The sequence below is a fragment of the Brachypodium distachyon genome, chromosome 2, assembly GCF_000005505.3.
Source record: "Brachypodium distachyon strain Bd21 chromosome 2, Brachypodium_distachyon_v3.0, whole genome shotgun sequence".
Taxonomy (NCBI): Eukaryota; Viridiplantae; Streptophyta; class Magnoliopsida; order Poales; family Poaceae; genus Brachypodium; species Brachypodium distachyon.
The window spans coordinates 28,502,324-28,574,412 of NC_016132.3; positions in this window are offsets into that span (position 1 = coordinate 28,502,324).

Here is a 72,089-nt window from a genome sequence, read left to right on the forward strand (position 1 = left end):
AGGCCCCATAGAAATGGACCTAACGTCACGACATCCGAAAACTCAAAGCAGCCCACCCAGGACGGTTCCTGATTAATCCGATCTAATCTACACCGTTGGAGATGGACGAACGGACGGGATTGATCAAGGAGCTCACCGGCGCTAGGGTTTCGGCCGAGGTCTGAGACGAACGCGGCGGCGACGGCGCAGGGCGGCGACACAGGCGGCTCGGGGATGGGCGGGGTCAACACGGCGCGTCGGGGCGAAGGCGGGGGCGCGGGGTCAGGTGGTCAGGGCCTCGCCTAGATCGAAGACGAGCGGGCGGCGCGAGCGGCGGACGACGGCGCGGCCTCGGGCGTTCGTCGACGGGGAGCTGGAGCGCACGAAAAGAAAAAAGGAGCGCGTCATCTTGACCGCGAGGGAGAGAGAAGAAGAGAGAGAGGGACGGCTTCGAGGTTTCCTCACGGAGGTCGTCGGTGTGATGCGAAGACGGCGACGGCGCGTGTGCGGCTCCGGCGAGCGATTCCGGCGGCCTAGCGGCGTAATCGAGGGGGAGGGCAGAGGGGAAAAGAGGAGGGGGCCGCGGGGTTTAAATGGACGCGCTCGGGGCTACGAGATATGGACAGAGCGCGGAGTTTCCGGCGGTGATGGCGCGTGGCGGCGAAGAAGGAAGGCAGCGCGCGTCGTGGGCGCCTTCCAAACAGGGAAGAAGCCCCTGACAGGTGGGTCCCACCTGTCAGCGGGTGCGGGCGCGGCGCGGGCGAGCGGCTGGGCCGGGGCGGTGGCGCGCGCGAGGGATTGGGCCGGTTCGGCCCAAAGTGGCTGGGCCGGTCCGGTTTCCTCTTTTTTTTTTCTTTTAGCCTTTTATTTTTCTGCTTTTCTCATTTCTTTGATAACTTTTGATTTTGAACTCCAAATTGGTCCAAATAAATTTCAGAAAATTTGTAAAATCATGTTCTACCATGATACCACATTTGGGAGTAGTTTCCCCTCAAAATAAAATGCATAAAAATACATTTGCTCTATAAATGCCTTTAGGGCTATATATCTATTTAAATAAAATACTTTTTCAACTCCAAATAATTATCCAAAAATTATGGGATAGCTTATATATGCATTAAACCCCTTTCATGCATAAACCCTATTGGTTTGAAAATTCCAAAGCCCAAATAGGTGTAAACAAAGTCTTTTAAAGCCTTTTGAGATTCAAATTTGAATTCAAACATGCGATTGTGGCATGATGCTTATGGATGCAATGCACATGTCAAAGTTTGAAATTTTTGGGATGTTACAGACCTAACCCCCTTGAGATGAATCTCGTCCTCAAGATTCGGTGTGGTTAGCAAAAAGGTGTGGGTTGTCTTCTTTAAGATCATCTTCGCGCTCCCAAGTGGCTTCTTCTTCTGTGGGATGGTCCCACTGGACTTTGCAAAACTTGATGGTCTTGGATCGGGGTTGTCTCTCAGCTATATCCAAGATCCTGATCGGTTTCTCCTCATAGGTGAGGTCACTCTGCAATTGCACTTCCTCAAGGGGTATCGTATCCCTTAGTGGTGTATCGGCCATCTCAGGGTGACACTTCTTCAGTTGCGATACATGGAGGACATTGTGGACATTGGACAGTGTTTTCGGTAAATCCAACTTGTAAGCCACTTCTCCTTGGCGTGACAAGATCTTGAAAGGCCCAATGAAATGGGGTGCTAGCTTTCCCTTGATTCCAAATCTTTTAACTCCGTGTATCGGTGAAACTCTGAGATATATGCTCTATCCTCAGCCTCGTAGGTCACCTCCCTACGTCTGGTATCGGCGTAGCTCTTTTGTCTTGACTAGGCTACCTTCAGCCGGTCTCGGATGAGTCTAACCTTTTCTTCGGCATCCTTTATCAGGCCCGGGCCGAATAGGCTACGGTCTCCTACACCATCCCATAACAATGGTGTTCTGCACTTTCTTCCATACAAAGCTTCAAACGGTGACATTCCTATGCTGGCTTGGAAGCTATTGTTGTAAGAAAATTCTGCATACGGCAGATTGTCATCCCAACTGGATCCATAATCTAGAGCACAGGCTCTCAACATATCTTCAAGGATCTGATTTACTCTCTCGGTCTGTCCATCCGTCTGCGGATGAAAAGCTGTGCTGAATTCTAGTCTCGTTCCTAGAGAGTCATGTAGTTGTCCCCAAATCTTGAGGTATGGGTACCTCTGTCTGAAACTATTTCCTTGGGTACTCCGTGTAAACACACTATTCTGGATATGTACTGTTTCGCTAACTGTGCGCTGGTGTAAGTAGTCTTTACTGGTATGAAGTGGCAACCTTGGTCAAACGATCAATCACTACCCAAATAGAATCATATCCTGATCTGGTCCTTGGTAAACCGGTGATAAAGTCCATGCCAACTTTATCCCATTTCCAGTCCGGTATAGGCAATGGTCTCAGCAATCCTGCTGGCTTCTGGTCCTCTGCCTTAACCCTGCTGCACACATCACACAAGGCAATGAACTCTGCGATGTCACGCTTCAATCCGGACCACCAAAATGTTTCCTTGAGGTCCATGTACATCTTTGTGTTTCCAGGGTGGATTGAGTACGGTGAGTCGTGGGCCTCTTGTAAAATCAGCTTTCTGATTTTCGGATCCTGTGGTACACATATGCGTTTTCCGTGATTCGTCGGTACCGGTTCGGGAATTAAACTTGTCATGGCCATTGGATCTCACTTAAAAGAAATGGAAGCCCGAGATCGGAAAATACCCCTTCGTTTTAAAGGGATCTAATCTCGGCCGTTGGTCATGATCCAACGGTCCAAGGTGGCCAGCTCACCTTCGGAGGCTTCTAGTGCTCCGGCGACAACTCCGGCTCGGCGTGGCTCAGGCGGTGGCGCGCAGGGATGCTCTGCTGGTCTTCGGGCTCAGGGAAATCGTCGGCGAGGGGCAGCGCGGTGTGACGGAGAGGATGATGTGGCTAGTTTGTCCCGAGGACGACGAGGGCGGCGTCTAGCTCGATGAGGAACGGTGGCGGCATGGGCGGAGCTCCGGTGAACGGTGTCGGGCGGCTTCGGTGCACCAAACACAAAATGGTCCGCGTCAAAACGTGCGCAAAGGAGAGAGGAGGAAGAAATTGCCGGGAGTTTGGACCAAGTCTCACCGGTGTGACGACGGCGAGTGACAGAACGGCCGGCGGCGTGGCAACTCCGGCGAGGAATTCCGCAGCGTGGGCGCGGAATTGGGAGGAGTGGGCAGGGGGGAAATGGAGAGGGGAGGCAAGGGCTCGAAGTGACGCGCTCGGAATCGTCTTTTATAGGTCGAGGAGGGAGATCGGGCATGGATGCCAACGGGTGGCATTTACAGGCGTAGGCCATTGATGAGGATAGAAGGCCTTGAATAGGGTGATTAATGGGGGGAATTAAGGAGAGGGCAACCTTGGGGTTCGATTCAGTGTACCTGGACGGGATTCGGGACAAGGAAGCATGGGGATTGGATTAGGGCAGCCATGGTGTGCGTGTGTTCTTTCAGTACGTGGAAGTGCTGGAGGAAGAAGACGACTTCGTGCAGGCCTTGGGCTGGGGTGCTCGGTCAGGCGATGGGCCAGGGAAAGGGAGGACCAGGGAGAAAGAGGAAAAAAAAAAGAGAAAGGAGGGGAATGGGCCGCTCTGCTGGGCTGCTCGGGTGCGCGAGTGGGCTGGGCCGGTCGGTCGCGGGCGCGCACGGGGTGACCGGACCAGGTCGGCCGGGCCGGTCCGTTTTTCTTTTTTTTTGTTCTTTTCTTTTTCTCCTTTTCTTTTTTCTATTTTTCCTTTATACCTTTTGATTTTGAACTCCAAGTGAACTCAAATAAATTCTAGAAAAATCGTAGAGTCATATCTTTTTATGATCCAACTCTTGGGACTAAATTCCCTTCAAAATAAAATAGTTGAAAATACTTTTGCCTATATAATTGCCTCTATGGCCATATTACTAATAACATAAAATAGATTTTTAACTCCAAATTGAACGACAAATATATGGGGTAGCTTATTAATGCAATAAACCCCTTTCTACTGCCTCAACCCTATGGGTTTGAAAAATCCAAAAAGATGTAAAGTAGGATTAAAGGCAAATAACTTAATAAAAAGGTTTTAAATTTTAAATCTTTGGTTTAAAGGTGTTCAATGTGCATAAATGGATGATATTCATGAGTGCAAATGCATGATGCAAGGTTTGGAAAAATTGGGACGTCACGTTGTCCCACTCTCAACGATGGAATAAATGTTTGAATAACATTTGCACATGAGGATGTCACGTTATCCTCTTCTCGAATATTTGATAACATGTTCTCGAAAACAAAATGAACATGACAAAATAAAAATCGAGAAAACATAGGTGAATCATTAAATATTTTTCCAACCTTATAATCAGGAAAGACATGTTATTCCCTCTCTTTAACATTTAAATAAATGTTGGAAAGCATTTCTAATCGATTCAAATATTCCAACGATGCTCTCAATTGGTCATGGCATCCAAATTGGAATCTTAGCGTTTTATTAAATCCTTTAAAAAGAAAATAGGTTTTATTAAGATAAAAAGAATTATCCGGATAAAATCATAATGTGCAAATGGTTCCAAATAGAATACTTTGAACTTACATAAATGTCCCAACCATGTTGTATAATTTGGATAGTCATATTAATCCACTCTTTTGTTGAATATTCAAACTTCGTGTGGAAAAATTTAAGTAAGTCCAAAAAATTTCAAATCCTTCAGAAATTCACAACCAAAATATCTCCAAAGACAATATTTTATTTAAAAAAATTATTTTATTTAACATTCCAAAATGGGAAAATTTTGGGATGTTACACGACGGTACCGGGGTGCCTCCAGGGTGCTGGAGCTTTGGGGGGTTGCAGGTGGGGCTGACGGAACCGTGAAGACAAGACGAGACAGCGGACGCAGTGCATTTAATGCACCGACAGAAGTCACATCGGCAGGGCTAGTCTTGCTGAACAAGTCTAGAGCGGCTACCCTAGGATAAATTTTATTTACAATGCACCGTGGCCTGGGCGCTGCATGAAGCCCAGCGTGGATCTACAGTAGAGTAAGTTTGGTGGCAATAACACGCGTGTAGTTAACGTGTCACGCTGCATGCATCGGCACCTGTGGTATGCCCTTGTCTATAAAAAGAGGACCAATGCCATCGGTCAAAGGGTTCAAACCCTAGTTGGTAACAACTAGTTTTGAATCCATTCATAGCAGAATCCCTTAGAAGAACAAGTAGCCCACCCGGGAACCCCCGGGCAATCTGCAAGAACACACAAATTCGTGAATACAACTAAAGGCAGGTTGTAGGGTGTTACACCTCCGGGTGGCCCGAACCTGGGTAAATCTGATTATCTACACTTCATGTCTTACGTCATGACGGCGATCGCCGGAGTGCTCACCTCGCCCCTCACCGAACAACAAGGGGGTGTCCAGCATCCCCGGTGCTAGAGACCCGTGCTCCGACAATAATCTAGAGCGCAAGCTCTCAACATATCCTTAAGTATCTGATTTACTCTTTCGGTCTGTCCATCCGTCTGCGGATGAAATGTTGTGCTGAACTCTAGCCTCGTGCCTAGTGACTCATGTAATTGTCCCCAAAATCTTGAGGTAAATTGGGTACCTATGTCTAAAACTATCTCCTTGGGTACTCCGTGCAAGCACACAATTTTTGACATCTAGCGTTTTGCTAATTGAGCACTGGTATAGGTGGTCTTCACCGCTATGAAATGGGCAACCTTGGTCAAACGGTCAACCACTACCCATATAGAGTCATATCCTGATCTAGTCCTTGGTAATCCTGTGATAAATCCATGCTTACTTTATCCCATTTCCAGTCTGGCACCGGCAACGGTTGTAGCAGTCCTGCTGGATTCTGGTGTTCAGCTTTGACGTTGTTACATACATCGCACAAAGCGATATACTCAGTGATGTCACGCTTTAATCCAGACCACCAAAATGTTTTCCTTCAAATCCATGTACATCTTTGTGTTTCCCGGATGAATCGAGTAGGGCTAATCATGGGCTTCTTGAAATATCAACTTTCTGATCTTAGGATCCTGTGGCACGCAAATGCGCTTCTCAAACCATATGGTACCTTGGTCATCCTCATGAAAACCTTTTGCTCTGTTTTCAGTCATCTTGATCTTTATCTATTCGATTTCTGCATAAGTTTTCTGAGCTTCTCTGATTCTGTCCAACAACTTGGGTTGTACCTCCATGTTGGCAAGATAACCTTCTTGTACAATCTCCAATCTGAGCTCTTTCAACTGTTCGCACAAATCAGGTGGTAGTTCTCGAGCTATGAGTCCATTCACATAGCCCTTGCGGCTTAATGCAACATCCCAATTTTCAAAACCCTTCATATGCATTGCATATCATGAGCATCATGTCACCCTTGCATTTAATCACATTTGATAACCCTAAAATTTACCCTGAGAATCCCTGTTCAAAAGTGCTTTTATTTGATTTTGGGCTTTGATCTTACTTTCAAGCATTTGTGTTTTAACCCATGAGGGTATTGGTATAAAAAGGGATTTAATGCATATATAAAGCTATCCCATAAGTTTGCTTTTGAAATTATTTTGAAAATTATTTTATTTTGATAGCCTAAGGGCCCTAAAAGCCATTTTATAAGCAAATGTACTTTTAAGTATTTTATTTTGAGAAAATTCTTGTTCCAGAAGTTAGATCATATGAAAATATGATTTTACAAATTTTGTTGCAATTTATTGGGAGTGATTTGGAGCTTTGAATCAATTTTGAAGTTTAAAAAACAGAAAATAGAAAAAAAATGAAAAGAAAAACCGAACCGGCCGAACCAGACCGAACTGGACCGCCCGACCGGCCTGCCCCGCGCGCTCGGTCACTGACAGTGGGCCCCACGCCGTCTCCTACCTCCAACTGCCGTCCGGAGTCCACGCCGAGCACGTCCCCGCGAACCGACAGCGCACCAGCTCCGATTTCTCCGCATTTGGGCCACCTCTTCCAAATCCCCGCGCGTCATCTCGAGCCCCGTGCCCGACCGTCGGCAGCCGCCCGTCGCTCGTCCCCGAGCCCCGAGCCGCCGCCATCCATCCGTCTCCGCCAGAGCCGAGCCGCACCGCCCGTCCGCCGCCTTCGCCTCCGCCCGAGCCCCGACCGCGCCGCCACCCGCTGCCGCTGCCGCCGTCTTCTCCGAGTCCGGCCCCCCACGCCGCCAGGGTAAACCCTAGCCCAAACCGGACCAATCCTGGGACGCCACGTGGCGAATCTTTTTAATTTAATTTTCGTCCAAAATTAAAACTGCACATTTGCAGAAAAGCACCTGTAACTTTAAAGCATCGTAACTTTTAAACCGCTTGTCCAAAAATTATGATCCACACCTTTCTGGAATCCTCACAACTTGTAGAATTTTTTGGCACTGTCCAATTTCAATTTTGAACAACTTTGTCAGAAGCAAATTACAGAATGATTGAATATGGTTTAAATTTTGAATGAATTATTTCAAAGTGGTTTTGAGCATGTTAGCTTGCTGTAAAATTATTTAAACTTGTTTTTGTCCATTAGGACCAGAAGAGAAAATTATTTTGTGAATGACATGACACTACGAGTTTAAATATTGCTCTATGTTTGCAAAAACAATATAATCTTTAAATTTAAATCCTATCCTTGTTTCATGCATATTAATTACCTCTTTGATGTTGTATACTCTGTCCAAATCATTTGAAAAACTTTTCAAAACAGAAACAAAACTTGTTACATTTAAAGGTAACCTATGTGTGCATCATCATGGCATATGCATCATAGCATGATTTTGTATTGAATGTTGTGTTTATTGTGTGTATGCTTTCTTTTATTTTAGATTGTGTGGATTGTGAACCTTGTTGTTGCGAAGAGTGCGAGAACTACCACAACCTTGGACAAGGCAAGTTCACTTTGATCATTTCCCAATTATTGTACTATGCACTAGTTATTTTATTAGATGCATCAGGAATATTACTCGTACCTCTATGCTAGCTATAAATCTCAGGTAGTATAGTTTTACCCTTGCCATTACCATGCTACCAAAATTGCCATCGATTGTAGTTGAATGCTAGGCTATGGTAGTATCGCAGGGGAAATAACTACATTATGATATTGTTATGCCTTTGGCGATATGAAATGTTTTGTTAGATTAAGGCAAAACAATTAATTCAATGAACCGTCCTGGGTGGGCTGCTTTGAGCATTTTGAGGATTAGCGGCGTCAGGTCCATTTCTATGGGTCCCTCTGAGTCGAGTTCCCGTGGATTCGGGAATGGATCGTCCATGGACGTCTCTCCCGTGGATTCGGGGAGCGCCTACGTTGCAAATGTGGAATGCCAACTGGGGTAACCGAGACTGGACTAGTTTCCTATTTAGTAGCTTCCAATACAACCACAATGCTATATGGGCTCTGGCGAGACAAGAGTATGTTCTATGAACCTAGACCCGAGGAATTGTACTGAGGTAGCCGTGTAGGGGGAGCGTGATTCTCTCGTGGTTTAGGGAATTACCTCTGAAAATCTCGTAATCGATGCCGTTGCTACTCTACCCTGAGGACAGCAAGGGATTAACCCGTCGGTTTCTTGTGGAGAATGTGTACAAACTCTCGAGAGCATCAAAACTAAGTACTTAGCCCGTGTCCCCGGCAATGGACAATTTGATCAACTAGATGTGGAGCTGTAAGGAAAGTCTCACTCATTCTAATTTCTTAATAAAATGAATGGTTTGAATTTGGGTTTAGAGCATTGATGTGTCTACTCAATGTCCTTAGTTTAATAGGAGCATGGGTGGGTCTACCCCATGTCCAATAGTGATAAAATCTATTTGTTTAAAAGATAGGATTAAATAACTAAGCTTTTATGCAAATAGTCTTGAACCCCACCTTGCCACATTATGCATATACTTGGTAGGTTCTGATATAATTCCTGGTGAATCTTGCAAATACATTCAATGTATTGACCCTACTGGCTGCATTGTTTAATGATGCAGGAAGCTCCGACGAAGAGTAAGATGTGCGTTCTGCTTGTTTGGGTTACGGGCCTACGTTCCAACACGCTCTCACCGTGGTGTTGATGTGCCCTTGTATCTTTCGCTTTCCGTTGCTAAACAGTTGTTTTATTTCCAGCTAACCCGTGGGGTTATGCGTGTTGTAATTACTTTAAAATTCTGGATGATACGTTGTAATATTGAGACCTTTGTTCTATGATATTACATCTTGAAACTGTGTGTGCTAGTGAGTCGATCCAGGGACTCGCACTAAAGCACAGAGATCGAACCCGTGTACGGGGGCGGTCGCTTCAGATGGTATCAGAGTATTGTGTTGCCTGTAGGAACGTGACCCTAGTGTTGGATAAGACCTAAGGACTTATTTGCAAAACTAGATATCTATGAAACCTCTCATATTCTCAACTCATCTACTCTTCCATGATCTTATCTCCATTTTGAAAGTTTTGAAACATTCTTCTCCTTTTCAAAAGTATTAGAGTTACCGTAGAGGATGAAGAAGGAGAAGTTGAGAATCGAGATTGCGACAAGGGTTCGTGAAGATTTCAACTAATGAAGTTATGAAGAACTACAAGATTTGAAGGTGACCTTGATAGGATAATAACCCATTGGTACGTACTTACTCATGGTAGACGTAATATGTGAGCTGTCACTTTTGGTTTTATTGATGGCCAGAAATAATAGTAGTAAATTATTTTAGATAACAAAACTTTGTCCGTTTCCTTTTTGAACTTCTTTCTTGGGCTTGGATGCCTGAACCAAATTATTTGCTTGTTGGATCTTACTTGTTTGGTGATTGCTATGCCTTGCTTGCTTGTTGTTGGGTTAAGGTTCTTTTAGACCCATCTATCTATTCTTCATCTATGCTGTCCCAAAACAGATGCTGCCGAGATGCGATACTCGCCGCGATGCCGACAACACTCAGGAGGGATAGGACAACAACGCTGCCACCATACAGCAACTGTTGACGGCACAGGCTCAGATTCAGCAAGCCTTAACCCAGCAGATGAATAACAACCCAAACAACAACAACAACAACCAAAACAACCAGCACCCCAACCCACCACCTCAAGTGAATATGTTCACCAGATTTCTGAGGTTGCGTCCACCTACTTTCACTAACTCCTCGGAACCAATTGTGGCCGATGATTGGCAAATGCTTAGTGACTGTGGGCTGCACTGAAGCTGACAAGGTGAGGTTTGCTGCTCACCTACTTGAAGGACCTGCCGCAGCTTGGTGGGAGACCTATCAGATTACCACTCCCATGGAAGAAGTAACATGGGAAATGTTACAAGATGCATTCCGCACCGCCCACATCTTTGCGGGCGTGCTGAGCTTGAAGAAGAGAGAATTCCACAAACTGAGGCAAGGGAACAGGACCGTGTCAGAATATATCGAGGCTTTCAAAGAGTTGTCTCGCTATGCCTCGGAGGATGTCAACACTGATGCAAAACGCCGGGAAAGGTTTTTGGATGGCTTGAATGACGAACTCGCCGTTCAGCTGGCAGTTGTTTACATCCCTACCTTCCAGTCCCTCATGGACAAAGCCATCATTCTTGAAAACAAGCAGAATCAGATGGAAAACCGGAGGAAGAGGCCTCACCATGGCAACAACCACGCTGGTCCACACCAGAAGCCGCGCACCTCGTACGAGGGTAGTGGCAGCTCCTCGATGGTTAAGCATAGTGGAAATCATCAGCATCACCATGGAGGGAGTGGACACCGTCACCGCCATGGAGGTCAAGGACACCACCACCACCAGGGAGGTAATGGCAGCCGGAACCACCAACACCAGCATCCAAGGATCAATAACAACAAGGGCAGTGGCCATAACAATACAGGCAACCCAGGGCAGAACCGTACCACTGGCAGAGATCTGAGCCAAGTGCAATGCTTTAAGTGCCACAAGATGGGGCACTACTCCAATGATGGTCCTGAGAAGTTCAATGAGGCGGGAGCAAAGCCTAACCCGTTCCAGAAGGGCAATGTGAACCACGTCAACGTGGAGGAAATCACAGAGGAGCAAGGTATCGTAATCGGCACCTTCCGCCTAAATTCTTTTGAAGCACTGGTACTATTTGATACCGGTGCATCGCATTCTTTCTTCTCAAGGAATTTTGTGCATAAGAATGGGTTACCCACTAGTACCTTAGTGAACCCTATGAAGGTGAAATCACCTGGGGGAGAGATGATAACGGCTTATGAATGCCGAATGCTGACACTAGAAATTGGAGAACACAACTTCCCCACAGACCTGATAGTGTTAGGATCAAAAGGCTTCCAGTACAACCACAATGCTATATGGGCTCTGGCGAGACAAGAGTATGTTGTATGAACCTAGACCCGAGGAATTGTACTGAGGTAGCCGTGTAGGGGGAGCATGATTCTCTCGTGGTTTAGGAAATTACCTCTGAAAATCTCGTAATCGATGCCGTTGCTACTCTACCCTGAGGACAGCAAGGGATTAACCCGTCGGTTTCTTGTGGAGAATGTGTACAAACTCTCGAGAGCATCAAAACTAAGTACTTAGCCCGTGTTCCCGGCAATGGACAATTTGATCAACTAGATGTGGAGCTGTAAGGAAAGTCTCACTCATTCTAATTTCTTAATAAAATGAATGGTTTGAATTTGGGTTTAGAGCATTGATGTGTCTACTCAATGTCCTTAGTTTAATAGGAGCATGGGTGGGTCTACCCCATGTCCAATAGTGATAAAATCTATTTGTTTAAAAGATAGGATTAAATAACTAAGCTTTTATGCAAATAGTCTTGAACCCCACCTTGCCACATTATGCACATACTTGGTAGGTTCTGATATAATTCCTGGTGAATCTTGCAAATACATTCAATGTATTGACCCTACTGGCTGCATTGTTTAATGATGCAGGAAGCTCCGACGAAGAGTAAGATGTGCGTTCTGCTTGTTTGGGTTACGGGCCTACGTTCCAACACGCTCTCACCGTGGTGTTGATGTGCCCTTGTATCTTTCGCTTTCCGTTGCTAAACAGTTGTTTTATTTCCAGCTAACCCGTGGGGTTATGCGTGTTGTAATTACTTTAAAATTCTGGATGATACGTTGTAATATTGAGACCTTTGTTCTATGATATTACATCTTGAAACTGTGTGTGCTAGTGAGTCGATCCAGGGACTCGCACTAAAGCACAGAGATCGAACCCGTGTACGGGGGCGGTCGCTTCACTTAATGCATCGGCTACCACATTGGCCTTGCCCGAATGTTATTGCAAATTCAGATTATAATCGTTAATCAGCTCCAACCATCTTCTCTGTCTGAGGTTCAACTCCTTCTGGGTGAATATGTATTTCAGGCTCTTGTGATCCATAAACAATTCACAATGTTTCCCCATCAGGTAGTGTCTCCAAGTCTTCAAGGCGTGCACTACCGATGCTAATTCCAAGTCATGAGTGGGGTAGTTCGCCTCGTGGTTCTTTAGTTGTCGCGAAGCATGCGCTACAACTCTTCCTCCTTGCATCAAAACTCCTCCCAATCCTTGACGCGAAGCGTCACAGTAAACTTGGAAATCTTTCTACAGATTGGGTAAAACAAGGATGGGTGCGGACACTAGTCTTTTCTTCAACTCTTGAAAACTTTCTTCGCATTTGTTAGTCCACACAAATTTATTTTCCTTCTTCAGAAGTTCTGTCATGGGTCTTTCTATCTTGGAAAAATTCTCAATGAATCTCCTGTAGTAACCAGCATGTCCTAGAAAGCTGCATACATCACCGACGTTGTTAGGTGCTTCCCAATTTGTCACTGCTGCTACCTTAGCTGGGTCGACAGCAACTCCTGCTCCAGACACGATGTGTCCTAGGAAACTAACTTCCGATAACAAAAATTCACACTTACTGAATTTGGCGTACAACTTGCGTTCTCTAAGTTTGTCCAAAATCAAGCATAGATGTTGCTCATGTTCTTCTTTGCTCTTGGAATAAATCAGGATGTCGTCGATGAACACTATGAAAAACTTGTCCAAATATTCCATGAATACCTTGTTCATGAAGTATGATGGTGCATTGGTCAATCCAAATGGCATCATTGTATACTCATACAAGCCATACCTGGTGGTGAAGGATGTTTTGGGTATATCTGCTTCTTGGATCTTCAACTAAAAATATCCTGATCGCAGATCGATCTTTGAGAACACAAATGCTCCTTTCAACTGATAAAAAAGATCATGATTATGGGTAAGGGGCACTTGTTCTTTATCGTTATTTCATTCAGTGAGCGATAATAAATGTACATCCATTGACTCTTGTTCTTCTCCACAAATAAAATGGGTGCTCCCAATGGTGATGAACTGGGGCGAATGAAACCTTTGGACAATTGCTCGGCCAGCTGTTTCTTCAATTCCTTTAATTCATCCACGGCCATCTTACACGGTCTCTTGGCTATGGGTCCAATTCCTGGCATTAACTCAATAAGAAATTTCACATCTCGATCCGGTGGCATTCCCGGCAACTCCTCAGGAAAGATATTTGGATATTCCTGCACTATCGGCACATCCTCCATCCTAAACTCCTTAAGAGAATTCACCTTAGATCTCTTAAGTTCCATAGTAGACTTGAAACGGATTCACTTCTTCTCAGGGGTTGTGAGTGTAATTGTTCTCTTGGCACAGTCTACCAATCCTTCATATAAGGTCATCCAGTCCATTCCCAGAATTATGTCTAGCCCTCGGGAATCTAACACAACCACGTCAGAGGTAAAAGTGTGTTTCCCAATCTCTAAGGCTAACTGGCGGCATCCTTGGGTCGCTACCATTTGTCCTCCAAGTGAACTTACTCTCATAGGATTCCTTAGGGTGTTCGTAGGTATCTTGTTCCCATTCACAAACATTCTTGATATGAATAAATGTGATGTGCCCGTGTCAAAGAGTACGAGTGCTTGGAAGGAATCTACGCGGAAAGTACCAATCACAATGCCCGGCTCCGTGATTTCCTCTACACTGACATGGTTTACGTGACCCTCCTGGAATGTGGTGGGCTTGACTCCATTCCCTTCAAATCTCTCCGGGCAATCATTCGAGTAGTGCCCCATCCTGTGGCACTTATTCCACTTGACTCAGGTCAATCTTGGTGAAGATGTCATTCTTATTCTGTTCGTTGTTGCTTCCACTGCCCTGACCAATGCTGCCTCATTTGCCATGGTCTCTACCCTCGTGCTGGTGTCGATGCCTATGACCATTGCCTCCCTGATGGTTGTTTCCATTCTTATGATGGTGATGGTGGTGACAATTCCTTACACGGTTGTCGTGGTTCTCGTGCTTCGCATACCTTGAGATACCACTACCTTCACGAGAGATGTGCGGCCTCTTGTGTGGGCACATGTGGGTTTTCCAATGGTTGAGCCTTCTCTTGCGGTTCTCCATCTGGTTCTGCTTGTCCTCCAAAATGATGACCTTGTCTAGCAGAGACTGATAGGTGGGGTTGTAAGCAACTGCTAGCTGAATGGAAAGCTCGTCGTTCAGTCCATCCAAAAACTTCTCACGACGCTTGGCATCGGTATTGACATCATCGGGCGCATAGCGGGATAGCCTATTGAATACCTCAATATATTCCGACTGTCGCACCAGTGGCACCCGGGGTACCACCGCTGCGCGACGCGTGAGCCCCGTCCCCGAGTTCCCGGGAAGGTTCCATCCAGGGCAGCGGCTACGAGCAGCCCGGCAAGTTACCAGCCCGGAAGGGCTAGCGGGGCTTCGAGAAATATTCCCGCTTGGGCACCTCTCGGAAAGCCGCTTCCCGGGTGCGTTGGGCCCGGGCGCTTCCCGGGGAGCGACTTGCCGGGACAGGGGGTTCCCGGGCGCATGCCCCCGCCTCAAGGGTGGGGCCCAGTGGACAGATCAACAGCGCCACGCGGGCGCGTGGCGGGCGTGGGGTGCGTGGCCCCACCAGGGCAAGAAGTAAGGTGCACGTCTCATTAAATGAGCCGACGGGAGGGGCGTTACCCGTCCAAGTCAAGTGAACAGTGGCTGTCCAATCCTACTCTAGGGTTTTAGACCCCTAGCGGCGGAGGTGGCATCCATGAGCGCCACCAGCTCACCGAGGGAGAGCTGTATACCTGTCCGCTCGACATTTGTAGCCCATGCACCGTCGCACCTGTGGCATCCCCTTGAGTATAAAAGGAGGACCCCCGCCAGCGGTAAAAGGGTTCAAGTTCTGCTCGGTTGGGGTTCCGGTGGGTTCCAGTTCCGATCAAAGGCTCCACGTTCGCAAGTTTGGTCAGCTCTGGGTAGCAGGTAGCGTACGCAAGGGAAGAGAGAGAGAGAGCCCGGGGACCTTCCCCCAGCAAGATGTAAACACTTGATCTGCAATCAATACCAGCTCAGACAAGCAGGACGTAGGGTTTTACACCTCCGGGTGGCCCGAACCTAGGTAAAAACATGCTTGCATGTGTTCTTTGATTAGCGCGCACTTCTAGTACATCATTTCGCCGGCCCTGCAGGGCCCATCGGCCGAGCCGGCGATCGCCGGGGCCAACCCCGACGCCCCTGCCGAACCTAAAAAGGGGCCGTGACCGCACGCCCCCGGTGTCGGAGCACCGTGCGACAACACCGACGCAGTGCGGGTTCCTTGCTTCAGTTTGTGGAACTCCTTCTTCTTCAGGCTTAGCACACCGCAGAGATATGGGCGGTGTGGAAAGCATCCTGGAACATCTCCCATGTGACTCCCTCGATCGGGTTGGTGATCAGGTAGTTCTCCAACCATACTGCTGCTGGTCCCTCCAACAAGTGTGCTGCAAACCTCACTTTCTTAGCATCTATGCAGCCCACAGTCACTAAGTTCTTGTTCACTGAACGCAGCCCGTCATCTGCTACCATGGGTTCGGTGGAGCTGGTGAAAGTAGCTGGATGCAACTTTAGAAACCTTGTAAGCATATCCACTTGAGGTGGTGGGTTGGAGTGTTGGTTATTCTGGTCAATGTTTTGGTTGTTGGTTATCTGTTGGGTTATCTGCTGGAAAAATTGAGTCTGAGCTGCCAACAGAGTCTGCATGGTCACTACATTGTTGTTCCCTTCCTCATGGTTATCACTGGTGTTGGTGGTGTGGCTGTTGTTGTTGTGGGTACGTCTTGGAGACATCTGTTTAGGTTGCGTAGATGAGAAAGTAGACAGATGGAGTCTAAAAGAACCATAACCCAACAGCAAGAAGTCATAACAATCACCAATCAAGTAAGATTCAACAAACAAATAACATAATTCAGGCATCCAAGCCCAAGAAAAGAAGTTCCAAAAGCTACCGAACAAAGTTTTTATTATCCAAAATAATTTACTATTATTATTTATGGCCATCAATAAATCCAAAAGTGACAGCTCATAAATTACGTCTACCGTGACTAACTATGATGGTTTCAATGTTTAAAAACCTTCAAAACTGGATGAGAGAGTGAAAGAAGTGGATGAGGATAGAATATGAGAGTTTTCAAAAATATTTTAGTATGCCAAATAGGTACCTAATAAGGTAATTCCAATCTAAGGGTCACGAACCTACAAGCAACACAATTCTCTGATACCATCTGAAGCGATCGCGCCCATATAGGGTTCGATCTCTGTGCTTATAGTGCTAGTCCCTGGATCGACTCGCTAGCACACAGTTTCAAGATGTAATATCAAGATACAAAGGTCAAAAGTATATTACATCACATTGATCCAGAATTTAATAGTACCTTACATATTGCATAACCTCATGGGTTAGCTCAAAAGAAAATAAAATCTTGCAGCGGAAGGCAGAAGATACAGGAGTCCCGTAACAACTCCACAGTCGAAACTTTACCCACAAGAAATCGACATGTTAATCTATTGCTGTCCTCAGGGTAGAGTAGCAACGGCATCGATTACAAGATTTTCAGAAGTAATCCCCCAGACCCATACCGAGGGACCCGCTCCCACCTACATGGCTACATCATCACAATCACCTCGGGCCCAGGTTCAAACAGCTTACTCAATCTTAGCAGAGCCCATATTACCATGTGGTTGTACTGGAAGCTACTAAACAGGAAACTAGTCCAGTCTCTAGTTACCCCGGGTGGCATCCCACATTTGCGACGCAGGTGCTCCCATAGACATGGAGAGACGACTCATAGACATGGACCAGAAATGGACCTGACGCCGTATACATCTCAAAAACTCAAAGCCGCCCACCCAGGATGATTCATTAAAGTTGTTTTATCCAGGTTTCCAAAATACTCTACAATATCAGTTTCATGGTATTTGAGATTGTGGCGACCCAGACCCGTAAGGATCCGGAATCTCTATGTATTCTGTACTAGTCCCTGGATCAATAGCTAGTACACACAGTCCAAGATGAAATACCAAAAATACATGTCTTTTTGTTAACGATAAACAATAATCCAGAGTACATATTTTATAATACACAGCGGAAAAATCAAATTGAACACCAATGAGTCCATCAACGCCACAGGCTTGTTGAGTATAGACCCGCGACCCTGCGTAACCTTTCTTCATACGTCAACATCTGCACATGATAGGTGCAGGTCAGTACATTGAATGTACTTGCAAGTACATACCTGTGTGGTTAGGAGAAATGCAAGTACATGCTTAAGGATAAGTCCTAAAGAGGCTTCTACAGTTTCTTTTGCAAAAAACCGGTTTTGGATTTTGAAATACTCATAATACTTTTTCTTTGGAAATCTGCACCACAAGACCTAACTCTGTGATCTGCCATCAGTGCTTCGATGACTCACAAAGATTTCCCTTACTATGCATTCTGGGTCAAACTGACACTCACATAGTAACCCTCTGACTCATTCTGTGGATACTTCTATGGAATAGAAACTCATTCTGTGGATACCATCGAGTCAAAACAGTTTTTGAGTTTTGAAAACAAAACTTAGAAGATCTCCACTTGACCAGACTTAGTAGCTCAAAATTCGCCCGTAACCAGGGGTATGGCTAATCGATTAGATTGACACTCTGCAGAGGTTTGTACACTTTACCCACCAGACACAATCAATCCAAAGTGTTGCCTAACGACAAGCGTGCGCAACAGGTAAAGATTGTGAGAAAGTCTTTCACTAGAAGCCCCCTATACTTAATCCTGGCACCGCAAGTTCTAAAAAGCACATTGGCCCCTCTCCGGATGACGATACCCAAGTAAGGGTTTTCCGCTAGTTGCTCGACCAAGCCAGAGCCATAATGGCAGGTGGTTGTACAAGTAAGCTTTTGGGTTCCATTGGAAAAAACTTGAACTTTTAAATATTGGACGGCGGTCCCCACTGAAAATCCTGAGCATCTGCAGAGCCGAACTGGACGCTGCCCTTGTCGACAACCAAAAATGGTCTCAGACATACCAGTCCGCCCAGTGGAAAACATTTTTGGGTTTTATTTTGAAAATATTTTTGCCAAAAATATGCCGGCTCAAACTGAGCACTTAATACTTCGAAATAGTTTTGGGTCCCTCTCGGTACAATAATGTAGCAAGCACTTTGTAAAATCTTACAAGTAATAGCTTAGGGTAATTGGTGGCATGACAAACAACCTGTAGGCGTACTACATAGGTCATAACTAATAATTTGCAAACGCGTTTTGAAAATACTTTATAGAGAATAACACCTACACATGCATTCTTACAGTTTGTAGAACAAAGTAGCATATGCAAAACTATAGGATTCTAGATGATCAGAGGTGTCACTTGCCTTGGCCTGTGTTGATACAAACTTCTTCTTCACGACACTCGGTACAATCGCACTCCGAATCATCTATCGTGAAGAACAAATAACAACAATAACGGCATTGTTCGATAATTCCAAATAAATCTAAATGAAGAACCAAAAGTGATGACCAACGATTATCTTTATTGCTAAAGCACAGGATAGGGTCCGGAAAAGATGGGAATACTTTGATAGGAATTCTGACTAAAGAATTATACTATGCCCTTAATATCCCACATGTTTTATTTATGAAAACATGAACAATGCACATCTCATGATTCAACTAAATTATGGCAAGATATGCAACAATATGACAAAGCTATCGTGCAAACTATGCATATTAGGCGAACATGATAGATAATAAAAAAAAGCATCAAGTTAATTGGTTTTCTAGCATGCTATGATGTTGTTATTTAGTTAAAGTAATTAATATCAATGCATCAAATTCATTTATGCAATGCAAACACAACTATACATTTAATTTATCAATGCAAATTGATTAAGCTTTATGAGAGTTAATTTTAGTAGTTGTTGCTTATTAACATGCAAAGGCTAGTTATGACATAAACCTCATGATGCAATTTATAGGTATGAAAATAGATTTGCACAAACTACTTTAGTGATACCCAGACCTAGAAAAGATAGATAAAGAACCTAGACAAGATTAGAAAAGAATATCTCTAAGTTGTTTGGGACAAAATAGAGAAAGGAAAACTAATCTAAATGAGTTGAAGACAAGGACATGTTTGATCAGATCACAACCTGTGATAGATGCAAAGGAAACTCGGATTACAAATAAGAAACTTGGATTAGAAATCAATACAAAAGGCTAGGATTGAATTGGAGTTGAAACAGTGAAGTTCTGGCTGTTAACAGATACAAACTAATATGGATCATGGGATACTGTAGATGAACATGAAAAGGTGCACAAAGGGGTTCAGAATATGGGGTTTGATGTATTATTGTCAAGACAAAAAGAATCATCTAATTTGAAGCAATGGATCAAAAGATAGGGACTTCGGAATACAGCTAATCAAGGTTTCAACACAGATAGCATGTAATAGTGTTAACAGATAGCAACTTCGGTTGACGATGCACTAGTTTAGATGATACAGAACTTGTGTAAGAAGTTCACTGATGTGTAGAACAAGATGTAGTAGATAATCTGCCGAAGGTTTGAGACCAAAGGGATGCTGTGGATAGCAACTTTAGATAAAGATTAACTACTTAAGATAATCCAGACGGGGAATGCAAACTGATCTAATCTGTAGAGCACGACGTGGTCTAAGCATAGCAGAAAGAATCGGCTAAATAGGATGTACAGTTGACAATCTACAAGCTACCGAAGTGGCTAATCAAAACAGACTGCAGCTCGAAAACAGAGCAAGAAAGCTCACCGGAGAAGATGAAGTTCGCCGGAGTTGATGGGATTCGGCGAAAAAGAGGTTTACGAAGGCGAGGCCATGGTGAATGGTGTTCTAGGGTTCGAGAGGGATCTAGTGGTGGTGATGGCTCGGGCTAATTTGGGGCGAGGTGGTAGGAATTGCTCGCCTGAGTTCGCATGGAAACAGCGACGAAAATCTCGAAATTGGATGCGGGATTGACAACGGCTTCGAGCTAGCTTTTGAGGGATAGGTTGGGGCTCTCGAGGGCGTCAGGTTGGAGGCCTTTATGGGACGCGGGGCGCTCGGGATAAGGCCGGCGGCAGGTGAGATTTGAACGGGATCGGTTTCGCTTAAAATTCGGACGAGATAGAGTCCGGGATGGTTTGATTCTTGTTGGGATGGATTCCTTGCCATGTGGGTCATAAAAAGAGCATAAAACGCGGAGAAAAACGGTTCGGATTTTGGAATTCGAGTTGGAGGCGGCCATGGAACCCTGCTCGTCCTCGCGCTCGAGCTTGGGCTCAGCTGTGGCGCTGCGCGGGCAGGGGCAAGGGCAGGGATGGCGGCGACCGGCAGAGAAGAGCGGAGGCGGCCAGGGACGAGCTGCAGCGGGGGCCAAGCGGCCATGGCTCTCGGCCAGGAGGGGCACGGGCAGAGAACTCCCGTGCTGTGTGCCTGTGTACGTGAGGAAGAAGAAAGGAAGGAGAGAAATAGAAAAGGAGAAAAAGAAAAGAAAAGAAAAGAGAAAGAGAGATGGGCCGTTGGATGAGAGATGGATGGACGAGATTAGAAGATACCCCTTCGGTACACTTAAGTGGAAACGGGTTTCACGGGAATACATGCAGAGAAAACGTACTCCACGGAAGAAAAAGAAAAACAAATAAAGAAATACCTTTTCTGGGTTTCTAAATCGCCAGAAAATCAAATAAGGCAAATAAAATACCAAACGGCATCGGAAAAATTCAAGAAAATTCCTGAAATTCCAAATACCTATTTGGAAGCTAGGAAATATAGTTTCCTCATGGAATATAATTTATAAAAATATTTTTAATGCATATGCAGCTCAAATAAATTCCAACAAATGCATATAATCAATTTGAAGGTCCAAATAAACTCCCAATTAAATTGTAAGATAATCTCCAAACTCAAATATTGTCAAAATGATATGCATATGACATGAAAAAGGTAACAACATCCAAATTAGAAAAATTGGGATGTTACAGAGATTCCCTCCCACATATACTAACATAGCATAGCATTCAACTACCTACGATGGCAATTGGTGGTTACGTAATGGCAGGGGTAATCTATACTATTAGGACTTCATAGCTAGCATAGATACAATAATAGTCCTATCAATGCAACTAATAAAACATCTAGTGCATAATAAAATAATAGGTGAATGATCAAAGTGAACTTGCCTTCTTCACCGGAGTATGGGTTACAATCGTCACACGAACAAAGATCGCACTCCGAAAGAACTAAACAAAGCAAACATACACACCTATAAACACACAATCCAATACAAGGAAAATTATGGCATGATGCAATGCAAACATGTGACATGGGTTGGTAGGTTTTATTCAACAAGATGTGTTCTCAGATTATCATGAATCATGAATCACAGATTAATTCTCTAGTCAAAAGTGATTAAGCAAAATAAGTTATTACAAAAAAATTAATTATAGGGTTCCAAAAAACAAGGGTTTAAAAGCATGAAACAAGGTTTTAAAAGAAACCTACAATAAAATAATTCAAGATTTTATTTCTCTGGTCCTAATGGACAGAGGACAAAAAAATATAATTTTGAGAGTTGGTTTTACATAAAAAGGATCAATAAAACTTTTAATATGATTTAGATGGCATTTAAAGCCTTTCTGTAAATTGACCTAGTTGTTTAGATTATTCAAATTTAAATTTGGGCAGTGCCAAAATATTCTACCCCTCAAGAGGTTTGCAGGAAGGTGTTGTTTGTCAAATTTGGCCAAACAGATTAAAAGTTATTAGTGTTTGAAGTTTCAGGGGCTTTTCTGCAAAGTTACCATTTAATTCGGGGGAGGGGGGGGAATAAGTTTTAATAAAAATGGTGCCACGGGCGGTTTCTCATTTGCCTGTACCGGTTCGGTTAAAGAATAAACGAGGGCCGTCAGAGTTTAAGATGGATGGACGGCTCGGATCGACTATGGGGCTTACCAGCGGCTAGGGTTCCGGCGAAGTTCCGGCGGCGGTGGCGGCTCGGGAAAACGCCGGCGAGGTCCTCGGGCTCGGGAAAAAGCGGAGAAGACGCGGCTCGCTCCGGTGAGGCTCCTCATGGCCATGGTTTGCTTCGGGGGGGGGGGGGGGCTGGGAGTCGACGCCTAGGTCAACCGGGAGACAGCGGCGGTGGTGAAGCTTCGGGTCGCCACGTCCTCGGCTGCACCAAACAGGGAACAGAGCACGTCAAAACAAGCGCAAGGAAGAGCGGAAGCAGACAAGAAAGGTGGCGGCATTGATGACGTACAGGCTCGTCAGCGGTGAGTTTGGAACGGCGACGGCAGAGGCGACGCGACGACGAGAAATCGAGGCAGCTTGACGGCGGGCGAGATCGAGAGAGAGGGGAGGGGGGAAAGAGAGAGGGGGCCGCGGCCTTTATAGCGACGTGCAAGGAAAGTGGAGGGGGGCAAGGAGGCGATGGCACGGCGGGGACACGGGCCGGGGACGGCGCACGGGCGTCGCGCGTGTGACTGGCGCGGGCTTTCCTTCGGGAACTAAGGCCCTGACAGATGGGTCCCACCTGTCAGTGGCAACTCGGGCGCTCGCATGTGCAAGCGGGCGGGCTGGCTGTGCTAGTCGGTCGGTCGTGCGGGGCGCGCGGGGGTGACTGGGCCGATTCGGCCCATTCGCCAGGTCCGGTCCGTTTCCCCTTTTTTTTGTTCTTTTCTTTTTCTGTTTTTCCTTTATAACTTTTGATTTTGAACTCCAAATCTATCCAAATAAATTCCAGAAAATTTATAAAATCATATCCTCAAATTTAATAGCCTCTGGGACTTGATTTCCTACAAAATAAATATTGAAAAATACTTTTGCTTATAAAATTGCCTTTAGGGCTTTGTAAATAATAAAACAAAATAGTTTTTCTACTCCAATTTAAATACTAAAAATTATGGGGTAGCTCATTTATGCAATAAACCCCCTTTTATGATCAAAACCCTATTGGGTTGAAAATCCAATTTGCAGAAGGGAGATGAAAGTCAAGATTTAAAATAAGGTAGGCTTTTAAAAGGGATTTAAAATTCAAAAACAAGGTTTTGAATGTGGATAAAATGCATAGGTGGCATGATGCTCATGGATGCAAATGCATGATGCAAAGTTTGAGAAATTTTGGGATGTTACATCTAAAAATGCTTGAATAGAAAAGACTTGAGAAACTAAACATTGAAAAACCTGACAATTTCCTACCAGTAGAAATTGATGTTACCCTTGAAGATGTCTTAGAACAACATGATGAGCATGATGCTGATTTTAATTCTGGATATGACTCCCCTCCTAGTGATAATGAACCTGAACATGAGCAGGATGATTTTCATGTCTCTTATAAACTTAGGACGGATAGAAGTCACTTGTCCAAGAGTTGTTATAATAAATTTTCGGATGCAATACCTTTTTTGGAACCTTAGGGTCTTAAATGACCCAGCTAAAAGTAAAAGAGTTTCTGAGCTCTTTAGAGCTCATCATCCTGCCATTATTGTTTTGTCCAAAACCAAAAAAATGGATGTTAGTCCATCTTTTCTAGATTCTTTAGTGAACTTTGGCAATTTGAGCTGGAACCATCTCCCAGCAGTTGGGACAGTGGGGGGGATTCTCCATGGCATTGAATTTGATGTTTTTGATGTCATCACTTGGAATGTTAGTTCCTTTTGTGAGTCTTGTGATATAAAATCTAAGAAGGACAGTTTTGTCCAGAAAGTAGGGGTTGTTTATGGCCCAGTATATGATGAATTAAAATAGGAATTCCTAGATGAGCTTTCATCTATTTGTGGATCCTGTAATACCCCCATGATGGTGGGTGGAGATTTCAACCTGATTAGACAAGCTAGTGAGAAAAGTTCAAGAAACATTAATCAAAACTGGGCTGATAAATTCAATAATTGGGTTAATTCTGCAGCCCTAATGGAACACAAAATTGCCAACAGATTATTTACCTTGTCTTATAAGTAGGAAAATCCTGTGATGGCAGCTATTAACAAAATCTTTGTATCAACTTGTTCGGAAGCCCACTTCCCTTCTTCCCTAGTATCTGCGTTAGCAAGAATTGGAAGTGATCATGTGCCTCTGTGGCTAGAGTGTGGTGGCATTGCTACCCCTAGAGGAAAAAAAAATTCAGATTTGAGAAATGGTGGCTTGAGGTTGAAGGATGTATTGCACTAATTAACAAAGATTGGTCCTTACCATGACCCTGTCAAGATGCCTTAGATATCGGGCAGTTTAAAATCAGGAGGCTTCGGAAATTCCTAAAAGGATGGAGTATCAATATAGAAGCAGAACAAAAGAACCTCAAAAAATCTCTGATTGCAGAATATGACTGTTTAGATATCATGTCTGAATCTCAAACATTATCACCATCTTAGAGTGAAAGAATGAAGACAATTAGGTCTGAACTTAATAAGATATGGAAAATGGAGGAAATTAAAGCAAGACAAACGGCTAGAGAGAGAGACATTCTAGTAGGAGATTAAAATACTGCCTACTTCCATGCTATTGCTAACCAAAGAAGAAGGAGGAATAAAATTGTATCCTTAGAAGGGCCTGATGGTCTAGTACGTGACACTCCTTCCATGTCCAAATTGCAGTTTAATTTTACAAGAAATTGTTTGGTAAAGAAGAGAAACTAGATATTAACCTCGATGAAAATTTTTGGGAGCCTGATGTAACATCCCAATTTTCAAAACTCTTCATATGCATTGCATATCATAAGCATCATGTCACCTTTGCATTTGATCACTTTCAAAACCCTAAAGTTTGCCCAGAAAACCCTTTTGCAAAGTTGCCTTTATTTGATTTTGGGCTTTGATCTTGCTCTTGAGTATTTGCATTTTAACCCATGAGGGTATTGTGGTAAAAAGGGACTTAATGCATATATAGAGCTATCCCATAAGTTGGCTTTTGAAATTATTTTGAAAAATAATTTGTTTCGATAGCCTAAAAGCCATTTTATAGGCAAATGTATTTTTAAATATTTTATTTTGAGGAAATTCTTGTTCCAAAAGTTAGATCATATGAAAATATGATTTTACAAATTTTGTTGCAATTTATTTGGAGTGATTTGGAGCGCCGAATTAATTTTGAGGTTCGAAAACAGAAAATAAATAAAAGAAAAGGAAAAACCGAGGAAAACTGGCCGAACCGGACCGATCGGCTCAGCCCAGCCGAGCCGCCCGGTTCTCTCACTGACCGGTGGGACCCGCGCGTCATCTTCTTCTCCAACTGTCTCCCGAGAAACCCAGCCACGCACCGTCCAAGTCGCACACGATTCCGTCCAAGCGAACATAGCTGAAGACCAGGTGGGAATACTCCAAGGTCAACCGACGATGAAGACAAACGAGGTGAACCGCAGGGGAGATGTTATCCTGAACATGCACGTGATCATGGAGCAGATTATGTATGAGAAGGATCTCCTACAACTTCAGTATGATCAGCTCCAAGCCCAGGTCAACAAGGCCAACCCTGCACCTGCACCTGCACCAGCACAAGTTCCACCACCCCCACAGGACGAGGAGATGGAGCCACAGGAGGAGGAACCTCAGGATGCGCAGGAGATGGACCCACCTGCCACTCGCACCCGTTCTAGGGCGAAGAACTCCGGGAACACCAACTTCCTTTCACTTCCGTAGTTTCAGCTTAGAGTCCGCCAGACTTTTTATTATACTATATTCGTTATCGTGTTAGTCATTGACCCTGCCGTCATTGTGATATGGCAATGTAGATTCGTGTGTTTACTTGCAACTCTTTACTTATATTTAGGCTGTTATGCCTTGAGAACTATTTGTTTTGGATGTTAAAATCATAGTGAATGTTTTGCTTGCTTTATAGTTGATTTGTTTCATGATTGAATTGTCATGCTTGTGTTATGCTTGTTGTTTGAACTGTTGTACTGCTTGTGTTGCGGGGCTTAGTTTTTCCCTTAGATCTTGTCCATCTATTTTCTCATCTATGCTGTCCCAAAACAGATGCCGCCGAGACGCGATACTCGCCGGGATGCCGACAACAGTGAGTAGGGTCAGGACAGCCACGCCGCCACTATGCAGCATCTACTGGCTGCACAGACTCAGATTTTGCAAGCTTTGACCCAGCAGATGAACAACCACAACAACCAGAACCCCAACCCACCACCTCAAGTGGACATGTTAACCAGGTTTCTGAGGCTGCGTCCACCAACATTCACCAACTCCCCGGAACCGATTGTAGCGGATGATTGGCTCCGTTCTGTGAGCAAATGCCTAGTGACAGTTGGCTGCAATGAAGCTGACAAGGTGAGGTTTGCCGCTCACCTACTTGAAGGACCTGCCGCAGCTTGGTGGGAGACTTATCAGATCACTACACCCATGGAGGAGGTCACATGGGAAATGTTCCAAGATGCCTTCCGCACCGCCCACATCTCTGCGGGCGTGCTGAGCTTGAAGAAGAGGGAATTCCACAAACTAAGGCAAGGGAACAGGACCGTGTCAGAGTACATTGAAGCTTTCAACAAGTTGTCACGCTATGCCCCGGATGATGTCAACACTGATGCAAAACGCCGGGAAAGGTTTTTGGATGGCTTGAACGACGAACTCGCCGTTCAACTGGCAGTTGTTTACATCCCTACATATCAGTCCCTCATGGACAAAACCATCATTCTTGAAAACAAGCAGAATCAGATGGAAAACAGGAGGAAAAAGCCTCACCATGGCAACAATTACACTGGTCCACACCAGAAGCCGCGCACCTCATACGAGGGTAGTGGCAACTCTTCGATGGTTAAGCATGGTGGAAATCATCAGAGTCACCATGGAGGGAGTGGATACCATCACCGCCATGGAAATCAAGGACATCACCACCACCAGGGAGGAAATAGCAGCCGAAACCACCAGCACCAGGATCCAAGGATCAACAGCAACAAGGGCAGTGGCCATAACAATGGAGGCAACCCAGGACAGAACCGCACCACTGGCAGGGATATGAGCCAAGTGCAATGCTTTAAGTGTCACAAGATGCGGCACTACTCCAATGATTGTCCGGAGAAGTTCAATGAGGCTGGAGCAAAGCCTAACCCATTTCAGAAGGGCAATGTGAACCACGTCAACGTGGAGGAAATCACGGAGGAGCAAGGTATCGTAATCGGCACCTTCCGTCAAAATTCTTTTGAAGCACTCGTACTGTTTGATACCGGTGCATCGCATTCTTTTATCTCAAGGAGTTTTGTGCATGAGAATGGATTAACCACTAGTACCTTAGTGAACCCTATGAAGGTGAAGTCACCTGGGGGAGAGATGATAACGGCTCATGAATGCCGAATGCTGACATTAGAAATTGGAAAACACAATTTCCCCACAGACCTGATAGTGGTAGGATCAAAAGGTTTGGATGTGATCCTAGGAATGGATTGGTTAGCCAAGTATGAAGGACTTATAGATTGTGTCAAGAGGACAATCACACTCACAACCCCAGAGAAGAAGCGAATCCGCTTCAAGTCAACCTATGAGCTTAAATTACCCAAGGTAAATTCTCTTAAGGGGGTTAGCCTAGAGGATGTACCGATAGTGAAGGAATATCCAGATGTGTTTCCAGAGGAATTACCAGGCATGCCACCAGACCGAGATGTGGAATTTCTTATTAAATTATTGCCAGGAAGTGGACCTATAGCCAAGAGACCGTATAAGATGGCTGTAGATGAATTAAAAGAGCTGAAGAAGCAATTGGCAGAACAGTTGCCAAGGGATTTATTCGCCCTAGCTCATCACCATGGGGAGCACCTGTCCTATTTGTGGAAAAGAAAGACAAGAGCCAAAGGATGTGCATATACTATCGTTCACTAAATGAGGTGACGATAAAGAACAAGTACCCACTACCCATAATCAATGATCTATTCGATCAATTGAAAGGAGCCTGTGTTTTTTCAAAGATCGATCTTCGATCAGGTTATTTTCAGTTAAAGATCCGAAAAATGGATATACCCAAGACAACATTTACCACTAGGTATGGCCTGTATGAGTACACAGTGATGCCTTTTGGATTAACCAATGCCCCGGCATACTTCATGAATATGATGAACAAGGTATTCATGGAATATTTGGATAGGTTTGTCGTAGTATTCATCGACGACATTTTGATCTACTCGAAAAGCAAAGAAGAACATGAAGAACATTTGCGTCTAATCATGGAAAAGCTTAGAGAGCACAAGCTTTATGCAAAATTCAGCAAGTGTGAATTTTGGTTGTCCGAAGTTGGTTTCTTGGGACGCATTGTGTCAGGAAATGGAATTGCCGTCGACCCCGCTAAAGTAGCGGCCGTGACTGAATGGGAAGTCTCTAAGAACGTCGGGGATGTTCGCAGCTTCCTAGAACTTGCTGGATATTACAGGAGGTTCATAGAGAGTTTCTCCAAGATTGCCAAACCTATGACTGAGCTTTTGAAGAAAGAAAAGAAGTTTGAATGGACTGATAAGTGTGAAGAAAGTTTCCAGGATTTGAAGAAGAGGCTAGTATCAGCACCCATCCTTGTTTTGCCCGACTTACTGGAAGATTTCCAAGTGTACTGTGACGCTTCGCGTCTAGGATTGGGATGTGTTTTGATGCAGGGAGGAAGAGTCGTAGCATACGCCTCAAGACAATTTAAGAATCATGAAAGAAATTACCCCACTCATGATTTGGAACTAGCATCGGTAGTGCACGCACTCAAGACTTGGAGGCACTATCTCATGGGAAAGCAATGTGAGTTATTCACTGATCATAAGAGCTTGAAGTATATATTCACGCAGAAAGAATTGAACTTGAGACAAAGAAGATGGTTAGAGTTAATCAAGGATTATAATCTGAATCTTCAATACCATCCAGGCAAGGCTAACGTAGTGGCTGACGCTCTGAGCCGCAAGGGCTATGTTAATGGACTTACAGCTGGAGAATTACCTGCTGAATTGTGTGAGCAGTTCAAGGATCTTAGATTGGAGATAGTTCCGGAAGGTTACATAGCCAACATGGAGGTACAACCTACTCTACTGGACAGAATTAGAGAAGCCCAGAAAGAAGACTCAGAAATTAGAACGATAAAGGATAATATGGCTATTGAAAAGGCAAAAGGATTCGTTGAAGACGATAAGGTACCATATGGTTTGAGAAGCGTATTTGTGTACCACAAGATTCCGAGATCAGAAAGCTAATACTACAAGAAGCTCATGATTCACCGTACTCAATCCACCCCGGTAATACAAAGATGTACATGGACTTGAAAGAAAAGTTTTGGTGGACAGGATTGAAGCGAGACATTGCTGAGTATATCGCTCTGTGTGATGTTTATAGCAGAGTCAAGGCTGAACATCAGAAACCAGCTGGATTACTACGACCATTGCCAGTGCCAAACTGGAAATGGGATAAAGTAGGCATGGACTTCATCACCAGCTTGCCAAGGACAAGATCGGGTTATGATTCCATATGGGTAGTAGTTGACCGTTTGACCAAAGTTGCCCATTTCATACCAGTGAAGACTACTTATACAAGTGCACAGTTGGCCAAACGATACATGTCTAGGATCGTATGCCTACATGGAGTTCCTAAAGAGATCGTTTCAGACAGAGGTACCCAATTTACCTCAAGATTTTGGGGGCAATTGCACGAGTCTCTAGGCACGAGACTAGAGTTTAGCACAGCGTTTCACCCATAGACAGATGGACAAACAGAAAGAGTGAACCAAATTCTAGAAGATATGTTAAGAGCTTGCGCTCTGGACTATGGTTCTAGCTGGGATGAGAATCTACCATATGCAGAGTTCTCATACAACAACAGTTTTCAAGCGAGTATTGGAATGGCACCATTCGAAGCTTTGTATGGCAAGAAGTGCAGGACACCTTTGCTATGGGATGGTGTAGGAGACCGCAGTCTATTCGGACCCGACATGATAAAGGATGCTGAAGAGAAGGTCAGGCTGATTCGAGACAGGCTCAAGATAGCTCAATCCAGGCAAAAGTGTTATGCAGATTCCAAACGAAGGGAGATCATCAATGAGATTGGTGACAGAGCGTATCTCAGAGTTTCCCCGAGACGCGGAGTTAAAAGATTTGGGATTAAAGGAAAATTAGCGCCACGCTATATTGGACCCTACAAGGTTCTAGCACGCCAAGGAGAGGTAGCTTACAAGTTGGAGTTACCTGAAAAGTTGACAAGTGTCCACGATGTTTTCCACGTGTCACAGTTAAAGAAGTGCCACCCAGAAATGGCCGATACGCCACTAAGGGATACAGTTTCACTTGACGAAGTGGAGATTCAAAGCGATCTCACATACGAAGAGAAACCAACCAGGATCTTGGAAACAGCGGAAAGACATACCCGTTCCAAGACAATCAAGTTCTGCAAGGTTCAATGGAATCACCACACCGAAGAAGAAGCAGAGGATGATCTTCGAGAAGACCGCCCACACCTTTTTGCTAACCAACAGGAATCTCGAGGACGAGATTCATCTTAAGGGGGTTAGTTCTGTAACATCCCAATTTTCAAAACTCTTCATATGCATTGCATATCATAAGCATCATGTCACCTTTGTATTTGATCACTTTCAAAACCCTAAAGTTTGCCTAGAAAACCCTTTTGCAAAGATGCCTTTATTTGATTTTGGGCTTTGATCTTGCTCTTGAGTATTTGCATTTTAACCCATGAGGGTACTGTGGTAGAAAGGGCCTTAATGCATATATAGAGCTATCCCATAAGTTGGCTTTTGAAATTATTTTGAAAAATAATTTGTTTCGATAGCCTAAAAGCCATTTTATAGGCAAATGTATTTTTAAATATTTTATTTTGAGGAAATTCTTGTTCCAAAAGTTAGATCATATGAAAATATGATTTAAATTTTTTTTTTGCAATTTATTTGGAGTGATTTGAAGCTCCAAATCAATTTTGAGGTTCAAAAACAGAAAGTAGATAAAAGAAAAGGAAAAACCGAGGAAAACCGGCCGAACCGGACTGGACCGACCGCCCGTTCCCCCAAACCGCTCGCCCAATTTCGCTTCGGTTAGGATTTAATTTCAACCCGAAGTTCTTCACGAACGTCGCCGTTCTTCGCGTTTTGCCGTCGTTTCGGTGAGCTTCCGCCCGCGCCAACCCTCTCTCCTTCTTCCTCTCTCCAGCGCGAATGCCGTGACGCGCTCGCTTTTGAGTTTAGCCGCCGCCGCCGCCCCCACCCGCACAGCCGCCTCCGCGCCGCCGCCCCGCCCGCGCCGCTCCGCCTCCGGCCGCCCGCCGCCGTCCGGCGAGCTAACCCTGCCGGCCAAAACCCTAGGTGCCGGCCAATCGCATGCTGCAACGTGGCATAGATTTTGTTTTATTTTTAATTCGGCCGAATTAGATAATGCATTTTTGCAGAAAATCCCCTGTAACGTCAAAGCCCCATATCTTTCAAACCGTTTGTCCAAAAATTGTGATCCACACCTTTTTGGAATCGCCACAACGTGTAGAATATTTTGGCACTGTTTAAATTTAATTTTGAACAACTTAGACAGTAGCTATTTACAGAATGGTGGTTTATGGTTTAAATTTCAAATGAATTGTTTCAAAATAGTTTTGAGCATGTTATCTTGCTGTAAAATTATTTAAACTTGTTCTCTGTCCATTGGGACCAGGAAAGAAATTATTTTGTGAATAATCATGGCATACAAGTTTAAATATTGCTCTATGTGGCAAAAGCCGCACAACCTTTTGTTTTAAACCCTATCCAGGTATCATGCATAGTAATTACCTCTTTGATGTTGTATAATCTGTCCAAATCATTTGAAAAACTTTTCAAAACAGAAAAGAAACTTTGTACTTAGAAGTAACCTTGTGTGCATCATCATGGCATATGCATCATGGCATGATTTTGTATTGAGTGTTGTGTTTATTGTGTGTGTTCCTTTTATTTTAGATTGTGTGGAGTGTAATCATTGTTGTTGCGAAGAGTGCGAGAACTACCACAACCTGGACAAGGCAAGTTCACTTTGATCATTCTCCTAAATATTTTTCTATGCACTAGATGTTTTATTAGATGCATCAGGAATATTACTCGTACTTCTATGCTAGCTATAAATCCCAGGTAGTCTAGTTTACCCTCGCCATTACCTTGCTACCAAAATTGCCATCGATTGTAGTTGAATGCTAGGCTATGGTAGTATCGTGGGGGAAATAACTACATTATGATATTGTTATGCCTTTGGCGATATGAAATGTTTTGTTAGAAGTAAGGCAAAACAATTAATTCAATGAACCGTCTTGGGTGGGCTGCTTTGAAGATTTTGAGGATTAGTGGCGTCACATCCATTTCTATGGGTCCCTTTGAGTCGAGTTCCTGTGGATTCAGGAATGGATCGTCCATGGACGTCTCTCCCGTGAATTCGGAGAGCGCCTACGTTGCAAATGTGGAATGCCACCTGGGGTAACCGAGACTGGACTAGTTTCCTATTTAGAAGCTTCTAGTACAACCACAATGCTATATGGGCTCTGGCGAGACAAGAGTAAGTTGTATGAACCTAAACCCGAAGAATTGTATTGAGGTAGCCGTGTAGGGGGAGCGTGATTCTCTCGTGGTTTAGGGAATTATCTCTGAAAATCTCGTAATCGATGCCGTTGCTACTCTACCCTAAGGACAACAAGGGATTAACACGTCGGTTTCTTGTGGGGAATGTGTACAAACTCTCGAGAGCGTGAAAACTAAGTACTTAGCCGTGTCCCCGGCAACGGACAATTTGAGCGACTAGATGTGGAGCTGTAAGGAAAGTCTCACTCATTCCAATTTCTTAAGTAAAATGAATGGTTGAACAGGGTAGGAGCACTTGATGAATCCACTTCAATGTGCTCTAGGATAATAGGAGCATGGGTGTGTCTACCCCGTGTCCAATAGTGATAAAATTCTATTTGATTAAAAGATAGGATTCAATAACTAAGCTTTTATGCAAATAGCTTGAACCCCACTTTGCCACATTATGCATATATTTGGTAGGCTCTGGTATAACTCCTAGTGAATCTTGCCAATACATTCAATGTATTGACCCTAGTGGCTGCATCGTTTAATGATGCAGGAAGCTCTGACGACAAGTAAGATGTACGTCCTGCACATGGAGGAGGGTTGATGGGTCACTTCGGCGTGAAGAAGACCGAAGATGTGCTCGCTAATCATTTCTTTTGGCCTCGGATGAGACGGGATGTTGAGAGATTTATCGCTCGCTGCACTACATGTCAAAAAGCTAAGTCACGACTCAATCCTCATGGTTTATATATGCCTCTCCCTGTTCCTAATGTTCCTTGGGAAGATATATCAATGGATTTTGTTTTGGGATTGCCTCGAACTAAGAAGGGGAGGGATAGCATATTTGTTGTTGTTGATAGATTTTCTAAGATGGCACATTTTATACCTTGTCATAAGAGCGATGATGCTACCAATGTTGCTGATTTATTCTTTCGTGAAATTGTTCGCTTGCATGGTGTGCCCAATACTATAGTTTTAGATCGTGACACAAAATTTCTTAGCCACTTTTGGAGATGTTTATGGGCTAAGTTGGGGACTAAATTGCTTTTTAGTACTACATGTCATCCCCAAACAGATGGACAAACTGAAGTTGTTAATAGAACATTACCTACTATGCTTAGGGCTGTTTTAAAGAAAAACTTGAAAATGTGGGAAGAATGTTTACCTCATATTGAATTTGCTTATAATCGTTCACTGCATTCAAACACAAAATTGTGCCCTTTTGAAATTGTTTATGGTTTTATACCTCGTGCACCAATTGATTTGTTACCTTTGCTAACTTCTGAAAAAGTTAACTTTGATGCTAAGGAACGTGCTGAACTTATAATAAAAATGCATGAGACGACTAAAGAGAACATTGAGCGCATGAATTCTAAGTATAAACTTGCGGGAGATAGGGGCGGAAAACAAATTGTGTTTGAACCTGGAGATCTTGTTTGGTTGCAGTTGCGCAAAGATCGTTTCCCTGATTTGCGCAAGTCTAAGTTAATGCCACGAGCTGATGGTCCCTTTAAGGTGTTAGCAAAAATTAATGATAATGCATATAAACTTGAGCTACCTGCAGATTTTGGGGTTAGTCCCACGTTTAATATTGCAGATTTGAAGCCTTATTTGGGAGAAGAAGATGAACTACCGTCGAGGACGACTTCGATTCAAGAAGGGGAGGATGACGAGGACATCCCAACTAATGATACAACCACAGCCCCTACAGCACCTACACCTCAAGTACCGGAGATACATGGACCAATTACTAGAGCTCGTGCACGACAACTAAATTATCAGGTATTTTCGTTCCTCGGTACTTCATTTAATATTAATGAGAATATGCTGCTACCTAAGATGGGTTCTTTTATGTGTTTTAGGAATGAAGGACCTAGTTTGCACCTCAAGGATCAGCGTTGGACAGCAAACCATGGAGGTGGCAGCAAGGTGGCGGGAGCTAGCTCAAGTGATGACTTCAGAACATTAAAATCGCCATAACGAGAGATGAGAAGAAGGCCGCATCCTCTTCATCAATGGGATTTCGGCCAAGTGGAGGATTCCCCCTCCAATGGGTATCTATGGGCCAAAGATGAGGGTTATAACCTTGCTTTATTGGGCCTAAGGCCATGTAATAGGGTCCAGCCAATTTTTAGATGCTTTCGTTGTGTTTTAGGAGGATTCCTAGGCCGTTTCGGAGTCCCTCAAGGGCCTGTCCGAAAACCTCCTAGTTCCCCTCCTACTTATACCCCATGAGCCCCCCCATGAAGCCTTGGGTTTTGATTAGATAAAGTTTAGCCATCTTTGCTACTTTCGTGTAATCCCGTGTGTCGGTTAGACCACCTGTTTTACCGTCGTCAAGACTCCAACTTATCGTCTCGTTGAGACATCGGTTTGATATAGTATACTTGCAATTTGAGATTGCATCCGCTATTTATCTTGTTCTTGCTTGTTCTTCGATTGCTTGCAGGAACAAAGACCTTCGTGGTCAGGTTGATCGTGCCCCCGCGTGATCAATAACCCTCTGGAGTTGGTGTATCGATTGCTAAGGCGCTGCCTCCTAGGCCGTAGTCGGATCATCAACGTCACCCCTACCCAAATCGAGAGTTATCAATCTCATCGAAAGATCGGGCCACCCCCACCCATATCAGAAACTGTGTGTGCTAGTGAGTCGATCCAGGGACTAGCACTAAAGCACAGAGATCGAACCCTTGTACGGGGGCGGTCGCTTCACCTGAGGACCTAGTCACAGAAGAAGAGAATAACCTACTAGATCAAAACGTCTCCGAAGAAGAAATAAAAGAGGCTGTGGTGCCCCTGGCCCAGATGGATTCCCCTTCCTGTTTTATCAGAAGTTTTGGGATACCATAAACCTGATTTGATTAATCTCTTTAGAGATTTTGATAACAATACAGATGACCTATATAGATTGAATTATGCCATGCTGACCCTAATTCCAAAAGAACCAGATGCTACCTCTCTTAAGAAATTCGGGCCCATTGCCCTTACAAATTGCAATTTTTAAATTTTTGCTAAGGCCTGCACAATTAGACTAGGGAGTTGTGCTGATAGACTCATTTCCAAAAATCAAACAACTTTCATCAAGGGGAGATATATCCTATATAGTGCGGTAACAGCACATGAAATAATTCATGAAGTTTATTCCAAAAAAGAAAAAGGAATCCTACTTAAGCTGGATTATGAAAAAGCATACGACAGAGTGAATTGGGAGTTCCTGGAACAAATGATAACACAGAGGGGCTTTAGCCAGAAGTGGATCAACAAACTTCAAACACTGATTTATAGAAGCTCTGTAGGCATCAGACTGAATGACTCACAAAGTGCCTATTTTGTCACTGGAAAAGGCTTGAGACAAGGTGACCCGTTATCCCCCATCTTGTTTAATTTGGTGGCTGATGTTTATACCAAAATGCTTGCTAAAGCAGCTGGGCATTCCCTCATCTCTGCGCTACTGTCTGAATTTTGCCCTCGTGGTATAATCAGCCTGCAATATGTTGATGACACTTTAATTTTCTTACAAAACAACTTACAGATGGCCCAAAATCTGAAGTGGTCCCTCACCTTATTTGAACAAATATCAGGAATGAAAATAAACTATCATAAATCTGATTTAATACCTATGAACCTTGAAGAAGAAGAAATCAACTCCTTGGCTCAGATTTTTGGCTGCAAAAAAGGAAATCTACCTATCACCTATTTGGGTGTGCCTCTAACACCACAGTAAGCTTAGGAAGGAAGATCTGCAGCCTGTAATTGACAAAAATCATTAAGAGAATAGCTGGGTGGAAGGGCAGGTCCTCTCCTACGGTGGAAGGATCATTTTGATCGGGGCTTGCTTGGCAAGCATACCAATTTATCTTTTTTCTATCATTAAATTCCCAAGCTGGATGTTAAATAAAAACATCAGATTCAATTAAGAGTGAGTTCACCTGTTGTTCAAGTAGCTTTGCACGTGCTCTTGTTATTGGCCCAAGTCTAACTTCAGTGGGCTTGTCTTGTGCAGCAACATCATCAATTGGAGTTGATGAGAAAGGACTAGGGATATCCTCATGATCCTCCCCCCCCCCCCTTGATAAGGCGTCGACCCCGACGCAGCAAGGTCTTTTCCAGCATTGGCGTCAAATCGGCAACGTTGAATGTATTACTAACGCCAAACTCATCGGTTGGAAGTTCAATCTTGTCTGCATTGTCATTAATCTTGGCAAGCACTTTATATGGTCCAGCACCACGTGGCTGCAACTTGGACTTGCGACGTTCTGAATATCTGTCCTTGCGAAAATGTACCCACACCATGTCGCCGGGCTGAAACAATACCTCCTTGCGCTTCTTGTTCACACGTTCAGCGGTGTGCTTGCCTTTCTTCTCATTGCTTCTTTTGTCTTCTCATGTATCTTCCTCAAAATCTGCCCTCTTGGATGCCTCCAGGTAGACACGCTCTTGCATGGGTAGAGGCAACAAATCAAGGGGTGTAATGGGTTTAAAACCATAGACCACCTCGAATGGACAGAGCTGCGTTGTTGAGTGTACCGCCCTGTTATATGCAAACTCCACATGCGACAAACAATCTTCCCACTCACGCAGATTCTTCTTGTGATACGGGTGCGGGTGGCCCGATCTTTCGATGAGATTGGTAACTCTCGATTTGGGTAGGAGGTGACGTTGACGATCCGACTACGGCCTAGGAGGCAGCGCCTTAGCAATCGATACACCAACTCCAAAGGGTTATTGATCACGCGGGGGCACGATCAACCTGACCACGAAGGTCTTTGTTCCTGCAAGCAATCGAAGAACAAGCAAGAACAAGATAAATAGTGGACGCAATCTAAAATTGCGAGTATACTATATCAAACCAATGTCTCAACGAGATTACACGAAGTAGTAGCAATGGCTAACTTTTAACTAAACAAAACCCAAGGCTCCTTAGGGGGGGCTCATGGTGTATATAAAGGAGGAGGGAGAGATATTTTCGTCCACCTTGAATAAGGAGTCCGAAATCCAACTCTATCTCTAACTTTCCTAACAAACTACAACTCTTTAGGAAACAGAAAAACAGATCCGTCAGCTTGTTTTGTCCGTCACGGTCATCACGAGTCCAATCTTTTGATGGGGCCAGATCCGTTGGAAAGGTCTTGTAATTACCTTTCCAACAAGTACTTGTTTGCTTGATTTGGACTCCGGATGCGGCCTGGGTGATTAAAACAAATTCGGGTCTCCTGACAGCTCGGACCCGAATCGGATTCAACTTTAATTCGTGATATCTTTCTCTAGCAAGCTCCGAATCATGTGCCGTTTGATTTGTTGGAAAGTAGACTTGATAGGCTTCACTTTGAATCTCCCTTTGCAGGCTATAACACTTCATCTTCACTTTGGACTTGTAAAGTTCAATAAGATGCCTACATAATAAGATTACACAACATAGTAGCTCCGCCTCTTTGCAAGTAACATATTGAAAACATTTTGTAATTGAATTCACCTGATTATAATTGTTATTAGATACACCAACAATTAGGGTTCTAATGGTTGTATCCATGGTTAGCATGTCCATATCATCCTCCCTTTCTTGAAAGGAAAGCCGTCCTCGGCGTCGTTTGTGCTGAAAAGAGATTGAGAAAATAGACAAAGTGTGTGCATGGTATATGTATATGTCATCAATTTTAACTCCACTCCCATGCTGCACATTCGATGTTTCACATAAATAAAACTCATAATAGTTCAAAAGATTAATAGTCATATTCCAATGGCAAGTATCACATTTTAATTTGTAATTCTCATCATTAAACCATCCTAATGGAGGTGAACAATAATTTAAAATTACCAAATGGCGAGTTACAATATGCGTCAATGTGCAATCATGCCACAAGTTATTTGTCATACAACTATCACCAATATTAGAGGTCATATCAAAATGATTGAGCATATGCCAAATATTGTTGTCTCTCAAATCAAGAAAGTTATCACAAGCAATGCAAATCTGATGCACCAAAAATTTATTTTTGACATCATGTTCTCCAATTAATTGAATAGCGTATCCATGGGCATTAGCAAAAGATTTTGAAATTGTTAACTCAGAAACTTTATCCATTGCATGTGACAAATATATAGGTGCATCAAGTTTAATAAAACACAAAGAATTATTAGGTGGATCGTTCTCAATCACTCCATGTGTAATTAACTTGACACAACCTAAACCAAATTTATCTACATCACATGCTTCTCCCAAAACATTAGCTATTTCCTCACAATATTCATTCTCATCAATATCAAAATTAATATGTGCACTCAAATCATTAGAAGAATTAATTTCAGCAGTAGGTGCACTCAAATCAGCATGTAAATCAACAATTTCACATGGTGCAGAAAATTCAACATGTATCTCATTTATTTCGTCACATGTCATATTTAGTTCAGGAACACAATCATCTATATCTTTACCTTGTGGGCTCGACTCATTTGTAGTAGACCCTCGCTGTAATTTCCTCTCAACTTTACGAGCAAGATTAAGCAAACACAAAAGAGAGTCGTATTTTCCATATTCAATCATGTAAGAAATATCAAAGTTAAGCCCACAATAAAACCTATCCATTTTTCTTTGTTCGGTTTCATCTAAACCAGATCGCAAGGTTATAATTTGGAACTCATTGTAGTAATCATCAACAGTTTTATCATCTTGTGCCAAACGTCGTAATTTTGAACGCAAGTTAAAAGCATAACTAAAAGGGACATATTTTTCTCTCATGATTTTTCTTCATATCAACGCAAGTGTGGGGAATTTTCTTTTCTCTAACTATCTCATTCCACCAAGATAAAGCAGCAAAAGTAAATTTACTACTAGCAATTTGAACCTTGCGACTATCAAGTACATGGAAGCATGTGAATTGTGCAGTTAAAGCTAGCTCCCAATCTATATACATTTCAGCATCATTTTTCCCCTCAAAGAAAGGTACACACAATTTAATTGTATTAGAAGGATTGTTTTGTACCGTTGCCATGGCATTATCAACAAGAGACGTGGAGGATGGCCGTGGTGAAAAGCACTCATCGCGGTCGCGGGATAGCATCGGTCTAGTTGCCATGCTTCGTGTAAGTCCTGTCATGGTTAGTAAAAAACAAGAAACAAATCACAGTAATATGTTCCTATCAACTACTAGGATGTGGCTACAAGTCGCTCAACTCTCAAGCTAAAAATCAAGTTCTTACAAGTTCTTACCATGCAAAACAGGAAGGTGATGGCCAGCGGCGTGACCAAGCCGTCCGAATATTAAATGTATCGATGCCTCGGTAACAAACCAACCTAGGTGTAGAATCTGTGGAGCTTGGAGGCTTTTGTGAGTAGCAAGGAATAGCAAATAATCAAATCAGCAATGCAAAGTTGAAAATATGCTCAATAATGCTAGTCCTAGCTGCTGGAGTCGATAAGAACGAATTACAGAAGTAATCTAAGCCTAGATACTGAAGAAGGTAGGATAGAAAGATCAAAAGATGGCACAACAAGTAAATCCCTGGGATTTTTTTTCTTTTTTTTTCTTTTTGTGGCCTTCTGTTTGGCTTCTTATTCTTTTCTTCTTCTTTTTTTTTAACCCCAGAAACTCACGCAAAAGAAGGACCGGAAAACTGTACGTCGGTCTGTCGAAGAACAGCAAAGGCTGCAGTAAGAAAAATTCAGAAAAATATGGAAAAATATGGGTTAGAAGCGTATCGACACAAGCTTTCTAGCAAGGGCAAGATCACTCAAAACGGATGTCGGACAGTGGAGAAAACTAAGAAACACCGGGCTGCAGCGACGCCGCAAAACGGATGCAGAAACTTGGAAGCTCCGAAAGTCCACCTTACAAACCGAATTTGAGGGTCAAAGTGCAGGGAAAGCCCTGGATTTTTCCTGATGCGCCTCGTCGTGAGCTTTCCAAAAAGTCCAAGAACGTCCAAATCCGAGTTAGTACGCAAAAGATACGCCCGTTTTACTGAACACGGGTCAAACCCACCCGAAACTAAAATTCTACTCGGACTCGGGTCCGAAACTGACTCGAACTCTTTCTCTTTTTTTTTCGTTTTTTTTTTCTTTCTTTCCTTTTTTTTTTTCTTTCCTTTCTTTTTTTTTTGACAACTTTCCGAACAACTTGATCTCTAAACAAAATTTGATCTATTATGAAAACTTTCCAAAAGCACTCTTGATTGGACTCGGACTCGAACTTTCGGCTGAAAACTATAACTTGCCGACTCAATGTAGAACTCGATGTAGGACACGGTGTAGGACTCGACGAGGGACTCGGTGTAGGACTCGATGAGGGACTCGGTGTAGGACTCAAAGAGGGACTCGGTGTAGGACTCGAAGAGAGACTCGGTGGAAGATATGGTGGCGGCGGGAGATTATGGCGGTGGTGTGGCAGGAAGTTTGGCGGCGGAAGATTGATGAAGGAAACCTGCGTCACACGAAGAACAAGAAAACCAAAAGCAAGTTCGATCTAGTAGAAAAAATCTGAAAAACGATCCAATCTAATCCAGCAACTCGACACGATTAATGCAGCAAAGATTCAACAATGCAAATACTAAAGTGAAAATTGCAAGGCTCAGATTGGTTCTAGGACAAGATAACTAATTCTAATTTTTGTTTGGCTTTTTCTGGACGATAGGTAAAAACAGATCTAAACTAGGGATAAACTGGAAAAATCTCACCGAGCAACCTTAAGCTCTGATACCACGTGATACGGGTGTGGGTGGCCCGATCTTTCGATGAGATTGATAGCTCTCGATTTGGGTAGGAGGTGACGTTGACGATCCGACTACGGCCTAGCAGGCAGCGCCTTAGCAATCGATACACCAACTCCAGAGGGTTATTGATCACGCGGGGGCACAATCAACCTGACCACGAAGGTCTTTGTTCCTGCAAGCAATCGAAGAACAAGCAAGAACAAGATAAATAGCGGATGCAATCTAAAATTGCGAGTATACTATATCAAACCAATGTCTCAACGAGACGATAAGTTGGGGTTCCGAAAGCGGTAAAACAGGTGGTCTAACCGACACACGCGATTACACGAAGTAGTAGCAATGGCTAACTTTTAACTAAACAAAACCCAAGGCTCCTTAGGGGGGCTCATGGTGTATATAAAGGAGGAGGGAGAGATATTTTCGTCCACCTTGAATAAGGAGTCCGAAATCCAACTCTATCTCTAACTTTCCTAACAAACTACAACTCTTTAGGAAACAGAAAAACAGATCCGTCAGCTTGTTTTGTCCGCCACGGTCAGCACGAGTCGAATCTCTTGATGGGGCCAGATCCGTTGGAAAGGTCTTGTAATTACCTTTCCAACAAGTACTTGTTTGCTTGATTTGGACTCTGGATGCGGCCTGGGTGATTAAAACAAATTCGGGTCTCCTGACAGCTCGGACCCGAATCGGATTCAACTTTAATTCGTGATATCTTTCTCTAGCAAGCTCCGAATCATGTGCCGTTTGATTTGTTGGAAAGTAGACTTGATAGGCTTCACTTTGAATCTCCCTTTGCAGGCTATAACACTTCATCTTCACTTTGGACTTGTAAAGTTCAATAAGATGCCTACATAATAAGATTACACAACATAGTAGCTCCGCCTCTTTGCAAGTAACATATTGAAAACATTTTGTAATTGAATTCACCTGATTATAATTGTTATTAGATACACCAACAATTAGGGTTCTAATGGTTGTATCCATGGTTAGCATGTCCATATCATTTTGATCATGGATCGCAACAACATTGATAGTGTGCGATTCACCACCTCCGTTTGACCATCTGTTTGGGGATGACAAGTAGTGCTGAACAATAACTTTGTCCCGAGCTTTCCCCAAACCGTCTTCCAAAAATAGCTCATAAACTTCACATCATGATCAGAAACAATCGTCTTTGGTACTCCATGTAAGCGCACAATGTCCCTGAAAAACAGATTAGCAATATGCGACGCATCGTTGCTCCTGTGGCAAGCAATAAAATGTGACATCTTGGAAAAATGATCTACTACCACAAAAATTGAATGATGTCCTCTTCTGGTCCTAGGCAATCCTAACACAAAATCCATGCTAATATCTTCCCAAGTAGTAGTAGGAGCAGGAAGAGGAGTATACAAACCATGAGGTTTGAGCGTGGACATCGACTTATTGCAAGTGATACATCGTTTCACGAACCTGTCCACATCACACCTCATCATAGGCCAAAAAAAATGACCAGCAAGCATAAGCAACGTCTTCTCACGTCCAAAGTGGCCCATCAAACCGCCCGCATGTGATTCCTGCAACAGTAGCAAACGTACGGACGATTCTGGAACACATAGTCTGTTAGCTCTAAACAGGAAACCATCATGTATGCGATATTTTTCCAAGGCTTTCCCTGCTGTACATACAGAATATGGGGCAGCTAAATCACGATCAACAGCATATAAGTCACGCAAACTCTCTAAACCAAGAAATTTAACATCCAAAAGTGTCAATAACATGTTCTTCCTAGATAGAGCATCAGCCGCCACATTATCTTTACCTTTCTTATGCTTAATAATGTACGGAGAAGACTCAATAAATTCAACCCATTTAGCATGACGTCTATGCAAATTAGATTGAGCTTTCAAATATTGCAATGCCTCATGATCAGAATGTATGATAATTTTTTTTGGCCACAAATAATGTTGCCAAATCTCAAGAACACGAACAAGAGCATACAATTCTTTATCATAAACAGGATAGTTCAATTGTGCACCATTCAATTTTTTAAGAAAAATAAGCAATCGGTCTACCCTCTTGCATAAACACACCTCCAATACCAATTCAGTAGCATCACACTCAATCTCAAATTGTTTAGTTAAATCAGGAAGTACAAGTAAAGGTGCAGCAGTCAAACGACGTTTTAGTTCATCAAAAGCATTATATTGGGCTGGGCCCCAAACAAACTCAACACCATTTTTAGTTAACTCATTCAAAGGTGCAGCAATAGTACTGAAATCTTTCACAAGATGTAACATCCCAATTTTCAAAACACTTCATATGCATTGCATATCATAAGCATCATGTCACCCTTGCATTTGATCACTTTCAAAACCCTAAAATTTTCCCAGAAAACCCTTTTGCAAAGATGCCTTAATTTGATTTTGGGCTTTGATCTTGCTCTTGAGTATTTGCATTTTTAACCCATGAGGGTATTGTGGTAAAAAAGGATTTAATGCATATATAGAGCTATCCCATAATTTGGCTTTCGAAATTTTGAAAAAAATAATTTGTTTTGATAGCCTAAGGGCCCTAAAAACCATTTTATAGGAAAATGTATTTTTAAATATTTTATTTTGAGGAAATTCTTGTTCCAAAAGTTAGATCATATGAAAATATGATTTTACAAATTTTGTTGCATTTTATTTGGAGTGATTTCGAGTCAATTTTGAGGTTCAAAAACAGAAATGAAATAAATGAAAGGAAAAACCGAAGAAAACCGGACCAAACCGGTCACACCGGACCGAACCGGCCCAGCCCGAACCGCGCGGTCCCTCTCACTGACCGGTGGGCCCCACGTCTTCTTCAACCTCCGTCCGAGAAATCCGGGCACGCACGCCCCGCGAACTGCCCACGACTCCGCCTCCGATTTCTCCGCGTACCAACTGTTTCCTCCAAATCCCTGCGCGTCACCCCGAAACCCTCGCTTTTCTCCTCCACTTCCCGCAAACCGCTCGCCCAATTTCGCTTCGGTTAGAGATTAATTTCTCGCCGGAGTTACTCTCTGCCGCCGCCGTTTTCCGTGTCTCGCCGCCGTTCCGGTGAGTCTCCGCCCGCGCCGACCCCCTAAGCCTCTTCCACTCTTCGTTGCACACGTAGTGACGCGGTCCGATTTGCTTTCGGAGCGCCGCCCGCGCTCCGCCAGTCTTCTTCCCCGCCTCCGGCCGCCTGTGCCGCCCCGAACCGCCCGCAGCCGCCCCGCGCGCGTCGCCTGCCGCTCGCCTGTGCTCCGCGCCCGCGGCCTTGCGCCGCCCGAGCGCCGCCGCGCCGCCCGCCGCTTCTGACCGCCCGCACCTCCTGCCCGCGCCGCCCCGCGCCGCCTCCGGCGAGCTAGCCTGCCGGACGGAACCCTAGAACCGGGCCAGTCAAGTTTTGCCACGAGGCAGAGCATTTTTTTATTTTTTATTTGATTTTCGGCCCAAATAGTTAATGCAATTTTGCAGAAAAGCCCCTACAACTTCAAAGCCTCATATCTTTCAAACCGTTTGTCCAAAAATTGTGATCTGCACCTTTCTGGAATTGTCACAACTTGTAGATTATTTTGGCACTGTTTAATTTCAGTTTTAAACAACTTAGACAGAAGCTATTTACAGAATGGTTGAATATGGTTTAAATTTCAAGTGAATTGTTTCAAAATAGTTTTGAGCATGTTATCTTACTGTAAAATTATTTAAACTTGTTCTCTGTCCATTAGGACCAGAAAAGAAATTATTTTGTGTATATTCATGGCATACAAGTTTAAATATTGCTCTATGTTGCAAAAGCCACACAATCTTTTGTTTTAAACCCTATCTATGCCTCATGCATATTAATTACCACTTTGATGTTGTTTTAAACCCTATCTGTCCAAATCATTTGAAAAACTTTGCAAAACAGAAACGAAACTTTGTACTTTAGAAGTAACCTTTGTGTGCATCATCATAGCATATGCATCATGGCATGGCTTTTGTATTGGATGTTGTGTTTATTGTGTGTGTTCCTTTTTTTTTAGATTGTGTGGAGTGTAATCCTTGTTGTTGCGAAGAGTGCGAGAACTATCACAACCTTGGACAAGGCAAGTTCACTTTGATCATATCCCATTATTATTGTTGTTTTAAAATACTTATGCATTAGTGTTGTTGGTAGAGATGCATTGATAGGACTATTACTCGTACCTCTATGTTAGCTATAAAACCCAGGTAGTATAGTTTACCCTTGCCATTACCTTGCCACCAAATTGCCATCGATCGTAGTTGAATGCTAGGCTATGGTAGTATCGTGGGGAAAATAACTACATTATGATATTGTTATGCCTTTGGCTATATGAAATGTTTTTGTTAGATGTAAGGCAAAACAACTAATTCAATGAACCATCCTGGGTGGGCTGCTTTGAGGATTTTGAGGATTAGCGGTGTCAGGTCCATTTCTATGGGTCCCTCTGAGTCGAGTTCCTGTGGATTCAGGAATGGATCGTCCATGGACGTCTCTCTCGTGGATTCGGGGAGCGCCTACGTTGCAAATGTGGAATGCCACCTGGGGTAACAGAGACTGGACTAGTTTCCTGTTTACTAGCTTCCAGTACAACCACATGGTAATATGGGCTCTGCCAGGATGGATGTAAGACATATGTTCCTGGATCCGAGGGATTGTGCAGATGTAGCCATGTAGGTGGGAACGTAGGTCTCTCAGGTGGTCTGGGTGATTATGGTCTGAAAATTCCTGTAATCGATGCCGTTGCTACTCTACCCTGAGGACACCAAGGGATTAACACGTCGATTTCTTGTGGGTAAAGTGTACAACCTTCCGAGAGCGTCAAAACTAAGTACTTAGCCGTGTCCCCGGCAACGGACATTTTGAGCGACTAGATGTGGAGCTGTAAGGAAAGTCTCACTCATTCCAATTTTTTAAATAAAATGAATGGTTTGAACAGGATAGGGGCACTTGATGAATCCACTTCAATGTGCTCTAGGTTAATAGGAGCATGGGTATGTCTACCCCATGTCCATTAGTTAACATTATTATAACATTCCTTTGTAGTAGGGTAATTTATGTTCTGCTTCCACGCAAACAGCCTGAACTCCACCTTGCCAAATACTGCATATACTTGGTAGGTTCTGATATAACTCCTAGTGAATCTTGCCAATACATTCAATGTATTGACCCTAGTGGCTGCATCGTTTAATGATGCAGGAAGCTCCGATGACGAGTAAGATGTACGTTCTGCTTGTTTGTGTTACGGGCCTACATTCCAACACGCTCTCACCGTGGTGTTGATGTACCCTTGTATCTTTCGTTTTCCGCTGCTAAACAGTTGTTTTATTTCCAGCTAACCCGTGAGGTTATGCGAGTTGTAAGTACCATTTATATTCTAAATGATTCGTTGTAATATTGAGACCTTTGTTCTATGATATTACATCTTGAAACTGTGTGTGCTAGTCAGTCGATCCAGGGACTATCACTAAAGCATAGAGATCGAACCCGTGTACGGGGGCGGTCGCTTCACAAGACGCCTATAGAAACCAGCAAGACCGTGAAACTTCGTACTTGACTAACATTCATTGGAGTAGGCCAATTTTTAATAGTTTCAATTTTAGAATCATCTACCTCAACTCCATGTTTAGAAACAACATATCTTAGAAATATGACCTTATATTTGCAAAATGTGAGCTTGTCAAGATTACCATAAAGCTTAGCATCATGCAACACTTGCAAAACTTGTCGAATATGATCACAATGTTCAGATTCATTGCGGCTGTAAATTAATATATCATCAAAGTACACAACCACAAATTTACCTATGAAGTGCCTTAAAACATGGTTCATCAAGCGCATGAAAGTACTATGTGCATTAGTTAACCCAAACGGCATGACTAACCACTCATGGAAACCGAACTTTGTTTTAAGGGCTGTCTTTCATTCATCCCCTTCTTTCATCCTAATTTGATGATATCCATTACGCAAATCAATTTTAGAGAAAACAACAACACCACTCAATTCATCTAGCATACCTCCAAACGTGGAATGGGATGGCGATATCGAATAGTGATGTTATTTATAGCTCTACAATCTATGCACATGCACCATGTACCATCTTTCTTAGGAACTAAAATAACAGCAGCACATGGACTTAAACTTACGCGAATATAACCTTTGTCAAGAAGCCCTTGTACTTGTTTCTGAATTTCTTTCGTTTCCTTGGGGTTGGTGCGGTAGGGGGCTCGATTGGGCAGCGACGCTCCTGGTATCAAATCAATTTGATGCTCTGTACCTCGCAATGGTGGCAAACCAGCAGGTACCTCGGCCGGAAACACGTCGCTGAAATCCTGTTAAACATGAGAAACACCAATAGGCAGCGGGGTCATATCGTTAGTAGAAAGCAAAACACCTTTGCACAGAAGCACAAAAGGCATCAAAATAAGATCCTCGCTGAACTCTCTCAAATCAGATTTGGTGGCTAGCATTACTAAGGAATTCTTCCCTCACCGTTCTGTTTACCACTCAAATTTGGCTTGTGGCTCTCGCTCACCGAAAGTGGAGTCGCTCGCCTGTCTAATCTCTCACGCTAATTCTCACAATTTACTTCAACTTTCTGCCGTGATTCATTCACAATCTGCTGCGGTGTCATGGGTCTCAAAGTAACATCCTTGCCACGCCAATGCAAATGATATGTGTTGGCTCTCCCATCGTGACGAACGTTCCTATCAAATTGCCATGGCCGACCCAACAACAAGTGGCACATGGTCATGGGAGCCACATCACACTCAACGGTGTCTCTGTATGGTCCAATCTGAAATTCCACACACACCATATGGCTGATCTTCATCTCCCCACTATCACTCAGCCACTGAATATAATATGGATTGGGGTGTGGCAAATATTTCAGTTTCAGCTTTGCACATAACTCCTTACTAGCCAAGTTCCGACTACCACCATCAATGATCACCTTGCATGCCTTGCTAGGACCATCGATAGCCTTTGTTTGGAACAAGTTGCAGCACTGATTCTCAGGACTAGGCATGACATTCAGCACCCTTTGTGAACAAACAATGTTAGGAAAGTGTGTCGCGTAAGCATCAACAGCACCCATCATATGTATCCTCATCCTCCAAAGATTCAGATTTTGGATCAGCATCATCACCGGTCTCATACTCCAGATCCTCATTCACCAACATAACCTTTTTATTGGGACAATCTCGCTTGAAATGACCCTTGCCACCACAAGTATGACAACTCATATCCCTATTTCGTGCTCTAGACATAGAGGAACCGGCAGCACTAGCAGCAATTTGTGCCAGTTTCTTGGCGTTGATAACAGCAGATTCGGGCTTGCTCGGTGAAGAACCACGAATACTCGAAGAAGGACTTGGTGGAGGCGCTCCACCTGCTGGTCGTGGCGTGAAACGACCACGAGCTGAAGTAGAACGAGCAGCAAACTTAGCATCCTCGGCTAACTGAAGTTCAGCCTCCCGTGCATGATACAACAACTCAATCATATCATAATATTGGTGATGCCGAACAATGCGCTTGATATTATATGTCAAACCAGAAAGGAATCGCTGCATGGTCTGTTCGGGTTGCTCACAGACTCTAGCACGCTGCATAATCAACTCCATCTCCTGAAAATAATCATCCACGGACATAGTGCCTTGCTTCAGATTCTGCAACTTATCATAGAGAGAACGCATATAGTTGCGAGGAATAAAACGTTCACGCATGACTTCCTTCATAGTTCTCCACGTGATGATTGGTGGATCACCTTCTTCCTGCCTAGTACGCACAATATTATCCCACCAACGCAAAGCATATTCATCGAACTCTGAAGAAACTAACTTGATTTTTATGTCCTCGGTGTACTCATGCAAACGTCATAATTTCTCTATCTTCAGCTCCCAAATAAGATATTCTTCAACATCAGCAGAGCCCTCAAACTTGGGAATAGAAAACTTTGGCTTGCCTAGCCCGTCATCATCACGATGATCGTGCTATCCATCATCATGATCAAAGTCACGGCGTGCATGACCCATAGGGAAGGCACCAGCACGGCCATTCCCACGAACTCCATCACCATGGCCATGCCCACGACCTCCATCACCACAACCACCTCCATGGCCAAAACCCATCGGCGCATTCTGACGCCGATCCTGATTATGCTGCTGGCCACGCACATTAAGGGCTGCACCACTATCCTACATGATACGCTCACCATGCGCACTCGGCCTCACGATGCCGCGTGGACGTCACAAGATCACGAGGACCATGGGTCCCAGCAACAACAAGCCCAGCAGCAGCCGCTGTTGCCACCGCCAGGCCCTCGGCCATCGGGAGACAACCGACCGAGGGGACCTGCGGCCCCCACTGCCAGGGCAATCCGCACGAGCGACGGCAACGTCCTATGTGCCAGCCAGCGAGGCCGCTCACGGGCTGACGGGGAGCGACAACAGTTTGCCCATGACCAGGGTGCGTCGCATGCGACGCGCTCAGGTTCCCTGCCCTCTCACCGAGGGACTCAAGGGAGTGGGCAGATGGCCATGGGTCAGGACACCCACTGCCTCCTGCCCATATGCTAGCAGAGGCCATCATGGTCGTGCGTGTCAAGGTGCGCTACGAGCCGCTGCAGGGCACGCTGGCACACGACGCGTGGAGTGCGGAGCTGGAGGGTGGCCCGGCTGGTTCCCGTGTTGGAGCAAACCAAGGGCTCGGCTCGGGATGAGGCTAGAACCCGAGACAAGGGGATCCTCCTCGTGCCTCAGGACAGGAACATCGCCCCCCGCTTGTCGGGGAGCAGAACAGTGATGATCCCGGGGACTACTCGGACTCGTCGCCAACCGTCACACTGGGTGACACGCAGGGCATTCTGAATGCACGTCAAAGAGAGGATCTGCCCTAGCGCCTGCAGCGCCGGTGCCAGCACGAAAGGGAGCGCAATCGGCCTGAGGAGGAGGAAGACGCTCCGTTAGGCATCAACGACGGCTGCGCCGCGTTTACGTGCGAGCTGCACACTGTTGTGCAGAAGCCGGGGGAGACGTTGCGAGACTTCACCAACCGTTTCTCCAACATCTCCTACTCCATCCCTGAGGCGGATGTGGCCGCCATCATCAACACCTACGCCACCAACGTTCGCGATCCGAAGATGCGTGAGAAGCTAAACACGCACCGGATCAAGACTACCATGTACTTGTACACCCTCGCGCACAAATGCACGATGGCCGAGGAAGGGCGTTTAGCACCTGAACTCGCCGCCAAGGCCGCGGCGAACCCACCCGAGAGCTCCGGGAAGAAGGGCTCCCGGAAACGCGGCGGGAAGCAAGTTCTTGCCGCAGAGCCGGGGGCTCCACCGAGGCCTACGAAGAAGGCCGCGTCAGCCAGCGCATCGGGTAGCAAGCCGGTGGCAGCCGCTCGCTGCCCCATCCACGTCAATGCCACACATGATGCACAGGATTGCCGCACCCTGCAGACCATCAAGGAGAAGCGCGAGCAGCGCCATGAGGAGCGTCGTGCTGCCAGGGCCTGCTTCAACTGCGGTGACATAGGGCACCTCTCTCGTGACTACCCGAACAACCCCCGCAGCGGAGCAGGCCGCGGCGCAGCCAACATCGGCGACAAGGGAGAACCCGCGGGGGGTCGCGGTCAACGCTGTGGCGGCAAGCACCGGCCTCCCCAGGGATGTGACAAGGCGCGTGCTGCCGATCAACACGATGACGACTGCAGTGATGACGTCGATGAACCCGGCTTCCAGGAGCCCCTCGACGTCGCCTGCATCCACAGGGGAGCCTACGCTCTCACGTCTCACGCCGTAGTGAAGCGGCTCGCCCGTGAGGTGTGCGCCCTCCACCCTAGCATGGACGCCAACAGCCGTTGAGGTGGTCGCATGTGGCTATCACCTTCAACTAAGATAATCACCCCATCCGTCATTTGGGGTGAGGGGTTTTACACCTCGTGATGTCGCCGATCATCAACAACGTGATGGTGACTAAGGTTCTGGTGGACAATGGGGCGAGCCTCAACCACCTGTCCGTCAAGTTGGTGGAGAAGTTTCAGCTGCCTCTGGAGCAGATGAAGCCCATTGACCCGTTCCGAGGGATCAACCCCGGAGTGGTGCAGCGCATGGGGTGAATCACACTGCCGGTGTAACAGGAAGCGTTCCGGACCGAGGACATCATTTTTGACATGGCTCACACCCTGTTGCCATACAATGGGATCATTAGTCGGCCTGCACTGATCAAGTTCATGGCGGCGACTCATTGTGCCTACGGCAGGATGAAGATGCCGTTAACGTACGGAGTACTCTCCATCAAGTGTGACCTGAAGGACGCAGCTTGGTGCATTGGCGAGGTCGTCATGGCCTCCGCGGTGGCGGACCCCGGTGACTTCGACGTTGCCGGGAGCGAGGATTGACTTGCGGGCGAGCAGCCCGCACAGAAGAAGGCGCGAGCCTCCCCCGGGCAGGTTGCCGGGGGCAGTACAGCTCCGGCCCGCGCATGAGCAAGGGAAAGAAGCTGAAGGAGGAGGGCACCAAGGTCAAGAAGGTGCTCCTGCAAGCCAGCAACGAGGCACGCACCATCTCTATCGGTGCGGGCCTCAGCGACAATAGGAAAGTACCCTCATCACCTTCCTTTGGGGAAACTCCGACGTGTTCGCCTGTGAGCCGTCGGATCTTCCAGGGGTCCCCAGGGAGGTGATCGAGCATCAGTTGGCGGTGCATCCGGACGCCCGCCCCGTCAAGCAGAAGGTACGTCGGCAAGCACAGGAATGCAAGGGCTTCATCTAGCAAGAAGTGGAGAAGCTCAAGAATGCCAGGGCAATCAGGGAAGTGTTGTATCCCACATGGTTAGCTGATTCTGTTGTACTACCTAAGGCAGGAAATAAAATGCGCATGTGTTTAGACTTTACTGATCTTAATCTTGCATGCCCTAAGGACCGTTTCCCTGTACCCCGTATCGACCAAATAGTCGACTCCACAACAGGTTGTGACTTGTTGTGCGTTTTGGATGCTTTCTCCGACTACCATCAAATTAAGATAGCGGTCAAAGACGAGGAAAAGACAGCATTCATCACCCCGGTTATCTGCTACTGTTATACGTGCATGCCCTTCGGGTTGAAGAACGCGGGCTCGACATTTTAGCGTGCCATACGCGAGTGTCTGGGACTCCAGCTAGGCAACATAGAGGCCTACATGGATGATATCGTCATCAAGTCGAGACGTGGCAATTCGCTTGTCGACGACCTGCAGGAGACGTTTGACAACCTCCGCAGGATAAAGCTCAAGCCCAACCCTGAGAAGTGCCCGTTCGGCGTGGACTCAAGGCACTTGCTGGGCTTCTTGGTATCTCACTAGAGAATCGAGGCCAATCCTGAAAAGATCAAGGCGATCGAGAAGATGGAGGCACCCCGCAAGGTCAGAGATGTCTAGCGCCTCAATGGGTGCGTTGCGGCGGTCGGGCGTTTCATCTCAACGTTGGGCGAGCGAGCCCTACACCTTTCTTCAAGGTGATGAAGAAGAAGGGCCCAATCAACTGGACCCCCCGGGGTGGAAGCGGCGTTCCAGGACTTGAAGCGGTACCTGAAGTCGCCGCCGATTCTCGTCGCCCCTAAGCCGGGCGAGCCGTTGCTGCTCTTCTTAGCAGCTATGAACCAGGTGGTGAGCTCCGTGCTTGTCGCCGAAAGGGAAGAAGAAGTCTTGGGGGCTGAGGCAGTGGGGCAGGGGGCTGCCGGAGACTTGGAGCAACCCCCGGCACCCCCTGCGACATCGGGAACTAAGGGACAGCCGGCGCAAGCCGCCCCTTACAAGCGGCTAGTGGAGCACCCCGTGTACTTCGTCAGCACGGTGTTGCGTGACGCCTGGGTATGGTACCCGCAGGTCCAGAAGCTCTTGCTCGAGATCCTGCTCGCTTCACAAAAGCTGCGCCACTACTTCCAGGCGCACAACATCACGATTGTGTTCGGGTTCTGCTTGGAGCGAGCCTCACCAACCATGAAGCCACCGGGATGGTGGCCGAATGGAGAATGGAGCTGGCGGAGTTCGGTCTGTGATTTGTGAACACCAAGAGCATCAAGAGTACCGCCCTCGCTCACTTCGTCGTAGAGTGGACTTCAACGGGCGTAGATAAAGAAGAACGAGAAGCCAGCTCCTGGCAAGCAATATGAAGGGTACTGGGTCATGTAATTCGACGGCGCCTTCAGTATGAAGGGCGTCGGCGCAGGAGTAGTGATCGACTCGCCCACTGTAGATCCACTCAAGTTCGTGGTTCAGCTCGACTTCGCCAACTCTACGAACAACACAGCAGAGTACGAGGGATTATTGGCCGGGCTGCGCGCAGCGATCGCCCTCGACATCAAGCGCCTGGTGTTTCGCGGGGATTCTCAACTCATGATCAACCAGGTGAACAAAGACTACGACTGCCCCCAGATGGCGGCGTACGTGGAAGAAGTGCGGAAACTAGAGTCCAAGGTCAAGGGACTACAGTTCGAGCACATCAAGCGCAAGGATAACTTTGTTGCAAATGAGAGGTCCAAGTGGGCGGCGGAACGTAGCAAAGTGCTTGCGGGGTGTTCGTAAAGAGGCAGACAAAGCCGTCTGTCACTCCCAAGCCAGTTGTCAGGGAAGACCCTCCGGCAACCCAAGCAAACCCCGCAGGTGCGGGGCGCCATGCTGTTGTTCTCGTAGCATGCTTGACGAGGGCACCTCCACTTTGGGCTGCGGATATCATCCGCTACCTCAAGGATGGGACCCTTCTGGTAGATGACGTTGCCGCGGAGCGAGTGGCACGGCAAGCGAAGACGTACGCTATGGTGGACGGGAATCTCTACCGGAGGCGTGTCCCAGGAAGAAGGGCGCACGCTGCTGGAGGACATCCATCGAGGCACATGCTCACACCTTGTGGCCTACAGGGTAAGGCGCCACCATTTCACGGGTAGAACTTGCGCAGGTGCTCAATGTTCCAACTATTGGGTACCGCCAAGCCTTCTTCGGTTTCCAGCCAGACAGCCCCCGGTCTGGTCACCTGCACTACCCGGAAAGGGCCTTCCCAGTTTGGAGTCAACTTGTTCCCGACCTTCGTTCCTTGTATCCGGCGTAGGGCGAGGTGTCCAACCTCGAGCCCCCGGGGATGGACTCTCCTGTCGTGATAATGACGGAGCCCCTGCTGGTAGGCTGCAGCTCGCATAGCAGCCCGGCATCGAATCTCCTCGATGAAGGTAAGGTCGTCAATCCTCTGCGTGTGTTGGCTCTTGCCGTCGTACACGCGTACCCGAGGTGACCCATGCTTGAGCTCGAGGAGCAGCACAGCTTCTGCCCCGTAGATGAGGGGCAAAATGGAGTTTGGCCCGTCACCCGACTTGGTGTGGTCCTAATTGACCACAGCACCGGCTGGAGTTCTTCAACCCAGTGTGTCCCGTGGCCCTTGAGCTTGTCAAAGGTTTTCGTTTTGAGCCCCCGGAGTACCTCTGCGTTGGCACGCTCCACTTGCCCGTTGCTTCTCGGATGAGCAACAGAGGCAAAGTGAATTTTAGTGCCCATGTCCTTGTAGTAAGCTTGGAACACCGCACTAGTGAATTGCGTGCCACTATCGGTGATGATGCCGTTAGGCACACCAAACCGGCACACAACGCCCTTGAAAAACTTGATGGCCGCTTGTGCCGTGACAGCTCGGACAGGCCCCACCTTGATCCACTTCGAGAACTTGTCGATGGCCACCAGTAGGTACTCGTAGCCGCCAACGGCTCTCGGTAACTTCCCGACGATGTCCAGCCCCCAGACCGCGAACGGCCACGAGGAAACTGGCACGCTTCACAGGTCTTGCAGGGCTTGCGCTGGTTGGTTGTTCTTCTTGGCATGAAACTGGCACGCTTCACAGGTCTTGACTAGTTGTTTGGCATCGGCTAATGCTGTTGTCCAGTAGAAGCTGTGCCAGAATGCTTTCCCAGCTAGCGCCCTAGAGGCCACATGGTGCGAGCATTTGCCTCGATGGATATCCTCCAGTAGTGTGCGCCCTTCCTCCTGGGGCACGCAGAGGAGCATAACTCCGTTAGGACGCTTCCGGTAGAGATCACCATCCACTAGAGCGTACACCTTGGCTTGCTGGGCCACTCGCTCCGTGGCAACGCCTTCCTTTGGGAGGGTCCCGTCCCTGAGGTAGCGAACAATATCCGCCCCCCAGGGTGGCAGTTCCCAGCTCGCGCAACCAGAGCGTACACCTTGGCTTGCTGGGCCACTCGCTCCGTGGCAACGCCTTCCTTTGGGAGGGTCCCGTCCCTGAGGTAGCGAACAATATCCGCCCCCCAGGGTGGCAGTTCCCAGCTCGCGCATGCCACGAGCTTGGTGGCATGGTGCCCCGAAGCTGCGGGGTCTCCTTGGGTTGCCGGAGGGGCTTCCCCGGCAACCGTCTTGGGATCGACAGAGGGCTTCAACTATCTCTGTACGAACACCCCAGAAGGCACCTTGCTGCGTTCCGCTGCCCACTTGGACAGTTCATCCGCAACAAAGTTGTCCTTGCGCTTCACGTTCTCCGGGGGAATTCCATGCCTTCGGTGATCTTCGTTGCGAGAAATCGGATTTCGGGGGGTATTTTAGCAAAAACGGGACCCTAGGGGCCTCTTTGCGAGAAAACCGGTGTCCCGAAGGACTATTTTGCAAAAATCAAGGCCACTGCGGGCATCCCTGAAATTTCCGAGGGCTTCTCCGTAATTTCCCGAATTATTGGGCCTTTTCGCAATTTTTCTGAGCCTAGCCAGCCTCGTGGGCTCGCTGGGCCGGCTTCGCGCGTGCGCGGGTGCGGACTGGGCTGGCACTTGGGTCACCTTCGGGCTGTCCGTTTTTTTTTACGCAAGCCGGTTGCAACATCCCAATTTTTCTAATTTGGATGTTATTACCTTTTTCATGTCACATGCATATCATTTTGACCATATTTGAGTTTGGAGATGATCTTACAATTTAATTGGGAGTTTATTTGGCCCTTAAAAGTGATTATATGCATTTGTTGGAATTTATTTGAGCTGCATATGCATTAAAAATATTTTTATAAATTATATTCCATGAGGAAACTATTTTTCCTAGCTTCCAAACAGGTATTTAGAATTTCAGGAATTTTCTGGAATTATTCCGATGCCGTTTGGTATTTTATTTGTCTTATTTGATTTTCTGGCGATTTAGAAACCCAGAAAAACTATTTCTTTATTTGTTTTTCTTTTTCTTCCGTCGAGTACGTTTTCTCTGCATGAAGACATATTCCCGTGAAACCCGTTTCCACTTAAGTGTACCGAAGGGGTATCTTCTAATCTCGTCCATCCATTCCCCATCCGACGGCCATCCTTCCCCTGTCCTTTTCTTTTCTTTTTCCATTTCTTTTTTTTCTTTTTCTCTTCTCTCCTTCTTCCTCACGCCTTCTCCCTGGCTGCAGCCATGGCCAAGCCAAGCTCCGCCCCGGCTCCACAGCTCGCCACCGCGCCACAGCCCGAGCTCGAGCTCGAGTTCGCCGGCGTCCATGGCCGCCCCATCGCGAAATCCACTCCCCGAACGGGTTTTCTCTGAGATTTTCGCACCAAATCTTTCCCCTCACATCAAGAAATCTATCCCAACAAGATTGAAACCATCCCGGACTCTATCTCGTCCGAATTTTAAGCGAAACTGAATCCCGTTCAAATCTCACCCGCCGCCGGCCTTATCCCGAGCGCCCCGCGTCCTATAAATACCCCCAACCTGACGCCCTCGAGAGCCCCGACCAATCCCTCGAAACCTATCTCGAAGCCGAAGTCAATCTTGCCACCAATTTCAAGTTTCGTCGCCGTTTCCACGCAAACTCCGGCAAGCAATTCCTACCGCCTCGCCCCAAATTAGCCCGAGCCACCACCAACTTTAGATCCCTATCGACGCCTAGAACACCATACACCACAGCCTTGCCTCTGGAAACCTCTGTTTCGCCGACTCCCATCAACTCCCGCGAACTCCATCTTCTCCGATGAGCTTTCTTGCTCTGTTTTCGAGCTGCAGTCTGTTTTCATTAGCCTACTTCTATACCCCGTATCTTTTGTTCCGTAGATCCTATCTAGAAAATTCTTTTTGCATCTGGAAGCTTACATCTTGCTCTATAAATTAGATCTCTTTAGAATCCCCGTCTCTATCATCTTCAGCAGTGCATCGTCGTTCCAAATCGGTATTCCCAGTAGTCTGTTTTAGATTAGATACCTTTCGACGTTCTTGTTGAGTAGATTGTAGACCCGTTTAGGTTGTAAGTTTCTGTAGTTTGACGAGTAGGTCATGTGTTACACCCTGTTAATTTGGTGTACCTTTTGTAGATTTATATAATGAACTAAAAGTTTGTCAAAACTAGCTACTTGTTAAAAAGAACTTAGACACCGGTTTAGTCTAGCCAGCACTGTTATTGATTAGACACTTTGTAGAGCTTAATGTTTAAAATCTATAAATCCCTTTTGGTTTATTCTTTCTGTAATGTAAACATTGGTTAAGACTCCACACCTCAGAACACTTTTCACGTAACATGTAATTATATTACACTACTAGATTAATAATTCACAATTGTATTCACAGAACCCTGTTTTTGATTAGCTAATTCCGTAGGCTTGTATCTTTTGTTTCGTAGCTCCGTTTTAGATGAAACTTTCTGTGTCATAAGCCTTAAGTTACGTTCCTTGTTTCAATACCTTCTGTGCCATTAGCTCAGACGTGTTTCGATACTTCCCTTTCCGTTAGAATTGTTATTTGTTATCAGCCTGTAGGTTATCAATTTGTCTCCATTTGGTTCGAAATCTTGTTCCTAGCCTTAGATCTATGATTACGGTTGGATTAGTATTAGTTGTGCCTTGTTACCTGCTGTTCTAAATTTAAGTTTTTGTAATTCTTATTCGGTTCTTATTGGAGTTATTATTTGGAGTTGTTGAACAAGTTATTCATTGTTGCTTTCGTTCTTCGCGATATATTATGTCGCACCAATGGCACCCGGGGTACCACCGTTGCGCTACGCGTGGGCCCCGTCTCCGAGTTCCCGAGAGGATTTCGTCCCGGGTAGCAGCCACGAGCAGCCCGGAAGGGCTAGCAGGGCTTCGGGGAATATTCCCGCCTGGACACCTCCTAGGAAGCCGCTTCCCGGGAGGGGGGTTCCCGGGTGTGTGTGGCCTGGGTGCTTCCCGGGGAGCGACTTGCCGGGAGGAGGCGTTCCCGGGCGCAGGCTCTCGCCAAACAGAAGATTCGGCGGCAAGCACAAGAGCGTAAAGATTTCATCAAGCAGGAGGTGGAGAAGCTCAAGGCTGCCGGGGCTATCAGGGAAGTTCTGTACGTGATAGCCTCGAGGGTGTCCCGATCTTTCGATGAGATACCTAATTATCGATTTGGTAGGAGGTGACGTTGACGATCCGACTACAACCTAGGAGGCAGCGCCTTAGCGATCGATACACCAACTCCATAAGGTTATTGATCCCGCAGGGGCACGATCAACCTGACCACGAAGGTCTTTGTTCCTGCAAGCAATCGAAGAATAAGCAAGAACAAGATGAAAAGCAATTTGAAATTGCGAATAGGAGATATGAAGGTTCACGAATCTGAGTACTCAATATAGTTGGAGTCTTGATGACGGTAAAACAGGTGGTCTAACCGACACAAGCGATTACACGAAAGTAGCAAAGGCTAAACTTTATCTAATCAAGACCCAATGCTACATAGGGGGGCTCATGGGGTATAAATAGCAGGGGAACTAGGTGGTTTTCGGCCAGGCCCTTGAGGGACTCCGAAACGGCCTAGGAATCCTCCTAAAACACAACGAAAACATCTAAAAATTGGCTGGACCCTATTACATGGCCTTATGCCCAATAAAGCAAGGTTATAACCCTCATCTTTGGCCCATAGATACCCATTGGAGGGGGAATCCTCCACTTGGCCGAAATCCCATTGATGAAGAGGATGCGGCCTTCTTCTCATCTCTCGTTATGGTGGTTTCAATGTTCTGAAATCATCACTTGAGCTAGCTCCCGCCACCTTGCTGCCACCTCCATGGTTTGCTGTCCAACGCTGATCCTTGAGGTCCAAGCTAGGTCCTTCATTCCTAAAACACATACAAGAACCCATCTTAGGCAGCAGCATATTCTCATTAATATTAAATGAAGTACCGAGGAACGAAAGTACCTGATAATTTAGTTGTCGTGCACGAGCTCTAGTAATTGGTCCATGTATCTCCGGTACTTGAGGTGTAGGTGCTGTAGGGGCTGTGGTTGTATCATTAGTTGGGATGTCCTCATCATCCTCCCCTTCTTGAATCGAAGACGTCCTCGACGGTAGTTCATCTTCTTCTCCCAAATAACGCTTCAAATCTGCAATATTAAACGTGGGACTAACCCCAAAATCTGCAGGTAGCTCAAGTTTATATGCATTATCATTAATTTTCGCTAACACCTTAAAGGGACCATCAGCTCGTTGCATTAACTTAGACTTGCGCAAATCAGGGAAACGATCTTTGCGCAAATGCAACCAAACAAGATCTCCAGGTCCAAACACAATTTGTTTTCGACCCCTATCTCCCGCAAGTTTATACTTAGAATTCATACGCTCAATGTTTTCTTTAGTCGTCTCATGCATTTTTATTATAAGTTCAGCACGTTCCTTAGCATCAAATTTAACTTTTTCAGAAGTTGGCAAAGATAACAAATCAATTGGTGCACGAGGTATAAAACCATAAACAATTTCAAAAAGGCACAATTTTGTGGTTGAATGCAATGAACGATTATAAGCAAATTCAATATGAGGTAAACATTCTTCCCACATTTTCAAGTTTTTCTTTAAAACAGCCCTAAGCATAGTAGATAATGTTCTATTAACAACTTTAGTTTGTCCTTCTATTTGGGGATGACATGTAGTACTAAAAAGCAATTTAGTCCCCAACTTAGCCCATAAACATCTCCAAAAGTGGCTAAGAAATTTTGTGTCACGATCTGAAACTATAGTATTGGGCACACCATGCAAGCGAACAATTTCACGAAAGAATAAATCAGCAACATTTGTAGCATCATCGCTCTTATGACAAGGTATAAAATGTGCCATCTTAGAAAATCTATCAACAACAACAAATATGCTATCCCTCCCATTCTTAGTTCGAGGCAATCCCAAAACAAAATCCATTGATATATCTTCCCAAGGAACATTAGGAACAGGGAGAGGCATATATAAACCATGAGGATTGAGTCGTGACTTAGCTTTTTGACATGTAGTGCAGCGAGCGATAAATCTCTCAACATCCCGTCTCATCCGAGGCCAAAAGAAATGATCAGTGAGCACATCTTCGGTCTTCTTCACGCCGAAGTGACCCATCAACCCTCCTCCATGTGCCTCCTGTAACAACAAAAGGACGAACGGAGCTATCTGGAATGCATAGCTTGTTAGCACGGAACACAAATCCATCATTAATGACGAACTTGTTCCATGTTCTGCCCTCTCTACAATGCTGCAAAACATCCTTAAAATCTGCATCATGTTCATATTGTTCTTTTATAGTCTCCAATCCAAATATCCGAAAATCAAGCTGAGATAACAAGGTATAACAACGTGATAACGCATCAGCAATAACATTATCTTTACCCTTCTTATGTTTAATAAGATACGAAAAAGACTCAATAAATTCAACCCATTTAGCATGACGACGGTTCAGCTTTGCTTGACTACGAATATGCTTCAAAGATTCATGATCAAAATGTATAACAAATTCTTTGGGCCATAAATAATGTTGCCATGTTTCTAAAGTCCGAACGAGGGCATATAATTCCTTATCATAAGTAGAATAATTCAGACTAGGCCCACTCAATTTTTCACTAAAGTATGCAACAGGTTTTCCATCTTGTAACAACACACCTCCTAAACCGATTCCACTAGCATCATACTCCAACTCAAAAGTCTTATTAAAATCAGGAAGTTGGAGTAAAGGAGCATGTGTCAACTTATCTTTCAATATGAGAAAAGCTTCTTCTTGTGCAGTGCCCCATACATATGGAACGTCCTTCTTTGTGAGCTCATTAAGCAGTGCAGCAAGGGTGCTGAAATCCTTTACAAAGCGGTGATAAAACCCAGCGAGTCCAAGAAAGCTCCTCACTTGGGTGACCGTTGTTGGAGTTGGCCAGCTTTGAATAGCGTCGATCTTGGCCTTATCAACTTCTATGCCCTGTGGAGTGACAACATAGCCAAGAAACGAAACTCGATCGGTGCAAAAGGTGCACTTCTCAAGGTTAGCAAACAAACGTGCATCTCTCAAAGCATCAAAAACAGCACGTAAATGATTCAAGTGGTCTTCTAAAGAGCTGTTGTAAATCAATATATCATCAAAATAAACCACCACAAATCGTCCTATGAAAGCACGTCAAACTTCGTTCATTAACCGCATGAAAGTGCTAGGTGCGTTAGTAAGACCGAAAGGCATGACTAACCACTCATATAGTCCAAACTGAGTTTTAAATGTTGTTTTCCATTCATCGCCTAATTTCATTCGAATTTGGTGGTAACCACTACGTAAATCAACTTTAGAGAACACGGTAGAGCCACTTAATTCATCTAACATATCATCAAGTCTAGGAATTGGGTGACGATAGCGAATATTAATGTTATTAATAGCTCTACAATCTACACACATACACCAAGAACCATCTTTCTTTGGTACCAAAATAACAGGAACAGCACAAGGACTAAGGGATTCACGAACATAACCTTTGTCGAGCAATTCTTGAACTTGTCGTTGAATCTCCTTCGTCTCCTCTGGATTGGTATGGTAGGGCGCACGGTTGGGCAGCGAAGCACCAGGAATTAAATCAATTTGATGTTCAAGCCCTCGAATAGGTGGTAATCCTGGTGGTACGTCTTGTGGAAAGACGTCGCAATACTCCTGCAAAACGTGAGTAACAGCAGGGGGCAAAGAGGGAGGCATATCCTCAAATGAAAACAAAGCCTCTTTGCAAAAGAATGCATAGCAAACAGAATTATTCGTATCTAACTCAGAAATATCAGATTTACTTGCAAGCAAGCATGCACCTTTCAATTTAATTTCATTAACATGTTTCGGTTCAGATTTGCTACTTGACGCTTGGTGCTTAAATTCTTTAGCGACATTCTGGTTCTCACTCTTATCCTTCTCTTTGCTCTTTGCTCTACTAGCTCTAGCAAGGTCATCTTTCACCATTTGTTCAGGAGTCATAGGTTTCAAACCAATTTTCTTACCAGCATGCATAAAAGAATAATGATTAGTTCTACCATGATGAACAGAATCTGTATCATATTGACATGGACGACCGAGTAACATAGAACATGCTTGCATAGGTACCACATCACAATCCACAAAATCAGAATATGTACCAATAGTAAAGTGTGCACGGACTGTTCTAGTTACCTTGAGCTTACCGCTGTTGTTAAACCATTGAATGTAGTAAGGGTGGGGGTGCGGCCTGGTGGTAAGAACAAGTTTTTCCACCATCTCCGTGCTGGCCAAATTATTGCAACTTCCCCCATCTATGATGATACGAACAACGCGCTCCTTGATGACCCCTTTTGTTTGGAACAAGTTATGCCGCTGATTTTGTTCGGCGTGGCTCATTTGGACACTCAAGGTGCGTTGTGTTGGGGAACGCGGTATGCTACGCTAGCACAAAATAAAATTTTCTACCGCTTCCGCCCGGATCAATGCTGTAGATAATGGATCACGAGATTACCACTAGACGCGCAGACCCGTAGCGGAAGTAGAGTCGATGTAGCGCGTCGATGCCGAGTAGTCGAACAGCCTGCTCCTCCTCGCCGATCCCACGAACAGTTCGTCCAAGCGCCGCAGGTGCAGCGCCTCCGAGGTATCCACACGTACAGGGAGTAACTCCGTGCGGCGGACTGCTAGATCCGATCGCAAGGCTTTGGGCGTGGAGGTGCGACGGCCGAGTCTAACTCGCGTCTGAACTGGAGTTAACCCTAGACGGGTTGGTCTCCTCCACTTATATAGACGTCCCTAGTGGGCTCAACACTTGAGGCCCATTAGGAGTCCAAGCCCGATACGAGTTGGATCCGATCCAACTCGGTTCCCACCCCTTAAGCGTGTGACCCTTCAGGTTCGCGGTCAGTCGGCCACGACTACGAGCTCGGACTGCGGGCCCGAGTAACACCTTGCTCGTCCACTGGCACCGACTCAAGTCGATAGTTGGTAGCGGCGCCTAGCAGCACGTGCCAACTCCCGAGTAACCACAAGGTATATTGACGAACCATACAATGTGTCATATGCAACATTCCTTTTGCCTCGCGATATGTGTGTCGAGCTCAAGGCGAGTGCGTGTCATCCTTGTGGATAGCTCGAGTCTCTTCTCGTTCCTGTGATACAGATTCCCGAACGGGTTAACACTCAACCCAAGTCGCATGGCCATGCTTTCCCAATCTGATCACTGGAGAGGGCCCAGAGATATCTCTCCGAACAGGAGGGGCAAATCCCATCTTGATCAACCATGACTCGCAGCATGCTTCTCAGCAAACCCGAAAGCTACCTTTATAACCACCCAGTTACGGAGTAGCGTTTGGCAACCCCTAAGTAGGCCGATTCACATCCCAAGCTCATACGATGACCTCAGGTCTAGGACTGGCATATACATCGTACTTGAGACTAACAAATGACAATCATCTCGTTGTGTCTCAGTGCGGGTCTGTCCGACTCAACAATCTCATTGTCGAGTCCATGCTATCAGTCGGCAACACCTTGCCCTATGACTTGTGAAACATAGTCATCACACTGATTCACATTGCTAGTCTAGGTTATGTGTCCGCATAACCTCAATGACCAGGGACCATTAGAACAACATCATAGAATACATAGTTTCACAAACAAATCACGTATTTATTGATACATATCAGTGATGATGTTCAAGGACAAATAACTCATGAATACATAGGAAATAACATCATCACATGATTGCCTCTAGGGCATATCTCCAACACGTTGTGCAATCAAACTCAAGTACTGATCAGCGGCTTCAGCTCCCATTAACTCCTCGTCATTGTGGGCAGCGGGGTCTTCTTGCTCTTCCTCAGCAATGAGAGCATAGGTAGCTTCGTCAAAATCACTGGCTGAAACATATACTCCATCTTCATGTATGATCATAACGCGTTTGGTTGGACAGTCCCGCTGAAAATGCCCGTATCCTTTGCACCTACGACATTGGTTATCTCCGGTCCGTCCGGTGGAAGCAACGGACGCTGCTGAACTTTGTGCAGAGGCAGCGGGTGTATTTCTTGTTGCTGCTGGTCCAACCTTTGCGGATGTAGGTGTAGAGGTACTTTTCTTGTTGGTGGAAGTAGTCGGAACAGCCGGACGTGTAGGGGGTGCAGCTGGGCGTGTGGAAGGGGCAGCGGGGCTGCGTGCTGCCCATGAGGAAGTACGACCTGCAGAAAAGTTAGTCCGCGCGTTCGCGTGTCATCCCTGCACTTCCCTTTCAGTTTTGCAAGCAATGTGAAACAATCGATTGATAGAATTATACTCCTTATAATCAACAATGTTAGCAATTTCACGATTTAAACCACCAAAGAATCTAGCCATAGCAGCTTCCTCATTCTCAACTAAACCACAACGTAACATGTTCTTTTGCATTTCTTGATAATAATCTTGGACAGAATTACTACCTTGCCTTAATTGTTGTAGTTTCTTTAACAAGTCACGCGAATAGTATGAAGGAACATATGTAGCGCGCATAATTCTTTTCAAATCATCAGATGTTGGTGGTATAGCGTTAGGATGTGCAATACAATACTCATGCCACCAAATAGAAGCAAAATCAGTAAACTCACTAGTAGCAGCCCTAACCCTCTTATTAGCAGGAAAATCATGGCAAGTAAATTTTTGACTCAATTCTAATTCCCATGTAAGGTAAGCATCAGGGTCATATTTTCCATCAATTAATAGAATGCAGCAAGTCATGTTCCTCTCTTTGAGGTCGTGTCGGTCCCATACCTCGGCGGTTGAAACGAGTTCGACGATGATAACGGTCGTTGTGATGGTTTACGGCCTTGTCGTGTTCCGTATCCGCGAAGTAGTTGTCATCGTTCTCCTCAACCTCGCTTGCGAAGGTACCGTTATTAGCGGTCCGTTGGTTGTGTGTATTGTTTCCTCCCGGTGTAGCGATGGTCATTGTAGCAAGTGCCGCCAGTTGCGTCGTGATTTCTGCCAGAGAAGTACTAATGGTAGCAACAGAATTCTGTAAAGATGTTAGCTTGGTATTTGTTTCAATGTGCGCGCTCTCCAAGGTTCCAAGTCTCTCATTCGCAACGCGAACGTCCTCATCCAGCTCCTCGTTACGGAGCCTAAGCTTGCGATCAAAATGTGAAATAATGCCCTTTGTGCGTGGGGAGTGGCCTTGTAAATCATCGTCAGAACCTGCCATCGTTAGGAGAAAACAAGAAACAAATCACAAGGAAAAGTCCCTATGCACTACTAGGATGTGGGGTTCCAAAGATTCACTCCACTCAACTTTTAATCAAGTTCTTACTCGTTCTTACCCAGCAAACAGGAAGGTGATGGCCAGCGGCGAGAACAAGCCCTCCGAAGATTAATGTATCGATGCCTCGAGGCAAACCAACCTAGGTGTAGAATCTGTGGAGCTTGGAGGCTTATATGAGTAGCAAGGAAAAGCGAATAATCAAATCAGCAATGCAAAGTTGAAAATATGCTCAAAAATGCTAGTCCTAACTGCTGGAGTCGATAAGAACGAATTACAGAAATTAACTAAGCCTAGATACTGAAAAAGGTAGAAAGGAAAGATCAAATGAAAGGTAAAACAAGTAAATCTCCGGGGAATATTTTTTTTTGTGGCCTTCTGTTTGGCTTCTTATTCTACCTAGGTGTAGAATCCGTGGAGCTTGGAGGCTTATATGAGTAGCAAGGAAAAGCGAATAATCAAATCAGCAATGCAAAGTTGAAAATATGCTCAAAAATGCTAGTCCTACCTGCTGGAGTCGATAAGAACGAATTACAGAAATTAACTAAGCCTAGATACTGAAAAAGGTAGAAAGGAAAGATCAAATGAAAGGTAAAACAAGTAAATCTCCGGGGAATATTTTTTTTTTGTGGCCTTCTGTTTGGCTTCTTATTCTTTTCTATTTTTTTTCTTTTTTTTTATCCCCAGAAACTCACGCAAAAGAAGTTAAGACCGGAAAGCTGCACGTCGGTCTGTAGAAAATATGGGTTAGCAGCCTATCAAAACAAGCTTTCCAACAAGTGCAAGATCACTCGAAACGGAGGTCGGACGGTGAAGAAAACTGAGATATACTGCGCTGCCCCGGTGCCGAAAAATGGGTGCAGAAACTTCGGAGCTCGAAAAGTCCACCTTAGAGGCTGAATTTGAGGGTCAAGGAGCCATTAATTTTAGAGGATGCGCCTCATGGAGAGCTTTCCGAAAAGTCCTTGAACGTCCAAATCCGACTTCGTATGCAAAAGATACGCCCGTTTTAGTGAACATGGGTCAAACCCACCCGAAACTCGAATTCTACTTGGAATTGGGTCCGAAACTGACTCGAACTCTTTTTCTTTTTTTTTCTTTTTTTTTCTTTCTTTCCTTTTTTTTCTTTCCCTTCTTTTTTTTCACAACTTTCCGAACAACTTGATCCCTAAACAAAATTCGATCTATTATGAAACACTTTCCAAAAGCACTATTGATTGGACTCGGACTCGAACTCGCGGCTGAAAACTATAACTTGCTGACTCGATGTAGGACTCGAAGAGGGACTCAGTGTAGGACTCGACGAGGGACTCGGTGTAGGACTCGAAGAGGGACTCGGTGTAGGACTCGAAGAGGGACTCGGTGGAAGATATGGTGGCGGCGGAAGATTATGGCGGTGGTGTGGCAGGAAGTTTGGCGGCGGAAGATTGATGGAAAGCCTGCGTCACACGAAATCAAAAGACAAAAACAAGTTCGATCTAGTAGAAAAAATCTGAAAAACGATCCAATCTAATCCAGCAACTCGACACGATTAATGCAGCAAAGATTCAACAATACAAAACTAATGTGAAAATTGCAAGGCTCAGATTGGTTCTAGGACAAGGTAACTAATCTAAATTTTTTTTTTGGCTTTTTCTTGACGATAGGTAAAAAACAGATCTAAACTAGGGATAAATTGAAAGATCTCACCGAGCAACCTTAAACTCTGATACCACGTGATAGCCTCGAGGGTGTCCCGATCTTTCGATGAGATACCTAATTATCGATTTGGTAGGAGGTGACGTTGACGATCCGACTACAACCTAGGAGGCAGCGCCTTAGCGATCGATACACCAACTCCATAAGGTTATTGATCCCGCGGGGGCACGATCAACCTGACCACGAAGGTCTTGTTCCTGCAAGCAATCGAAGAACAAGCAAGAACAAGATGAAACGCAATCTGAAATTGCGAATAGGAGATATGAAGGTTCACGAATCTGAATACTCAATATAGTTGGAGTCTTGATGACGGTAAACCGGTGGTCTAACTGACACACGCGATTACACGAAGTAGCAAAGGGTAAACTTTATCTAATCAAAACCCAAGGCTCCATGGGGGGGCTCATGGGGTATAAATAGGAGGGGAACTAGGTGGTTTTCGGACAGGCCCTTGAGGGACTCCGAAACGGCCTAGGAATCCTCCTAAAACACAACGAAAACATCTAAAAATTGGCTGGACCCTATTACATGGCCTTAGGCCCAATAAAGCAAGATTATAACCCTCATCTTTGGCCCATAGATACCCATTGGAGGGGGAATCCTCCACTTGGCCAAAATCCCATTGATGAAGAGGATGCGGCCTTCTTCTCATCTCTCGTTATGGCGGTTTCAATTCTCTGAAATCATCACTTGAGCTAGCTCCTGCCACCTTGCTGCCACCTCCATGGTTTGCTGTCCAACGCTGATCCTTGAGGTCCAAGCTAGGTCCTTCATTCCTAAAACACATAAAAGAACCCATCTTAGGCAGCAGCATATTCTATTAATATTAAATGAAGTACCGAGGAACGAAAGTACCTGATAATTTAGTTGTCGTGCACGAGCTCTAGTAATTGGTCCATGTATCTCCGGTACTTGAGGTGTATGTGCTGTAGGGGCTGTGGTTGTATCATTAGTTGGGATGTCCTCATCAGTACCCCACTTGGTTGGCTAACCCTGTAGTAGTACCTAAAGCAGGGAACAAGCTTCGCATGTGCGTAGATTTTACTGATCTTAATCGTGCATGCCCCAAAGATCCCTTCCTTGTACCCCGTATCGATCAAATAGTTGATTCTACCGCGGGTTGTGACTTGCTGAGTTTTCTGGATGCTTTTTCCGGCTACCATCAAATTAAGATGGCGGTCGAGGATGAGGAAAAAAGAGCGTTCATCAGCCCGGTTGGCTGCTATTGTTATACATGCATGCCTTTCGGGTTGAAAAACGCGGGTTCCACATTTTAGCACGCGCTGCGCAAATGTTTGGGGCCCTAGCTAGGCCGCAACGCGGAGGCCTACATGGACGACATTGTCATCAAATCGAAGCGCGGGGACTCGATGATTGATGGCCTGCGGGAAACGTTTGATAACCTCCGCAGGATCAAGCTCAGGTTGAACTCCGAGAAGTGCACCTTTGGCGTGAACTCCGGTCAGCTTCTGGGTTTCTTGGTTTCACACAGGGGGATACAAGCCAACCTGAGCAAGATAGAGGCCATCGAGAAGATGGAGGCTCCCCGCAAGGTGAAAGACGTCCAGCGCCTCAACGGCTACGTTGTCGCGTTGGGACGCTTCATCTCAAGGCTGGGCGAACGTGCCCTGCCTTTCTTCAAGGTGATGAAGAAGAAGGGTCCGGTCGATTGGACTCCCGAGGCCGAGGCGGCGCTCCGGGAACTCAAACAGCACCTGAGGTCGCCGCCCGTCCTCGTCGCTCCCAAGCCGGCCGAGCCGCTGCTACTCTACCTAGCAGCGACTGACTAGGTGGTCAGCTCGGTGCTGGTTGCTGAGAGGGAGGAAGATGTTCCTGGGACTGAGGCTGCGGGGCAGGGGGCTGAACGGCCCCCGGCAACCGCCTCGGACCCAGGGACCACCCCCGAGCCGGCAGCTTCCGCACCACGGAAGCGGTTAGTGCAGCGCCCGGTGTACTTCGTCAGCACATTGCTGGGTCGGCCGCGACGCGATCGCGCCCCCTGACGGCCCAGCCCCCACGGAGGCAGGGCCGGCAATCGGTATGTCTTCGTTACTTCTCCGCAGCTGCAATTTTTTGTTAGCCAAACTCATGAACGTACCTCTTTCCGTTGTGAGCGGCAGCTCGCCCGCGGCAAGCCTCTTGGACGCTCCCGCCGGCGCAGGCGAGGCAGGAGAGGCTCCCCCCGCAAGCCCGACAGCCGCGCAAGGTAACCGTCCTGGTCACCCTTGTCTGTTTTTCATAGCCCCATTACTCGCCGATCCTCATGCTTCTCCTCGTCGCAGGCACAAGTGCGCCCACACCTGGAATGGGCACAACCGTGGTCGATCTTGACCCGGTCGTCGAAGTCGCGGGGGCGGAGGTGGAGCCGGAACCGGCTCTCAGGTCAAGCCCCGCCGCGGCAGACACAGGGGCAGCGGTGGACACCGCCGCCGCTATGACGGCGCCCGGCGACGCGCCTGCAGCTGCGGACGCGACTGGCGCGGGCTCACCTGCCACCCAGCAGGGGACAGCCCCCACCGGGAGCAGGGAGGCTTCTCCAGCCCCGGGGTCCCTGGGCGCAGGCGCAGGGGAAGTTGCCGGGGAGGGATAGCAAGACCCCCGGGAGCAGGCTGGCGAACCCGGGCATAGCCCCACATCGGCAGCGGGGGCTTCATCGTCCTCGGCTGCTCTCCCCGGTACCGACCTCGGCACCCTCGCCGGGGTCACTTGGAACACCCTCACCTGGGATCCGAGCATCTTTTAGCGGGGGCACTGGTTCTTGGACGCCGTTAGGGACCAGCAACAGGCCTTCATCACCTCCTTCAACGAGGTGAGAGAGCATCACGCTGCCGCCAAGAACCAACTTGGCGAGGTGCGGGAGGCCGTGCAGAGAGAGCGGCGAGAACTGTCCCGGCTGTGCGAGGAGACGCGCCTCGCCGAGGAGGAGACGCGGCTGGCCCGACAAGCCCTGGAGGACGTCCGGGAGCTAGTGGTCCCGGAGGCTGAGCTCCACCGGTAGCTGGAGGCCCAGCGCATGGAGCTCCAAGGGAAGCTCGACTCGATGGTGGCCACCCTCGAGGCGACCAGGAAGGAACATGCCGAGGTGGTTGCGACGGCCCAGACCCGGCTAGACGAGAAGAGTGACCTGATCGCCAACTACCGCGGCAAAATCCAGGGCCTTCGCGTCATACTGGAGGTGCAAGTCAAGGCCACTGAAGATGCGGTGGGAGCGGCGGCCTGGCATGAGCTCCAACTTGGCTCCGCCAACGACAGACCGGCTGGACTTGAAACCGAGTTGGCTGCCAAGGCCGGCAACGAGATCGCGGCGAAGACCGCGGAACTCGCGGCGATGGAGGGCAACATCCGCAAAGCCAAAAAGGCTGCGCACGACGCTCGACTCCACCACGGCACGCTGATCGGGCAGCGGCAGATTGAGACGGAGAAGCTACTGAAGATCGCCCAGTCGCTGCGCGACCTGCTGGCCAAGTTTGAGCTACAGGTGGTGGAGGTGGACGGCACGGACGTCACGACGTTGATCCCCTTCTTCTCCGACCTGGTGGGGAAACTTGGGGCGCTCGATGTCTAGATCGCCGAGTATGGTGCCAACGAAGTCGCCTACTGCGCTCGAGAGGTTGCCGGGACAATCCTCCCGCGGATTCATCCCCGGGACCCGGAGTTTCCCTTTGAGTCCTTGCTGGACGCTTGGTCCGACAGCGAGGACGAGCCCACGCACACTCAAGCAGTGCGTGAGTTCATCGACGAGGTGGTCGAGCGGATGCAGATGAAGCCGGAGCTCGATCTCCCCGCCGCCCCCCCGGCCGAAGACGGCGGCAACTAGTTGCCGCAGCCCCCAGCCATGCTTGCTGCTTCCCGATGTATCTTCTTTTGTTTGCTTTCCCTGCAAGTGTGGCGCTTAGCGCCATTTGAACAATCATATTTCATATTAGCCGGTGTAATCGTTCGACTCTTAATCGATCAAGCTCTTTTAACTTGTTCATTTCCTAGTTCATTGTTCCCAGTGCTGTCCCACGGGGCGGCCCTATTAGCCTTTGCGTGTTTTGCCTTGTGTTGCAGGGGACTCGCGCGCCTCACCCTTGACAAGACCAGGGACCCGGGACGGACCCGCGGTGCCGACTCGGGGTCAAGCGGTAGCGGGGAGCCACTCCATTTGCGGGGTAACTACTCCAAGCCGTGCCCTTCCGGGACGGACCCGGGAAGCCGCACGGGGAGCGCACTCCCCCCACAAGCGTCCTTTTAACACTCCGGCTACGCGTAGGATCTGGGGCCACATCCAACGAGACAGTGCTCAATTTCGTTCAGTTCTTAGCGAATTCAGCGTCCGTGTTCAGGCACTTAGCTTTTCCGTTCAGTCCAATGTCTCGTGACGCTTTGGCAGAAAAGAGCACCTGGAGCACTGCCTTGGTAGGGATCCACCACGGGTGCCCGTTCAAGGCAAACTGTTTCTGAGGGATGTGGCAGGAACG